At 35.2% G+C, this 72,089-nt stretch overlaps 4 protein-coding genes and 4 pseudogenes across 5 annotated transcripts; 5 read left to right on the forward strand and 3 right to left on the reverse strand.

Moving 5' to 3' along the window:
* The first annotated feature begins 3,017 nt into the window (after positions 1 to 3,017).
* LOC120164700 lies at positions 3,018 to 8,046 on the forward strand (annotated as a pseudogene).
* A 669-nt stretch (positions 8,047 to 8,715) lies between these two features.
* Positions 8,716 to 15,819, forward strand: LOC120164791 (annotated as a pseudogene).
* Positions 15,820 to 24,468: 8,649 nt separating this feature from the next.
* Positions 24,469 to 28,246, forward strand: LOC120164737 (hexokinase-3-like). Of its 2 annotated transcripts, none has more exons than XM_039174401.1 (9): positions 24,469 to 25,016; positions 26,007 to 26,154; positions 26,255 to 26,431; positions 26,553 to 26,627; positions 26,874 to 27,032; positions 27,135 to 27,233; positions 27,315 to 27,442; positions 27,545 to 27,626; positions 27,704 to 28,246. In XM_039174401.1, the coding sequence occupies exons 1-9, from the start codon at positions 24,745 to 24,747 to the stop codon at positions 28,091 to 28,093; spliced, it is 1,530 nt and encodes a 509-aa protein (XP_039030332.1). In that variant the 5' UTR covers positions 24,469 to 24,744; the 3' UTR covers positions 28,094 to 28,246. The 2 variants fall into 2 exon arrangements, with proteins under 2 accessions (XP_039030332.1, XP_039030333.1); XM_039174402.1 differs by having other exon boundaries at positions 24,473 to 25,016; positions 26,877 to 27,032.
* A 477-nt stretch (positions 28,247 to 28,723) lies between these two features.
* LOC120164736 (nuclear cap-binding protein subunit 1-like) lies at positions 28,724 to 37,296 on the reverse strand. Its single transcript, XM_039174400.1, has 19 exons — positions 37,213 to 37,296; positions 37,022 to 37,081; positions 36,340 to 36,396; positions 35,860 to 35,931; positions 35,668 to 35,730; positions 34,857 to 35,033; positions 34,213 to 34,341; positions 33,857 to 33,923; positions 33,447 to 33,646; positions 33,192 to 33,262; positions 32,681 to 32,765; positions 32,341 to 32,409; positions 32,124 to 32,242; positions 31,764 to 31,902; positions 31,046 to 31,549; positions 30,205 to 30,504; positions 29,626 to 29,804; positions 29,401 to 29,506; positions 28,724 to 28,959 (listed from the first exon to the last, which is right to left on the reverse strand). The coding sequence occupies exons 1-19, from the start codon at positions 37,294 to 37,296 to the stop codon at positions 28,849 to 28,851; spliced, it is 2,592 nt and encodes an 863-aa protein (XP_039030331.1). The 3' UTR covers positions 28,724 to 28,848.
* A 10,255-nt stretch (positions 37,297 to 47,551) lies between these two features.
* LOC120164792 lies at positions 47,552 to 48,948 on the reverse strand (annotated as a pseudogene).
* Positions 48,949 to 53,358: 4,410 nt separating this feature from the next.
* LOC120164762 (anaphase-promoting complex subunit 11) lies at positions 53,359 to 55,187 on the forward strand. Its single transcript, XM_039174427.1, has 3 exons — positions 53,359 to 53,574; positions 54,087 to 54,205; positions 54,986 to 55,187. Exons 1-3 carry the CDS (start codon positions 53,534 to 53,536, stop codon positions 55,099 to 55,101), a joined length of 276 nt encoding a protein of 91 aa, XP_039030358.1. The 5' UTR covers positions 53,359 to 53,533; the 3' UTR covers positions 55,102 to 55,187.
* A 702-nt stretch (positions 55,188 to 55,889) lies between these two features.
* LOC120164760 lies at positions 55,890 to 57,280 on the forward strand (annotated as a pseudogene).
* An 8,408-nt stretch (positions 57,281 to 65,688) lies between these two features.
* Positions 65,689 to 68,034, reverse strand: LOC120164761 (BURP domain protein RD22-like). The gene is made up of 4 exons (XM_039174426.1): positions 67,994 to 68,034; positions 67,203 to 67,437; positions 65,752 to 66,444; positions 65,689 to 65,706 (listed from the first exon to the last, which is right to left on the reverse strand). Coding segments are annotated over exons 1-3 (909 nt in total). The 5' UTR covers positions 67,996 to 68,034; the 3' UTR covers positions 65,689 to 65,706; positions 65,752 to 65,772.
* Between the last annotated feature and the right edge of the window lie 4,055 nt (positions 68,035 to 72,089).

Below are 72,089 nucleotides of genomic sequence, written 5' to 3' on the forward strand. Positions count from 1 at the left end.
AATTTTAAAAACATAAAGTAGCAATTTTTATTTAAAAAATTGAAACAAAAAACAAAGAAAATTAGACTGAATTTACTCTCCCGAGGCTACATGCTCTGTGCTGCCATCAAAAGCGTTTTTACCGAAATATAACTATTAGAGGGTGTTTTGATAGGAGAGTGTAAGATTTGTATGAGAATGAAATTTATATTTTTTTGTTTGGTTAGTCTAGGAATTCTATTTCCGGTAATGTAATATTACATAGTGGATTTTTTGGGATATATTATCGGGAATGTCATTACCTCCCTTTTCTTAGGTATTGTTGGATTACCGGCGTTTTGGACTAAAATGCCCTTAAATTTTTATTTTTTTAAAAAAAAATATTTCTTCTGTCATTGAATAATAAAAATCTTACGAAGGTTAAATTACAAATTTATCTTTAAATTATTTTAGATTTAAAAAAATCTATAATTAAAATTTTATATGAAGTTCAAGGGTTAAAATAAAATTTTACCATTTCATTAAACTTTTTTTTTATTTTTAATTTTGTAAAAAATATATAAATATTATGAATTTAAATTTTTTTAAAGAAAATATATAAATATTTTCCAATTTGTAATATTATACAAATATATAATAAGGACATTTTGGTCAAATATACATTCTAATAATCTTTTATTCTTTTAACCAAACACGGTAATCTTACATTCCTACTAAGCCAACCAAACACAAAATACAACATTCCCAGTAATCATATTCTCTGGTAATCTTACATTTCCACTGGTAATCTTACATTCCGTGAACCAAACACACCCTTAGATCTAATAATTAATTTTCAGTTATATTCTCTTTAAATATTATCGATTTAGTACTATTTAGGATAAAGTGATAATAAAGCGTGGATTGTCATCCGTACTTTCGTGGGGTTGTGACACGTAAGAAAGGAAAAGATTATAATTCGCGTCTTTTCTTTAATTCCACAACTGTCCGTCTTTCACATTGATTATCACTCGACTTGCTCTTCTCCCCTTTTCCTATAGATACTACACTTAACACAACCCTCAACCCACAATCAAATCTCAAATTCTCTCATTATCTCTATGATCAATCTTTATATTAAGAAGGTAAAATATTTTTATAGTATATTCTAATTGTTTATTATTTTATTGTTTTATTAAATTTTATTATTTTTATATTATATTATAATTGTTTATTATTTTATTATTTTATTAAATTTTATTGTATTATTATTTATTATTATTTATTATTTTTTACAGTTATAAAATGAAAGATGGTTTGCTACGTTTAGATGAAAAACATATCTCGATGCATTTTATCGATACGATAACAACTTTAAATTGTGTTATTATTTTAATTATTGTGAATGTTTTATTTATTTAATTTTTTAGTATTAGTTTATATTTTAATTTGTATACTATTTATTGAATTAGGAGAAATATCGTATATTAGATTAATTCATTCGTAATTTTAAGTTCGAGATATCTACTCGTGTTTGGATGTATTTACCTAAGGTAGGATTCGGTTACGTAACGAAATATGAAGGACAATGTAACCTTAAATCCAATCTTATTTCTGCACTGGTTGAGAGGTAGAGATCATAGACACACATATTTCATCTTCCATGTGGATAGTGTACTATTATGCTAGATAATGTTTCCATACAATTTGGGCTTCCAGTAGATGGGGATGTGATTTCTGGAGTAGCTGATGGTGACTATTCCTTGTGTGAAGAGTATCTTAAATGTGTCCCGTCTAATTTAAACGGTAGTCAAATACCATTAAATTAGTTGAATATAACTTTTAAACATTTGAGTCGCGACGCCTCCGAGGAACAAGTTAAAACGTATGCACGGACTTATATGTTGTATCTCATGGGAGGGATCCTGATGCCCGACAAATCACGCAACCAAGTTCATTGCATATGATTGCATCACCTCACAGATTTTCACGTTATCAGCGTACTCAGTTGGGGCTCTGCAGTTTTGGCCTTTATGTATAGGGAAATGTGTCGAGCAACTGATTGTCGAAAAAATGCTATCAAAGAATGTTTCATTCTTCTCCAGTCTTGGGCATGGTATCGCATGTCTTTTTATGTCCAGTCGTGAAAAACTCATTGATATTCCCACTATTGTTGAGGTAATTTCAATACTGAATTCGTATATAAATAATTTTGTTAAGTATGTAATGAATTTTTTTTTCATTAAATGGATGGTCAAGTGTAAGAAAATATTATCGGGATTTACCGGAATAATTAGAAGAAATTGGGCTACTCAACTTGATCAACATATTGAGCCAGATCATAATGAGAGCATAATGATATATCACGAACCGCGTACTCTTCAACAAATGTTGCATACATCTGTGTATCAACGTCTGAATATTGATTCTAAGAATCAACCATCATAGCAATATCGCCATCGTTGGAGAGTTCAAACGCTGTACTTCTACATGAACTTTACTTGAAATTTTAGTGATCAACTCCTCAAAAGTGATGTTTCTCTTGAATAATATTTTGACAAAATGATTTGATGCGAAGACGAAGTCGGTTTCATTTCCTGAACTTATCCATCATAGTAAATAATAGGTGAAATACACGTTATTTTGAGAGTTTGAAAGATTAAGAGTCTTATATATAAAAAACAATAACCAAGTTTTTAAAAGCCAACAATTTGAGGGGAGTGTTTAAAATTCAAGTTTTTAGGCTTGGGTAATAATGAAGTACCAATAATTTAATGTGTATAATGAAAGGCACATATCATAATTCATGCTTTTTGTGTGTGTCATAATCTTGCGAAGGAACGAATGACGATGCACACCTTTCTTTTATGTGACGTAAACTCGAATAGAACTCCGTAAAAATACGAATGACGATTTAAATTTTATTATCACTAAGTCAAAAAGATGATAGAATAATAATATTTAGAGAAAGAATATCTGATAAATAATTATTAAATTTAAGATTGATATTTTGATAAAAACGCCTCAAAACTTTTGGTTCTAATTTCCAAATCTTTTATTTTCCAATCAAAAGTAAGAAAGTAAGCGAGAGAAAATCTGCAGAATTATCAAAAACATCACTTGCAGACTGCGAACACAAAAAAAACACCCACCTTTTTTATTTGTTTTTCACTTAAGTTTTCTGTGATGGGTCTTCAGAGAGAAACTGAAAGCTCGAGCTCAGTACATCTTTTGTATTAATTATACCAAAAAATATGATATTTTAATTTTGAACCCCCCATCATTGCCTTTTTGAAAGCAAAGTCCACTCCTTTCTCTCTCTTATCCTCTTTGTTTTCTCTTCCCCTTTCTCTCTCTAGAGTGGGTTTAGTTTTAGCATTTCCAGCTCAGGTTTTTTTAAGAAAAGAAAATCTGGTATTTGAGATTCTCCCATGGAGTCCTACGATGCAACGAGGATGGTGTTTTATCGGATACAAAGCTTGGACCCTGAAAACGCTTCGAAAATCATGGGTTATCTTCTCATTCAAGGCCATGGGGAGAAAGAGATGGTACGTTTAGCCTTTGGACCTGAAGCTCTCATCCACTCGTTAATCCTCAAAGCCAAAACCCACCTGGGACTCTCCATTTCGAGCCCACCCACGCCTTCAACGCCGTCGTCTCCTTTGCCGTTCTCTTCGAGGCCGAGCCCTTTGTCCATCCCTTCCAATGTCTCTAATGGCTTCGAAAGCCCTTCTCTTTCGTACGCCAGCTTGGTTAATGGGAGTAGTACCGGTAACATCAGCAGCAGCTGCAATGAATTCGTCGATGAGTACCACCAGTTCCAGGACCGTCTCTCGTTCCTCAACGATTCCAAGCCTGAAGATTTGTTGTTCGACCCGAGGCTCGACTTGGCTTCAATGGCTAGTCCGACTGGCGGTTACGCTGATTCTCTGTTGCACAGGCGGAGTTTTTCGGTTCCGGGACTGTGTTTAGGAGCTGAAGATCTGAATTCCGGGCTGGGGTTGAAGCCGTGTTTGTACTTTGCGAGAGGGTTCTGTAAGAACGGTAGCAGCTGTAGGTTCATCCATGGAGATCACTGTGCTGAGTCTGCTACCAACATGACCGAGTTGGAACGGTGCCAAGAGCTGCTTAGATCGAAATCTCTTCAACAACAACAACAAAAGCTAACCGCTACATCTTCACCGTTCCTCCCCGGCGGCGCTTCTTTTCCGTACAACAAGTGTGTTAATTTCCTTCTCCAGCAACAACAAAACGAAACCCATAGGTGAAACGAGATGCATGAAGCCATTATCTTTCTTTGATAATAACATTTCTTTTATCTTTTTCTTGAACTCATTACCGTGGCATTGCCATTGGTTTTGTCTTCTTTTTTCACAGATCGGCAGCGGCAGGATTGATGATGGGAGATGAGCTTCCTAAATTCGGGCGGTGCTGGCCCGAAATGGGAGCCAGTCCAAGCTCTAGACAGATTTACCTGTGTTAGCATGTTAAACCAGCTAATGCAGTATGTACAATTGCAGTGTAGTTCGAAGCTTCCTGAAGCTGAAGCGGTTATGGTAGCTGAGGTTGTTAGCAAGTTAGTTTTGATTAGTTGTTCAGTTAAGGTGGTTGTTGTAGCTGTTAAGAGCAGCAGTATATAAAGAGCATTGATCTTGTACTTGAAAAAAACATTCATAGTATCAATAAACCAGTTTACATTCTGTTGCTTACCATACTTCCATTATGGTATCATTCGCCAAACGGTCCTGATTTTTTTTTCCTGCTGCATGGAAGAGGAGGAGAATATGCCATCGGCAACGGCTGCCTCCGCCATCGTCTCAGCCGAGTCCATAGTCCAGCCTACCACAGTTCAGAAGAAACGATGGGGAAGCTGTTGGAGCTTTTACTGGTGTTTCGGATCTCATAAGAACAGTAAGCGAACTGGTCACGCTGTCCTTGTCCCTGAACCAGTGGCACCTGGAGCTGCAGTTTCAACTGCTGAAAATTTATGGCGAACAAAAATGCAGAAGAGAAGATCTCGAAGATCGCCATCGCCAATGGTATCTCCTGCGCCAGAGGAAACCCAGTCTCCTCCTCATGGCCAGGACAAGTTTGTCCAGGTTGAAGGCGGTTTCGCCTGTGCCCTTGATCTGGTTAAACATATTAGAGCTAAATATGGTGACTACTTTGGCATAACGGTTGCCGGTTATCCAGAGGCTAATCCCGATGCTATGGGAGATAACGGTCATCAGAACGATCTTGTTTACTTGAAGAGAAAGGTTGATGCAGGAGCTGATCTGATTGTTACTCAATTGTTTTATGATGAGATTACTGCTGCCTTAGAGCCTATCAAGGACAACGATGAAGCTGTCCAAGCCTATGGGATTCACCTTGGAACAGAAATGTGCGGCAAAATTTTAGCTAATGGGGTTAAGACGTTACACCTTTACACGTTAAACATGGAGCAGGATCACATCTTGAAAGCTAATGGTATGGTCAATTGTTAAGAGTTTTTTGAGTAGTTTGTTTACATTTAGAGTTTGCCGGGAGTTCAATTTCTTGCTGTCATTGGAAACAACTTTGTAATAAGTATGATAATATAGTCCTTTAAAAAAAATGTCAAAGAATCTTGTATAAGAGGATGAAGAAGAAAGAAATGAAGGTGAATAAGAAGAAAAAAAGGAAGCATCAGCACTTTCGATTCAAAGTGAACGGAAGGAAGCATCGGCACTTTCGATTCAAGAAGAACGAAAGGAAGCACCGGCACTTTCGATTCAAGTGAACGGAAGGAAGCGTCAGCACTTTCGATTCGGTTGTTCATCTTTTCAATTGTTTAGGGCTAAGATGTGTGTGTTACCTTGTTGAAGGAGGAGAAGAAGGTAGAGGGAATGTTAGCATGTTAAACCAGCTAATGCAGTATGTACAATTGCAGTGTAGTTCGAAGCTTCCTGAAGCTGAAGCGGTTATGGTAGCTGAGGTTGTTAGCAAGTTAGTTTTGATTAGTTGTTCAGTTAAGGTGGTTGTTGTAGCTGTTAAGAGCAGCAGTATATAAAGAGCATTGATCTTGTACTTGAAAAAAACATTCATAGTATCAATAAACCAGTTTACATTCTGTTGCTTACCATACTTCCATTAACCTGACATTTCCAGCCGACAGTACTTTCAAAGAAGAAGATGTTTCAAATTACTTCAGGTAATGTTACAAACTTTGTACTGTTGTCGGCAATTGTTGTTCCTGATTTGAGCTTCCATTTTTGAATATTAAGGTTGTTTGTGCTTTTTTTCATAGCATTTATGGCCCTGTACAAGATGTTAGGATACCTTACCAGCAGAAGAGGATGTTTGGGTTTGTTACATTTGTGTATCCTGAGACGGTGAAGCTCATTTTAGCTAAAGGGAACCCACATTTTGTTTGCAATTCTTGTGTCCTCGTTAAGCCTTACAAGGAGAAGGGCAAAGTCCAAGAGAAGTAAAGGCTCTCGGTTTTTTCGGTTCCATTGTTAAATCTTTCCATGTTTGCTTACTGTTTGAATTGATATGATTCTATCTTCATGGATTAGGAAGCAACAACAGTTGGAGAGAGGAGAGTATTCGGCGTGCTCAAGTCCGACCCCGGTGGATTCAAGGGAGCCATTCGATCCCCATCTCGGTGAGTGTAAAAAAGAAAGACTAGGCTTGGATTTATGTTGAATTGCAGTACTTATTTGTGATCATTTTTTCCTTCCGATTCGAACTTGTTTAGGAACAAGAATGTTTTACAACACTCAAGAGATGCTGTTGCAAAGGAAAATGGAGGAGCAGGCCGATTTACAGCAAGCCATCGAACTTCAAGGAAGAAGGCTAATGAATTTGCAGATGTTGGACTTCAAAAACCAACACCAGTCTCCTTTCCATCATGGTTTGTCCACCGGCTCTCCCATTCCTTCACCAACTGTTTCCCGAACTCCCACCAATCAAGCACGCATTTTTCCATCTGACGTCTTCGATCAAGAAACTCCTGAAGGTTACTATATTAACAACATCGAGATTCGAGAACAGTTTGAAAATAACTTTAGTGCTTCTTTATTCAATTTGATTTGCTTTTGCTTTTCCTGCAGGTAATGCTGGTAGCCTGATTGGTCCTGTTTCCAAATTGACAGCTGTTACCGATGCGGATAAGCTTCACGAGGAAGTTAATCTTTCATGTAATCATAAAAACGGAAACGAAAATGGTATTAATAAGGAGAGGGTGAACTTGGAAGAAAATGACTTTCCCGAAAGGTATAAAGCAAGGCATTTTAATATAGATACCCACATCAAGTAATGGAATGTCCACATACCGGAATCTGGTTCTATACAATGCATCTGCTTTGGTCGGTCTTTTGACGATTGACTGGCATATTCCTTCTTTATTGGCATTATTAATAAATGCCTTTATGTCGTGAACAGCTTGGAGCATATTCTCCCCGATAACCTTTTTGCATCACCTAAGAAACCGGCGATGACCTCACCTTCTTCACTACATCTTCTATAGAGGCTGACGACAAAACCGGGAGGCCGACTGCATCTTCCAACGGTATCCCTTCGCTGGCCAACGCCTCCGGCCTCAATATGGCTTCACTTAAATCATGTTTTCTACAACTCCCTAGGTAAAACCTAACCTTGTTCCTTTTATTACAATTCCGATGTCGAAAAAGGGAAGTTAATCAGTGATATCATTCATTTGGCTACAAAGGTTTTCTTCTGGACAAGGCGCCATCGAAATGTAAGCTCTCGACATGTCCGGCAATGGAGGAAAATTCGACTTTACCATGGTAAGACATACTAAGATTGCTGGAAAATTGTCCAAATTTAATATATTGTCATGATGTTGAAACTGCTGTTCTTTTTCTAACATCTTGCAGAAAGCATTTGGAAGAAGAATTTTACTTGAGAAATAGAAAAATCTTCTAGCTGTATAGTCAAAGCCATTCCCAAAACGAAGTAGACAAGATTGCAGCAAGAACATCATCATCAATACATACTAAGACTGAATTAAAAATACATAAATGTATAGGTAAAAGGACAGGAGGAACTGATTTGAGAGTGGGGTCTTTCCTCTTTGCTTGGGACCACACAGCAAAAACATAAACAAAAAGGATTGACCCTTTTTTAATCATCTTTTTGATGTTTTTACCGCTGATGTTATTATTACACTAGCTCTAGTTGTAATTTCTTTTATGTGTTACTGTAATATTTTTTTGTTTCCCTTCGTGTTCTTTTTACCAACCTTTTTTACCCTCCTTTTTGTCATAATCTGTATGCTGAAGTATAACTACTATACTGATATGATGAGTAAGAAAAGGGATCGACCCTTTTTTAATCATCTTTTTGATGTTTTTACTGCTGATGTTAAGTATCTTTAAGGTGGGGGTAAAAAAGGTGGTGCTTGATTCATGTGATTAAAGGTAAACCTAGGGTGGTGTGATAATTGTTTTATGGGGGTAAGGGGCCACATTGTCACATGGGGGGATCTGACAACGTATATAAATGGTATCTGGTTGCCCGTTCACTTTGTTCCCCCCCCCCTTATTTTATGCCCAAAACTTTCCCATTCCTTTCACTTTCAAAATTTAATAAATATTTTTAAATTTTAAAAAATTTCATAAAAGGGTAAAGTACATAAGTAGTCCCTAAATTTTTAGGGTGTTTGTATTTTGGTTATTCAACATTTAAAACATGTAATATAGTCATTGAATTTTTAGTTCGTTTTCAATATGATCATTAACGTTAACTCCTATTAGTTTTATCTGATATAACATGTTACCTACTCCTCCTTGTTTAAAACCAAATATCGATGGGATCGTCAAGAAGAAGACGAAGAAGGGTTAATGGTAGAACATGTCATATGCAGATAAAACTAACGAGGATAACGTCATAGATCATACTGAAAACGAACTAAAAGTTCGGTGATTATATTACAAGTTTTAAAAAATGGATGATCAAAATGTAAGCGTCCTAAAATTTTGGAGATTATTTATGTACTTTACCCTTAAAATAATTATTTAAACACAATTCAACAACTTTTAGTATGGTTTATCGATGTTGGTTTAAGTGGTAAGCAACTTGATATAGTTTAAGTAATGTCTCAGGTTTGAGTCTTTGTATATGCAGAAAATTCTTGTTGGGAGACTCACCTACCAAAATTAGATGTGTAATTTAAGTTGGTCCAAATTAATCAAGGCCAAAACTTGGAACTAGACTGCAACAAAAAAAAATAACTTTTAATATACTTTACCTTACATATAATCAAAAATTAATTTTACAATTAAAAACTAATTTCGCATCCATGTTGTAAATAGTATACTTAGGGGCTGTTTGTTTGGCTCTGAATAGAATAATTCAGCACTGAATGTTGAACCATTCAGTATTCAGACTGTTTGTTTTTCACCTCTGAATGATTCAGTGCTGACTGATTCAACAAAACAGTGTTGAATGATTCAACACAGAAGTACATTCTGAATGATTCAGAGTCATTATCAAACAACATGTCACATTCAGAGCTAATTCATATAGAGCTTCTGAATCATTCAGCGCTTAATCGTTCTAAAGTAAACAAACAATTCCTTAGTCTATAACATAATTTTACAAATAATATTTTAATAACATAATTTTTAACCTTTAATTAATTATAAAATGTTATGAATTATAATATTATTTTTTTTAAAAAGCTTAAAGGTCATATATGCCCTTGTAGTAGACCATTAGTTCTGGGTTTTCGAATTCGACCCCTAATAATATCGATTTTAGCTTCAACACGCCTTCCTTACAACGGCCATCGGCCGGCCATGTTAGACCAAGGCTTGTCAAAATTAGAAAGCAATTGAATTCCGGTAATTTGAAATCTTCAGGCAATTTAGAAACTCGGGTACGCCCTGGCTTCAATCCGTTTCACCCTGTTTCCAGAGCTCCCTGCCATATCCCATCCGATGGGAGTAATTTGAGTGGTAACTTAGAGGGAGGAGTTGTGGAGGAAATGAGGAATTTGAGAATTGTGAAGAGTTTTGGTTTAGATGATCAAAGTTTAGTTTCGAAGCTTCCGGATGATATAGGGAAGTTGAACATCCATGATGGTTCTAAGAGTGATCAGAGTAATGAGAATGATAAAAATGTAGGTAGTTCTGTTGGAAGAGGTGTGGAAAGCGAAAAACTTCTGAATGAGTTGCAGAGCAAGTTGAATATCAACAGCAGCGAGGATGTCAGTGATGGAAGTAAGAAGATATTTACTGGTAGAAAAGGTAGTGATTCTTCTGTCGGAAGCTCGACAGATGCAGTTCAAGATAGGAATAAGAATTTGAATTTAAAGGGGTCTGATGGTAGCAAATAGCAATGCCAATGAGAGAGATGAATTTGCCTTCAGGAGTGGTGAAAGCTCAAGTAATCTTGGTGGGGAAAGTGAAAAATTGTCAACTGATATGGAGAGGAAGTTGAATATTGGGAGTGTAACAGGAGATTCTACTGGTCAAACAGATGGGGTATTTTCTTAATCTTTGGAAAGGATGTACGAACTGAAAAGTTGGAGGGTAAGAAGCTTGAAGGATTTGTTAATTCAGTTGAAAAAGAATATGTTTTCCAGGCAGCAACCCCGGGTTTATATTCAAGTAGTAAAGTTCATATTGATCAACTAAAAAGTAATATTGGACCGGGTGGAGCTACAGCGTTACCAACTTCACTTTCATCAAGTGCAATGCATTTCCAGCCTGGTATAAGTTCCTCTGGCTTGAGTTCTTTGGCCTAAATAAAAAATTAGAATTCAAAACTCCACATTCACAGGCAAATATGTTCTTTGGCCTAAATAAAAAATTAGAATTCAGTGCAAAAAAAGAAACCGGTAAAAGCACAACAGCCAAGACAAGGAAAGGAAAGTTGAAACACCCTACACCAGTCCAACTATGGCATGGACCAAACTTTGTTTACAGTAAAACTGGTGCACAGGATAATGCAGAGGCTTCTGAGTCATATTCACCAATGGATGCCTCACCATATCAGGAAATCCTAGCTGATACTCGATGTTCCAGAGAATCTTCTGTAGCGTCAGATGAGTCTTTCAGTCTGGGTGTTAAATCTGCATCCAGTGGTTCACAACAAGCAGTTTCAAATGATCCAATAGACGAGGATCTGGTTGCTGCAACGCAGCATATGATTATAAATGAAGGTGAGGAGAAAGATGAAGATATACAAATGGAGGGTCATGGAGATGCTTTTGATAAAGATGTTGCTACTGAAGCTCCTCAGGAAGAGTCTATGTATGAGGCTGAAACTGAAAACTTTATATCCGCAGCCGAGGAGATACATGATAACAGTGATATTAATCTTAGCTCAGCTGAAATGGAAGTTACTTCTAGAACAACTATTGAGAGGCAAGATAGTGACACCCAGATGTACTTTTCTGCCACTTCTAATCCAGACCATATAAGTGGGTTTGACTTCACCTTTGCTACATCTTCTTCAGCTCAGAGTCAAATATCAACACTAGCACACCACCACAGAAAGAAGAATTTGGCTAAAATTTATTTTGATATTCCTTATTTCAGGTCAAATGTGAGAATTCCATGTGCATTATCCTCTGTACAGTTTTCTCCTTACCCTGGGGCTTCAGTACATTTATCTCCCGGGCAAGGCCAGAAAACAGATTTATCTACTTTGCAAAGCAAGGTTGGAGGGAATTCTGTGGCAGACAAAGGACCGGAGATCAAGCATGAACCTAATTTGACCGGTGCAAGCGCTGCAGCTCAGGAATCATGTGAAAAGTGCCTATTAAGGTTATTATTAGTTTTTGATAATTTACCTTCATTCTTTTAAAGCATATTGTTTCTAAGTAGATTAATAGTCCATATGCTCTTATCGGTTGTATTTGATCCATCTTGTAATTTGATAACGTGACGTCTATTTGTGCTTGATTCCCTTCCAGTGATAAATCCATCTTATATGTACCAGGGGAAACCAAGCATATGCAAATGGAGATTCATCCAAAGCTGAGGAATATTATACACGGGGGATAAGTTGTATTCCTGCGAGTGAGACATCTAAAAGCTGTCTTCGGGAATTGATGCTGTGCTTAGCAACCGTGCAGCTACATGTATGTCCCTTGGAAGAATGAAAGATGCACTTGGAGATTGCATGATGGCCATTGCAATAGATCCCAACTTTTCAAGGGTTTCAACTTAGAGCAGCTAAGTAAGACTCTGCATTCGTTTCGTTTTCTTTAATTTGAGTCTCCACAGTTCTGGTTTTATATGTGATTCTGTTTCAACTGTATAAATTCTTTTATACATTTTAGTTATTCAAGATTGAGAAATTCCTTTTTTGCTTTTAAGCCTTCTTTGTACCAGGATATTTTAAGTATTTTTTTCAAACTGTTTACAGTTTCTTCTCTGATGCTTATTTGAATCTTAACCTTTCATTTTAGTTGCCTTTTTTGTAGTGATAAATATGCTTTTCCAAGCAGTTAAATTATCAACCATGTTTTCCTTTCGTGGATATCTGTGTCTCTTTGTAGTCAATGTTGTCCTGTGTTGTTATCTAGTTCCGTGATTAGTTTGATTCATGCTCGTCTCTCTCCTAACATGGGCCTCTTTTTTTATCTTTTCCTTCAAGTTGCTACCTTTCCCTTGGTGAAGTTGAGAACTCAAAGCTATATTTCAGGAAGTGCTTTCAATCTGAAACGGGCATTTGTGTGGACCGAAAAATTGCATTAGAAGCCTCTGATGGCCTGCAAAAGTTACAGGTGCTTGTTGTTGTTATTTTCAGAGGAACTAATAAACTATTGGTGGTTTATCCGTGCACCGCTCTGCTGAACTTTTGCAAAGAAGAACATCTGATGATGCCGAGAGTGCACTGGAACTGATTTCTGAGGCCTTGAAAATAAGCTCGTACTCGGAAAAATTACTTGAAATGAAAGCAGAAGCCCTTTTCATTGTACGTTTATCCATATATACCTGTCTAAAATAGCATATGAAAATAGATAGTTTACTGTTTATTTAAGCATATGTTGAATCTCAGGAAAATTCTTGGAATCCTAATAACATTTTTTTTTTGCAATCTTGCAGCTGCGCAAATATGAAGAGGTAATTCAACTGTCTGAGCAGACATTTGATTTGGCTGAAAGGAATTCCTTATCATTTGATAGCAATGGGCAAATGGTCAATTTGGATAGTTCTGGCTTCTCAAAGGACTCGACCTTTAGAATTTGGCGGTGTCACAGGATCTTCTAATCTTACTTTCATCTGGGAAAGCTTGAAGAGGCTATTGCTTTGCTGGAGAAGCAAGAGCAATTGCAATCCTCTACCGATAGGTAAAAATCAGTCCTTCACTCATTGTATATATTAATTATGCACTGTAATACAACTTTGCTGTACAGTTTGGGCCTGTCCAGAGATGGAAGAAATAGTTTGGAATCATCGGCTGCTACTGTCCAGGAGCTCTTGAGTCATAAGGTATTTCCTTGATATGCTTTTTTGCACAGTTCTGCACAACATTGTGCTTTTGTTCGTGTGGTTGCCAGGTTTTGTTCTTTAGGCTGTGGGATTGACTTTTGATCATGCAAACGGGTAAAAGCATTCTTTCTTTGCGTGCTTGTAGAGGGTTCCAAAACTTTATTGCTACCTAAATTGGTGGAAATTACTTCGAGTCGGCTTTTATTGGGAAATTGCTTTCACTATTTTACTTTCTTTCATAATCAAAAGGCAAACATAATTGTATTTTGATAACAAAATGCCCCACTGCCATCCTGAAGTGGAACTAGTACTCGGAATTTGTAACTAGTTCCAACTGTGCCTAGAACACTAGTATCATCTTACAACTATGATTTTTTTGTCAGAAGTTCCGTCTTCTTTATGGTGTATGAATAAAAAGTTTGGTATCATAATGCAGTTATTTCTTTTATCTGCAGGCTGCAGGGAATAATGCATTTCAGTCAGGAAGACACTCAGAAGCTGTTGGACATTATACCGCTGCTTTATCTGGCAATATGGAGTGCCGGCCTTTTGCGGCTATTTGTTTCTGCAATCGTGCTGCGGCATATAAAGCTCTGGGTCAAATTACTGATGCAATTGCTGATTGCAGCCTTGCCATAGCACTTGATGGAAATTATTTGAAGGTTCTGCAAACTGATGTTATCTTTACGCTCATACATTTGAATATGAGTTGAGACGAAATGAAAAGAGGAATTTGAGTTGAGAGATTAAACTAAGACCATTTTATTTCCCTTATGATTGGGGAAAAAAAGCATCTCAAATCAAATGGTCGTGGCACGTAAATATAAAATCGTAGTATCTAAACCTGGCTACTAAGCACATGCTGAAGCTTAATTTGTAGGACAGCCTGGATGGTATCGTTGAACTGACTTAAGTTCTACCTTAAGAGAGTGATTTATGGAATTAAGAAATGTAAATTTTAATGTCTGCTAAGACCATTGGTACTTTTTCCTTTTGGTAATATCTTTGTGGGTTCACATTTTTGCTGGTGATTTCTAGACGGGGCACTTTATATCAGATGATTAGACACTACGGGCAAGCAGCCAGTGATATTGAAAGATTTATTTCTCTTCTCATGAATCAAATGGAAACAAAGACCAGTCAATTCGGAAAGTCCGACAGACCAAAGAACTTTGCAAATGACTTGAGACAAGCTCATTTGTGGCTTTTTGAAATTGAAAAAGAAGGCAAAAGGGAAGTCCCTCTGGATTTCTATCTGATTTTGTAAGTTTCTTATTCATTTATTTTTTACATTGGCGTCGAGAACGCATCGAGGTTCATATGAATGTGGATCCTTGAGGCCACTTATTTGACTTAATAGCATATTCATTTGTTTGCTCTTTCTTTAAACGTTTTCAAATATCATTATCTGGGTTCAAGAAGGGAGTTCAAAGTTTTCTAGTCATCTTTGTTGGACAATATAATAGAGGAAAAGTAGCAAGTTCTGCTATATTTTGTTGTCTACTTAGCTTTTTCAGAGCCATTTATGGATTATGGATCAATAACCTTATTGTGATTTCCCAATTTTTTATTTTAATTGTAATGGCAGGGGGGTCGAACCAACTGCGTCAGCAGCGGAAATTAAGAAGGCGTATCGAAGAGCTGCTCTTAGACATCATCTGGACAAGGTTTCTTATATCTTCTTCTAGATGCATATTTTTAGAAGTTTGGTGCTAATCTGACAATTTTTTGTCATTACTTATTTATGTAGGCTGTTCAATCCCTTATAAGACATGAAAATGGAGATGACAGGCTTTGGAAGCAGATAAGAGAAGAGGCCTACAAGGATGCTGACAGACTATTTAAGATAATCGGAGAGGCATATGCGATACTTTCGGACCCTGTCAAGGTAAAACTTGTAAAAATGTTGAATATGCCTATGTCGGATACATATTCGTGTATGATGCACCCGAATCCAAGTAACATAGTTTAATAGGAATTCCTTTATGAATAAAATAGTGAAACCGTTGTCCTCTTGTTTTGATCACCATTTCATGCTTTCTCCTAATAAATTTGATGTGTCCTATCCTTAAATGAATTAGCTTGTTTCTTGTTCTTTTTCCATTTGTTTTCAATGATGTCTTCTTGCAGCGCTCAAGGTACGATTTTGAAGAAGAGATGAGGAATGTGCAGAAGAAACGTACCGGAGTATCATCCAGAACAACTACAGATGGTCAAAGTTATTCAGTAGATAGAAGTGGAAGTAGGCAACGATGGAGCGAAATCAGAAGAGCGTACGGCTATTCAACCTCCAGAGGAGCAGAAGCCACTCCATCGAACAGATTCTATTGACAATTTTGAGCCACGCGTTGGAAGAGAATATTGAGATATCTGACCAAGTTATATAAACGATGTCTAACAGACTGGCACATGGGTTAAGAACTCCTCAGAACAGAAATCACTCTGACCACTGTCAAGAACTAGGGAGGGGAACCGATCATCGAAAGCTTTGCTGCAAATTATAGGTAAATGCCAGCAACACCAACTCATAACTTGTGAGTGCCAACAAAACTTGAACTAACAAAGCTTAAAGTATAGAAGCCATTGATATGGAATAAGTACAACCATGGAAACTTTGAGGGTTTTGCAGTTTTCTTCATCGGGCCGACGTGAAACTCGAGTACAGGGCAGTTTTTCGTTCTTTTTAATTGATCACAAGCTCAGAGCGTTCATATTCATTACTTATTCTTAAATACATTATTCCATCTTTTCTTGATTGATTTGTTTGATTTTTTGCTTGTTCATGGAGTGAGGCTTTGAAGGGAAAGATGTTTCGGCGTACAGCTTGTTCCAGCTTCTGAAATCAATGTTTGAACGAGGAGACGTACCTTGCAGTTCAAGTAGTAACTAGAAATAACACAATTACGAATAACTAGCACACTAACAATTTTTTTACCTATAAATCTGAGGTAAATACAATATTTGTTTAAAGATAATTCTCAACTATTTGATATTGAACGCTCACACTCTTGGCACTCCTGACGCTCGAATCCGGGACCTCAAGGAATAACAACGATTCTTTTACTACTGAGATTGCTTGTTTCATGTTACTAATCATTAGTATACCGAGGTTGCTTGATTCGTGCTACTAATCATTATTGTTGAATGGGGACTAAATCACATATAATGAAATTTAAATTAGAATACAATTAAAATAAGGGTAAAGTATAAAAATGGTCTCCCAAGTATAGGGTCATATTTTATTTAGTCCCTCAACTATTAAAAGTTATAAAATAGTCATCTGATTATATAATGTTGTTTTGTCAAGTCCATCGACTATTTACTATGTTCCAAACTTATCATTTTTCATTATAAAATCGACGATTGTTTAAGCTGGACGTTAACATGATGACTGAATATGATAGTCGTTTAATACTCTAAAATCAAATTTTATCATATCACAATTAATAGGTTAACATTCAGCTCTTAATAATATCTATTTTTTAACAAAAAAATGACGAGTTTGGTACATAATGAACAGTCGAGTGACCATTTTGTAACTTTAATAGACGAGAGACTAAAAAAAACAACACTCTATAATTAGAGGATCAATTTATAACTTTTAATAGTTGATTGACTTAATAAAATAATATCCTATAATTAAGAGATCATTTTTGTATTTTACCCTTAAAATAAACCGTTGCGCATGATCTTTGCCCCTATAGTATACATAATTTATCATTTTGTACTCTTGTCGTATTTTCACATTAATTTAGCCTTTAAAATTGTTAATTGCAACAATATATATTATTCCTCTAACTTTAAACCTTAAACTATAAATCATAAGTTAGTATTTAGGGTTTAAGGTTTATGATTTAAAGGTAAATGGGTTGTGGTTTAAGGTTTATAGTTTATAATTTAATGTTTTAAGTTTTGGGTAAGGTATAGAATGATGTAATTAAGCAATTTGAACGCTAAATTGATGCGGTAATATGATATGGGCAGAAGTGATAAATTGTTCCTACTATAGGGTAAAGTTTATTTTTCACCTTAAATTTTTAAAAATTATAAAATGATCATTAAATTTATTGAATTATCATAAAATTGTAATCGATATTTTTAAAAATTTAGTAGAGTTGAGTGGCTTCTTATCTATTTTACCCTATAAATTGAACCAAAGCAAACATAATTTTTTTTAATTAAACTAAGATAATTATAAAGTAGTATAATTTCTAAATACTCTCAATATTTTAACAATGAATACTCAATCACTATATTAAAATCGATAATGTTTAAATTCATGACCTCTAAAAACACAACAACTAATATTTTTAACTATTTATTCGTGCAATAAACATAAAATTGAAAGGGAAAGGGGTATGATGTGCGGGAGTCACGTGACATAGGAGAAGGAAAATCCGACGTGGCACGCGGAAAACCGTGAACGAGTCTGCAGGAAGACTTAAAGAGCGGAGACAGGAAACATCAAGGGAGGTCCTCTCTGTCCCGCATGATGAGCTGTCGATGTGGGAAAACTACACGTGTCGTGTCTTCAACCAATCGTGGTCCCACCAAGAACAACAACTCCAACTTTTATATAAATATTTTCCGATGCAAAATTGTCAAATTTAATTAGTGAGTTTTAAATTATAAATTAAAATTAGTAGATGCATTTCCTTTATTGGAGCTTAATTCTGTTTTCGTGAGATGAGATGCTACCGTACGCACCGGTGCATACGATTGCTGGCGTTAAAAGCGCGAGAATTTGTAAGTTGTGAGAGATTTGATATAATATTGTTTTTTTAATATATTTTTAATGATTTTCCAGGTTGGTTTTGCTGGCTCACACTTTCAAGGTTAATGATTCACAGTTGGACTTTCATAATTTAAACCAATTCAAGTCTATTGATTTTTCCAGTTTAGTTGTATCAATAATATTAATTTAAGACATACCATTCATAATTAATTATATAGTAAATAACGAAACCTATTTAGTTGAGTCGAATTTAGGGTTGTAAATGAGCCGAGTAGATTCAATAACTCTAAAATGGAGCTCTACTAAATTTGAAAGTTCGCGAGTCTAAAATTTTTAAGTTCGTCTCGAACTCGAAACCATGAATTGAAGCTCGTAAAAGCTTGAAATAAAAAAAATCTTAAACATAACTGAAGCCTTAAAATCAAACTCGAAATTGAACCTTAAATACCTGGAAAACCTTGTAGTACATTTAAAATTGTTAATAATATTAATAATTTAATTTTTTTAAAATAATAAAATCTTAATAAATTATATTTTAGAGTTGCTCGTGAGTTTTTTTGAGTCAAATATCAAGTAGATTGTCTCGGCCCGTTAAAAATTCGAGTCGAACTTGAGCTTGAGTTGAGTATTTATCGAGCTTTGATTGAATTAATCTCGAGTAGCTCACGATCTATCTCATATCGTTTAAAGCCCTAGTCCAATTAATTAAAAATTTCAGGTTTAGTTGTTAACAAAATTAACATGATATAAGGTTGATGATTTTATAATTTAAAAAAAATTAAGGTTTTATTTCCTGTGTGTAAGCATCATATATTGATTAAAAAATGGTGGCCAGTTTGATTGTACATTAAAATTATGATTTTGATTATAATTATTTGAATAATGTATCGTAATTACGATTTTGATATTACCTTTTTATATTTTTCTTTCAAAATAAAAATAAAAATGAATATTGGTCCTAACCAGAAATGTGAAAGGGGCAGCGAGGGTTGTGTTTTGAAAAGAGAGAGGGGTTGAAATGCATGCCATGCATTTGTGCATTTCTAATTTGTGTTTTGTAATGAATGTGAGAGGGACAAGACACTGAATCCACAATAAGATATCAAATAATCATTCAATTCTGTAATTTTATTCTTATAAATTATTTTTATATTGCATGAATTAAATATCTGTAAGATAAAAATTATTTACAGCAAAGTACATATATGATCTACGACTCTAAGATATTATCTTTTAAATACTTCGCCTATTAAAAGTTATAAAATAGTCACTTAACTATTGATTGTGTTCCAAACTCGTCATTTTTCGTTAAAAATTGATGATAATTGAGTTGGTATTAACATACTGTCTGAGATATAATATAATATGATCTCATAATCTCGAACAACTAGCATGTCTAAGTCAGTAGGTTAACTATTTATTATGTTTCAAGCTCGTCCTTTTACGTTAAAAAGATGGATTTCAAAACAAAGTCATATAGTTAATGAACCATTTTATAATTTTAAATAGTCAGATGACTCAATAAAATAATACTCTACTATCGATGGATCATTTATATACTTTATCCAAATATATATAATGTATTATATTTATAAATAACAGTACTCTAAAGAAGGGTTTCACAACTCTGTCAAAAGAAAACCAATAAATAATCATTTAAATCCTATAAGTAGCCATGATTGTGAGTTGTGATTGGTTTAGGGTTAGCCAGATTTAATATAAACAAATTAGCAAGTTGCAACTGCCGGGTCAAACCTTTTTCGGCCTGATTGATTGGACCATATGCTTCATTTTGTTAGGGTTTTAGCCTTTAATTATGACATGGGCGGCTTTACTTTAATACTACATGTTAAATAAACTAATATTATGTCGGTCCACATCGATGTCTATCATTGCAAGGAAGAATAAAATAAATGAAACATGATTTGTGATTTCACAGTATTCAATTGATTATTACTGTTAATAACAGTTTAGATAATATAAAAATGACTTTAAGTGAAATTAGTTTGTACTAAATTCGAATCGTCCAATAAATATTGAAATGAGACGGATTCTATGACAATATGTACCAACTATAAAACAATGATAAATTTAAGAAAAAATCAGTGGTCCTTGTACTTAAAAAAATAGTACGATGCTAGTGTTATTTGTTCTCAATTTGAATCTTATACTCGAGGCTTCTTGATCAATATTTTTTATTGTCGATTATTATAATATTAATGTGACAATTCACGGTGTTAATGTGATGATCTATGCCCTACGATAGTTGATAATGTAGCATATGATATAACTGATAAGTTAAATTGATAACTCAAACATAGTAGATAGACTATCACGTCAGTATCGTAATCTTCAATGTTAGTATCGTGAGCTGCCACATCAATACTGTAATCGTCTAAAGATAAAAAATGTTGGTCAAAAAACCACATTAGACTTATTTTATGAATTGAATGATAACGTTAAAAAAAAATACGATAACATCTTATTTTTTTTCAAAAATACATGAGCCTCTAATGTATTTTTACTCTAATTTAAAAATATCGAAAATAAATAAAGTTACGACTTGGGTTAAAAATATTAACCACATTTGCCAGCTATATAAAACGTGTCTTATAGTAGCGATGGCGTGAGATAAATATAGCACCAAGATATCCAAAAAGAAAAAAAACGTTAAACGCACGTGTGTATAAAATAGAATATTAAAAAGACGGCCTTTTCACTGTCTAGTCGAGTCAACTTTCTTTAAAACATACAAACAGTTTGTACGGCCGATATCACTCAGTTGAATCTGGCAGTAAAATTTACGGTCCAGATGAATTTCCAGTTCTTACGAGAGTATCTACTAGTATCGTGAGTAAGAAGATATTGGGGTTTGGTAAGCCGTATGTGTCGGCTCAGGACGAGAACATGAGGGCCTTCAACGAATGGAATATATATATTTGATTGTACTCAATAAGATTTTATCATAACTAATTCAGATGGATTTATATAATATATTTTATTATATATTATATAAAATATATAAAATCAATAAATAACGATTTTAACATAATCATTCGCATTGTAAACTAATTTTATTATGTATTATATAAAATATTTTAGTTTTTTAAATAATTTCTTTCGTCAATATTTCCTTGTTTTTTATTTACAGTTTCCCTAATCCTGCACTAAATTTATTTACAAAATAACTGCAATAAAAAATAAATTAAATAGTTTTTTATTAATTTCAGAAAACGGTAATGTGTAGTAAAACAAATAAATTATTCCTTTTTGAAAACAAAAGCACAATATACAATGTTTGACAAATGCAACAAATTATTTAAATATTGAGGAAACATCTCTCATTGGTTGACAGCCTTTAATTAACTGTACTGTGAAAAAAGTAAAAATAAATGACAGCATTGTAAATTAAATAACAAAAGGTTAAAAACGCAAATTGGATGGTACAGTTTTACAGCTTTTTTTTGTGAAGCACAGCTGGAATTAGCGGGACACAGCTGGCATTTTTTTGTTTTGGGGTAGGGTACGGAACAAATACGCAGCTACCGTCGCCGTTTTATTGAATTTTTATTCTTCTTTGGCGTCTTTGTCCGAGGGCACCCTGCCTTTTTGAGGATCTCTCTTTTTTCCTTTATTTATTCGGAATCAAAATCCAAGGCAAAATTTTCATCACCCTTCTTGATGTTTACTGTTCTACCCTTTTCTTTGTACTTAATGACAATTGGGTCCTCTTAGATTTTATGTGGGATTATGTCAGGTTTTTGAATGATTTGGGTGTTTTTTGTATGGCATGTGGGAATTTCCATTTCTTATTTTACTTAAATGGCTTTTCCCGTTTTACTTATTATAACTACAATTAAAATTAAGGGTAAAGTGCACAAATGATATATGATTATATGATATTATTTTATTAAGATTTTTTATTATTAAAGGTTACAATTTGGTCCTTCAATTATATAATGCTACTTTTTTAGGTCATTCAATAATTAAAAGTTATAAAATGGTCACCCGATTGTTGATTATGATCCAAACTCTTTTTTTTTTGTTAAAAAAATGGTGATTCTCTAAGTTGGTCGTTAACATGATGGCTGAGATGTGATATTCATTTGAGATCATAGGAACATATTTTATCATACCACAGTCAGTAAGTTAACGTTCAATTCATAATACCATCAAATTTTTAATGGAAAATGATGAGTTTGGAACATAATGAATAGAAGAGTGACCATTCTGTAACTTTTAATATCGATGGACTAAACAAAACAACAATCTATAGTTGAGAGACTATTTTGTAACTTTTAATAGTCGAGAGACTTAATAAAGTAGTACTCTATACTCTTAGACCACTTATTTACTTTATCCTAAAATTTGGGTAAGATACACAAATGGTCCATTGATAGTAGGGTAATGCATTATTAAGTCTTTTGATTATTAAAAGTTGTAAAATAGGCATCCGACTATATAGTGTTGCTTTGTTGAGTCCCTTGACTATCAAAAGTTACAAAATGATCACCCGACTATATTCATTATGTTTCAAACTCATCATTTTCCATTAAAAAATTGTCGGTACTATGAGTTTAACGTTCTGATTGTGATATGATAAAATATGTTCTCATAATCTTAAACGAATATCGCATCACAGTCATCATGTTAACGTTTAACTTAGACAACTGCCATTTTTTAATGGAAAAGGAATTTTTTAACTTTTGACAGTCGATGGATTCAACAAAACAACACTCTATAATCGGATGAACGTTTTGTAACTTTTAATAATTGAGGGAATTAATGAAACAATACCTGAGAGACCATTTGAGTACTTTGCCCTTATTTTTAAGTATACATATGTAAATACAAATTAAATAACATTGCTTGTTTCACTTAATATCTAAATTTAGTAGAGGTCAAATTATATATAAGTACATATACCAGGAGTAAGTTAAAAACCTAATCCTTATACTTTAGTTTTATTAATTTTAGTTTACGTTCTTTTTAAAATTTAAAATTATTATCTTGATCGAATAATAAGAGATGAAAGAAATTAAAATAATCAAATTGAAAGAATAAAAAAATAAACATACAACATGCACATAACACATGAATTAATAATAAAATTGATCTTGATATATTTAGTACCCACCATTTAGACCAAAACTTAAGTTTAAAGAACAATATCTAAAAATGTAGATAATCTTAAAAAGTACACAAGTTACAAGTTAAATTATTGTATTGGGCTTAATACAAAATAAGTGCATAAAGAATGTCTCGAAAAACATTATAATATTTAAAGAATTTTTCGCTAAAATACATATCTAAAGTTTTATTTGTTGCACTTTTAAGTGTATATCATTAAAAAACTCGTTAAGTGACACATTTAACATTCATATTTTTTTAAAATAAAATATTTTTTAATTTTTTTTTAAAATTAGACGTGACACATGTCACTTAATGATTTTTTAAACACGGTATATACCTAAAAGTATAACAGAGAAAACTTTAGGTACATATTTAATAAAAAAAAAATTAGGCGTCAAAAGTTAATTTTAAGCACAATTTAAGTACTTATTTTTATATTAAGCCATTGTATTATTACTATTAAATAAAAGATAGTATTAGTTAAATTAATACATTCATTCTGATTAATTTTCCAATTAACGATTGACATCTCCGCAAAGACTAACGTTTAGTTTAAATGATAAACAATTTAATATTATTTACGTAAATCTTGAGTTTGAGGTAAAAATCTTTATTGAGAAATTTATCTATAATAATCAAATGTGTGATCCAAATTAATTAAGATAAACATTACTAGAAAAGAAAGAAAAAGGAGATGGCAAACTAAAAACATGTCCAAAATGTCTTAATCAAATCAATCTAGCGAATCAAGCTTAAGCTAACCCAGCCTCTCTTTTTTTTCCCTTTAAAAAAAGGGAACAACGCCCACGTCATCATTTGCAAATCAAAACCGTAATTATCACCAACTTTAATGGCAAATTATATTAGCCAAAAAAGGGACAAAAAGTCAAAATTCTCATTAACCATATTAAAAATACCCAAAAAACCGAAATCAAAATCAAAATCAAAATCTTTCATCAAAATCCGTCATTTTAGAAATCTCTCAAGCCCAAATCCGTCATTTTCTTTCCTATATAATTACCCTTCGCTTTCCCAGTGCTACTCTCATTGAATCTTTGAAAAATAAAAATAAAAATTTAATTACGGATTCTGTTTAGAAAGCTCTCTCCTTAAAAATTTATTCTTGGTCCCAAGCAATCCATGTTCTCGAAAACAAAATAATTCTTTTTTGTATTTCTTGGAAAAAAATTAGTTACCGATTCTTTCTGGAGAAAAAGGAAAACACTTGGAAATTTGTGAGTTTAAGCAATCAAAAGAACATCTTCAAAGATTTTGATTTCACGGCTTTGTTGTGGAAGGAATCTCGATCAGCAAAGAGGTGGAAGAAGGGCCCAGATGTTAAAGTGGCGGCGTTTCGATGGTTTGCTCGATCAAAGCTGAAAAAAATGGTTTTCCGATGGAGCAAGGATGATGGGATGGATGGTTTAATGGATATATAGAAAGGGAGGAAGTTGTATTATTGTTTTTAGTAGCGTTGTTGTTTCGATGGGGAAAGTGGTATTAGGGGTGGCAGTAGGAGTGGCGGTGGCGGCGTGTGCGGTGGCGGCGTTGGTGGTCGGAAGGAGAGTAAGGAGTAGGAAGAGATGGAAGAGAGTGGTTGGGGTTTTAAAAGAGTTGGAAGAAAGTTGTGAGACCACAGTTGGGAGATTAAGGCAAGTAGTGGATGCTATGGCTGTTGAGATGCATGCTGGTTTAGCTTCTGAAGGAGGATCCAAGCTCAAAATGCTGCTCACTTTTGTTGATAATCTACCTTCTGGGTAATCAAGACTCAACCTTTTCTTTCTTTTGTATTTTTTGTTGCTTTCTTTTTTGGTTATTCGGTAGATTTTTTTTTAAGATTTTTGTGGATGCAAAAGATGGGTTATTTTCTGTTTGGCTATTGGTACGTTGTTGAGATTGTATATGCTAGTTGGCCTGAGATTTAAAATGGGGTTTATCGATTGGATAGTTCACTCTTTAATTTCATCTGTTCCATTTTTTGGACTTTATCTGTTTGTTGAGATTGTCAAAATTTCCGCTCGAAATCTAAGTTGAATTTATGGTATTGCCTCTTGCATTATCCTATGCCAAACTTTTTTTTTCTTCCCCAAAATAGCTGGTCATGTTTCCTTCATTTGTTATTTATGGTAATGAAATTGTCAAGTTACATCTTCTTTCCTTTCTATTTGGTGTTTGCTTGTTCATTTTGCTTTTCTTTGCCCTTTCTTGGATTCGTGTGTGTATTAGTGATATGTGATTACTTCTTGAAGTTTAATAGCATTGAGATTCTGTTATATGTTGTTTTCGCCTTTTCTCATTCAACATTTCATTGCGTTCAGGTTCTGTACCGAAACTTAATTTGTGTAGTTTCATAGGATTAAGTGGCTTCTGCTTTGATTCCCTATGGCATATAGATGTGTAAGGACTATTTTAGGTACTATCGTGTTTAAACTATGTTAGCGGATGTAATCTTTCGATTCATATGTCAAATGTGGTCTGAGATTAATGAATGGTCAAGATGAAGGAACAGAAACTAGCCTTTAATATGAAAGTTCTTATTCGACGTGGAATTTTAGGTGTTGATTTATGATTTGCGTTTAAAGACCTTTATATGAATGATGTTTGCACCGTGGTTACTTTCATATAGATTTATCGGTTGGTCTTGAGAATGGTTTAATTATCCGGTCGCTTATCGTTTTTATATATATTTATCTTATCTTTCTTGCATATGTCATGTTAGTAAAATAAGTACCTATTTTTTTCGTCAGGAGTGAAAAAGGAATTTTTTATGCTCTAGATCTTGGAGGTACTAATTTTAGGGTCTTACGGGTTGAACTAGGAGGCCAAAGATCTGATTTGGATCCAGATGTGGAGCAACAGCTCATTCCCGAGCAGTTGATGTCTGGAAGAAGTGAGGTAACTGAAGGTTTCTGTCTGCCAATCCTTGGCAGACATATGGAATCTTATAATCTGCTGATATAAGACGAACTTAGTAACATGCTTCGCTTTCATGCAGGATCTTTTTGATTTTATAGCTTCATCATTGTATCAGTTTGTCGAAAAGGGAAATGATTCGGTGCAATCTCCGGTTACAAAAGAACTCGGATTTACCTTTTCTTTTCCAGTCAAACAGACATCTGTTTCATCAGGGCTTTTAATCAAATGGACAAAGTCATTTGTAATCAAAGACATGGTTAGTGCTGTTTTTTCTATTATGAAACTTGTACGTAGTCCGAGCAACTAGATTGGAAGTTATGTTTGAATTTAAGGCCGGGGTTTTGTTTCATTTAAATTTGTGGCATAATTGGTTGTAGGTGGGAAAAGAGGTTGCAGGAGCTTTACAACAAGCACTGGACAGGAAAGGTTTAAATATGCGAGTTGCTGTGCTGGTGAGCTCTAATTCTTCATTGTTGGTTTAATTTGTATGTTTCTCGGTTGATGAGAAAAAAGAATGAGATGGCTTACTATACCATGTAAGGAATTGATGAAAGAAAGAAACATCATTTGACCATTAATTTTAGTTCCGAGTCGTATAATTTGTTCAATATCTATAGCATGTGATGACTCATGAGACGTGTATGGATATATCTTCATACTTAGTAACATGCTTGTATAAATTTCATGGATTTCTTAAGCAGGTGAATGATACTGTTGGAACATTAGCTCTTGGACATTACCATGATGCGGACACTGTTGCTGCAGTGATAATTGGAACAGGTACAAATGCCTGCTATTGGGAGCGCACCGATGCCATCATTAAGTGCCAAGGGCTGCTTACGACTTCCGGAGGCATGGTATCCTTTCTTTGTCGTCTTTGGCTTTATTTTACTTCATCTACTCAAGTAGTCAGTTGCATATTATCATCGTTCACTTTATTTTGTTTTTCTCATCTCTAGGTTGTCAATATGGAATGGGGGAATTTTTGGTCATCTCATTTGCCAAGAACTTCATATGATATCGAATTAGATGCTGAGAGTCCAAATCCGAATGATCAGGTAGGAACAGGTCAAATTATATTTTTTTTCTTGACCGATAACAATGAAGCGTTGGATTTAATTTCATAAAATCTTCTCCAGGGTTTTGAGAAAATGATATCAGGCATGTATCTCGGTGACATTGTTCGGAGAGTTATTCTAAGGATGTCAGAAGAGTCGGATATTTTCGGACCAGTTTCTTCCAGATTATATGCCCCCTTTGCCTTAAGGTATGCTTTATTGTTTCCCTTTCTGGATTTCCATGATTTGTGTTGCTTGTCACGGTATCTGATTCATTTACTAAATTTAACAATTTCCATATCAAATATCAGGACGCCTCTGATAGCTGCAATGCACGAGGATGACTCCCCTGAATTGACGGAAGTGGCAAGAATATTAAAAGATGTTCTTGATGTAACCCGCTCACTTTGTGTTCGTTTTATCGGTCACAACCTTTGTTCATTGTTAAGCTGACATTTCTATCTTTGCAGATTCCAGATGTTCCCTTGAAGGCTAGGAAGCTCGTCGTGAAGATATGCGATGTGGTAACCCGTAGGGCTGCTCGATTGGCAGCTGCAGGCATTGTTGGGATCTTGAAAAAGATTGGTCGGGATGGAAGTGGTGGCATCACGAGTGGAAGAAGTAGAAGTGATATCAAGATGAGAAGAACGGCAGTGGCGGTGGAGGGCAGTTTATACACACAATACACGATGTTTAGGGAATACATGAGCGAAGCCTTGCACGAAATATTGGGGGAGGATATCGCACGGCATGTTGTGATTAACGTCACGGAAGACGGGTCCGGGACTGGAACTGGAACGGCTCTCCTTGCTGCCTCGCATTCATCATTGGGAAGTGTGGATAACATACAGCCGGTATAAATATATGTTTACCTCATATACATATATGATATAGCCCCTGTAAATGTAGAATTCAATTCCATATCTTTCATTATAAATTTTTCAAAAAGAAAGGCTTCACTTTCTTCTTTGTCAAGGTTTCTCTTTAAGTGTATTCCCAAGGCCCTTTTTTTTCAAATTTTTTTTTTGAAGGTTATTGTATATTGATGCTTGGCAGTTTCAAAGGGTAATTGAAAAGTGCCAAATTGTATATATTTTTCATTTAGGTGCTAAGTTTTTAAAATAGACGTTTACAGTATAATTTTGTATTTATTTTAAAGTTCTTTTTAGGCCTGTTAAAAAAATGTAATTTTGAGATTTTAGGGTTTCTTTAAATCAAAATAAATAAAGACATTTTTTCCCTCCAGATTTTGCTTTCAAGTTTCAAAATCAAGCGTTTGAAACTCGGGTTTAAGGGGGGGAAAATACAACTCAAACAGAATTGTTGCTCACACTAGGCATATCAGGTAACTCGACTACTTAGCCTGCCATATTAGTACATATCACGGTCACATCTTTACATTGAATCGGCAGCTTTCATCCGTAAATTATTGAAAATGTTGCATCTACTTCCGACGAAATAAATTAAACTACGGTGATCGATCATGAACATGTAGCTAAACAGAATTTTCTTTCACTTCTCTTTACTTCATGTACAGGAAAAATTTAAGGGTGAAAGAAGGGTTGTCCCAATTGATGTTGAAAATGGATTAAGTTACAGTAAATCATCATGCAGGTTACAACTCGTTGCTCAGCCGGCGGAGGCCGGAATGAACAGCTTTCCAGAAAAGAGGATGGGCATCTTCAGTTAACACCTCCACATCCAACTTTTCAATGTGAGGCCATATCTGTCAAAAATGCAGATTGGTAGAAAATATTAGAAACGATAAAATCCAGTTTGCAGCACAATTCTATGACCACACTATGAGCAAAACTCAGTTAAAACTGAGTTAACTGAATTAACCGACATTATTCGAGTTTCATAGAGTACTGATATATATATATATTCTTGGAATTAATACAGGCGAGATCCAGTTAAAACTGAGTTAACTGAATTAACCGACATTATTTGGAATTTCACAACATTCTCGATGCGAGATTTATTCACTATTATGCCATGCAGGCAATTGAAAAGACAGACATTTTTTCGATTAAACGAGACTTTAAATCAGCTAATATTCAGAAAGTACTGCAGCAGCAACAGAAGAACAAAATATGGTGATGACGAAGTCAGAAAAATACCAGTCATTATGACGTCATTACTGAAGAGCTCGATAAACAGTACTAACCTCAGATGCATATTGCCTTGAGAAAGTCTTGACATAGCCTAGAGTTGATAAACACCATTGTTCTTTTTCCCCTACATTATTTGTTGCCTTACCCCCATTTGACTGACTGCAACATAGAAATAAAAAGTAATTTATTCATAGTTGGTTTTGATATATCATCAAATGACAATTAGCAGAAAAAAATAAATAAAGAAAATGAGCAGGGAAAGGTTGGGGAATTGGGACCTTTTCTGAGCTATTCCATTCTCATCATCCACCTCCATAGTCGGCAATTCTTCAAGGTCAACAGCCATTGAATCTCCATGGATAGACTTTAAAGATTGCAATGTTGCATCTCCAGATGCATCAGGCAAACGTTTATTCAATACAGTGGAGAAGTTTTTGTATAAAGAGAGGAACAAAACCTACACATTTGAGTTGCACAGCAAAATTGAATAAGGTAATTGGAAGATAAATTGTGTTAATAGAAGGTTTATTGGATAATTCCAGCTTAGTTAGAGACCAAGAAAGATGGGTGTAGTAAACTTAAGAAAAGTTTGGAGAAAATAAAGAGAAAAGACATTCGAACAAAGGCATTGAGTGCTGAATGATTAATATAAAAGTATTTACAAGCAGTGACAGTCAATGCAGACCACAACATACTAGTTAAAAGGGATATATGGTACTACTGGTCTAAACATCAACCATATATGATTCTTCAATTAGACACTCTGGAAAAAGTGAAGATTTCAACCACAAGAACAAAGTTTCCCCACAAATTTGCAAAGCTACTGGACAATAACTCAGGTTAGTTGAATCTAGTACCTCATTTTCATCTAGTGCTTGAGCAAGAAGAGCCTCTTTGGCCTGTAAAGAGTCATGCATGGACTCTTCCTCTTCTTTAGCTTTATCAGCCACAGATTTTAAATGCTTTAACTTCGCGGGGTTTTCACCAAGAACAGGTTCACCTTCTACTAAAGCAAGCTTTGACTCAGCAGCCTCTAAATCTGCTTTTGCCTTAGATGCAGCTTCTTCTGCAGATATAATACTCTTCTTCAGAGATGAGACCTCTTTCCTTAGATCAGTGATTCGATTGTATGTTTTACTAACCGCATTCCTGAGAACCTGTGGAATTAAAGTCTTTGAAAAGGAAATAACTTTTGAAGATACAATTAACATGAATTGCTTAGCACAGGCATGATTAATTCTCCAAAGAGAATACATGATAGATGAATGCACACACAGTTATAGTGTTCAAAATACAAAAGATAAATAGGGGGAAGGCAGAATTTCTGGTTCTTTTCAAATGAAGCAAAGGAGCAATTGTTTCAATTTTAGATCAACTCTTCCCATCAGTTGCTTTTTGTTTCTTATTTTCTTAAGTTAATTTTTTTATTTAAAATCCTGCCCCAAAAATTCAGTATCTAGTGACTTTCCATTTCCAAAATAGTAACAGCCGAGTTTTAATATAGCCTAAACTTCCCCGTTTCTATCTATTCTAGTATATTTGGGTGCCTTCGTATTCAATTCAACCATATGTTAAACAAGTACGTAGCAAGGAAACTACTGAACAAACATTTGAACCCATACTTCGTTTGTGTGTGTGTGTGGTTTTTTTTTTGGGGGTGGGGTGGCATGCAAAATTAAGCTGGATTTGTTGATATACCTCCCATGGACGATCAGATATATGAAATTGCTCAACATTTTCTGGAGAGAAGACCCATCTCACAATGGCCAAGTTTGATATAAGACGATAACCCATCATCCTATCAATTGCTATGGCTGTCATTTGTGCATTGTACTTCCAATATGAACTAACCTCAGCTATGAGCATGACCTGCTTATCCTGATTAGAGCAAAGTTTTGCTATGACTTGCCCATACCTCTCCAAGACAGTGATCAAATGAGTGAAACTTTTAGATCCAATGTCGAGAAGAGTTTGTACAACCACACTTAGGGTAATTTCCAGGCCATGAGTAGGATAAACATTTTCCTCGATCCATAAAATTATCTCGCGTGCTGACTGCCTTCCTTTCACCTTATTGTTAAGGTCTGAAGAGATTGCCTGCTCCTGTTCGGTTTTTTCTTGACCATTAACTCCACTATACTTGAAATTTGGACCACCCTTGGGTGGCAGTAACTCTTCTAGAGCAGGTGCATTCTCAATGCTCTGGATTAACAAGTGTTACAAAAGAGAAATGTTACCAAAATGTAGCAACATACCAAGGTTAGTATAATATAATATTTGATACAAATCAAAACAACACAGTCTGTCTATGGGAGGTTAAGAATAATTTTAACCATTGTTCATTGCCCCAACCAAAACCTGCATTCTATCTTATACTCCTTTCAGAACAAAAAAACATTATAGCAGGTCTCCATACCTGCTTTATTTTGTCCCAATATGACAAACGGACTTCTCTTTCCAAAACCTCTTGAACAAATACACGCTGTGGAGCCCACTTTGAGAGGTCTAGAACATAAGCCCATTCATCCCAAGGCCAAATAAATTGAAAATTTGATCTGTGGAGCCAAGAATTATTACTAAATGCAAAGAAATAAGATGCAAAACCTTAAAACAACATCTTGAAACGAGCAAGGGGCCCAGTTGGTGTATTGGACATCCAGCTGAATCATCAGTAATTAAACTGGATGCAATATCCAAGGAGCCATGAATCATATTGTCAAGCCTTAAAAAGAGAATATTTATTGTTCAAAAATAGCAAAACTTAATGCATACTTACAGATGGTGTGAAAACCAAAGGATAAGGCGTGTTCGACATTCCATGTCTAAATCAGCAATTTTATCAAAAAGAGCACGAACAGCACCAGCTACAACTGCAGGAAAGGCCCCAGGGAGAGCCTAACCATTAAAATACAAAATCAGACACTTTATCCAAGCGCAAAACAATTTCTTATAAGAAAACAATTAAAATTAAGTGACAATTGCTTCTATACTACCTTACAGAGATCCATAATAACCAGTGTGTAATATATTGGCTTGAATGGGGGATGTGGTAACAAAAGCAGCTGCAACAAGCAGAGATATTACTTCCATATGAGACTCTAATAGGCAAAACATAAAAGAAAAAATAATAATGTTTTGTCTATTTTTTTTTCTTTTAAGTAATAAAAAAGAGAATCTACAATAAGTCTTCTTAAGGAAACATCCAGAGCTGCTGCAATTTAATCACTTATCAAACAAGTCAAGCAGTTGCAAATTAGTTTTTATTTGGTTCTTAGTTAATGGTAATAGAAGAAAATAGAACCATTAAGCGCTGATTCTACTTTGACGTTTTACCTGGGAGAATATTGTCTCTGCCATTAAGTACTCGTATCGAAAGGGCACAGGCAGGCCTACCATGAAAGAAGCACATTCCTTTCGGCTAGAGCAAGAAAGAGAAATAATTAAAATTAAGACCAATAGCCTTAACATCAAGTAAAGATCAGGGTATGGGTGAATTTTCAATCTCTGCACAGCTGATTGATTTTTCACCATTGATTATGTAAACAGTGCAACATTAAATTCTAGCATTGCTTCAGTTCACAAGAGAAACCATAAAAGGTAGGTAAAATAAATAATATTAATAAAAAAGAAAATAGAATATTAACTTCTAAACTGCAGTCTGACCATTGAGATACAAACAAACATTATTTGAGAAATCCATTCCCACCGGACTTGCATCTAGTCCAATAATTTTCAGAGCATGTAACATGTATGTTCATAATGACAAAAAATGTATAATCACTGTGAAATACAGCCATTAAAGCACATAAAAGCAGATAATGGAAGGTCAGCATTTTATACAAACCATCCATTGAAGAACAAAAGCACATCCAGCAAATACTCTTCAACAACAAAGCGGTCAATTGGCTGCAGATCCTGTCAAACAAAAGAAGAAATGAGAGATAGGGAGAAAGGAAAATCCAGATTGGGGTGATTAATAAACACAAAGCTGTTATAGGCAACTAAACTTTAAGCCATATACTCCATGACCATCTTAGTTTAACAAGGAAAACGATGTCTGCCCATGAAAAATTCAACAATGAGATCTTAAATAATTTACCTCTGTTTTACTAGAAGGAAATATATTAAGCCTGCGTGTCCTTTGAGGATACTTCAACTCTGCATCATGCTTTTGCTTTCCATAAGCTACGGCAGAAATTGTTGAAGGCAGCTCAGGCTGCTCAGGACAGCTAATGGGCCCAAACTCGTGAGACTTTCCAGCAACCAGCTGTGCTTCAAATGATAGGTGAGGCCTTGGAACTAGCAAATAGAAACATAAAAATTAAATTGCAATTATGAAATGAAAGACAGATGGAAGAAAGAGACCACAGAAAATAAATTTGTATATAAACTGGCATTATAAAATATACTAAAACAACTTGCTTATATTGTTAAATCAAGACATATTTACATTTATAGCAAAAGTGAAGGGTTCAGAGTTACAAACTAAACAAAGACTAGATAAATTACCACTTTCAACTTTCCACCCATTGTTAGATAGAACTTGTATTCGTTCCCATAAATCTTCAAGGAAATCCTGAAAGAACATCAAGGGAATTACTAATGAGGAAAGCTGTATCAGGCTCCATGAATAATTAAGAATAGAACTTGTATTTGTTCCCATAAATCTTCGAGGAAATAATGATAAACTAACAACAATGGAATTACATGATCTAGTTCTGTTGACCATCCTCACAGTTATAGGACCTAACTGCTAGAGCAACTCCTTTAGAAGTAAATTAATTGCCATTGTACAAATATCCTCAAAGCCAAAGGACGTCAATTAAGGAAAGGTAAGGATAAATGAATTGCATCAGGCAACTAACCTTTTCAACAACATCACCCCCAGACTCATCATCCTCAAAAAAGGATAATCCAGAGTCGGAAGTATGGCTTCTAATGCTCAAATAGGCTTGTATACCAACCAATACTCTTTCTATCTCCTCAGGAACTTGCTGAATACATAAAAAAAACTTTCAGAATACACAATAAGTATCACAGTTGATTGAGTGAGCTCAATCTGAAACCTTTATAGGCATAAATAAAATAAGCCTGTAGGAATTATGAAATATATTAACCAAGAATCGAAGTTCAAAAGTAATAGAATTGCAGTCATCCAAAGTATTACGAAACATAGGTGGCAGAAACCAGGAGCCAAGTGAATTACACACTAATTTTCCCAAAAGTTTTCTTGTCATTTGAAATTTACATTGCTTCCTTTTGATGAAGAAAGTGTCCTTACCCTATATTTCTAAACAACAAATTAGTTTCCATATTTTGTAAACTAAACTTTTTGGATGAGCAAATTTGAAGTATAACTTTTACTAGTCTAAATGGCACACACAATGTAAGTGGCTAAATAAATTAAAAAAGGGAACAACAAAGTACCAGATACTAACAACCAACTTAGCTGACAGTGATCTATACCCAACAAAGCATATTACTTATTAAGAGCTAAGAAAGGCCTCACCTCTGCGAGTTCTGCTCCTCCCCATGGAAGACAAGACAAAATGCAAATCACATAAAAGTCTGCACGTGCTTGCCAGGAAGGATTTCCTTTCTCCTCATCAACTGTTATGGCAGCTGATGATAACAGAGTTTCAAAGACAACTACAAGTGAAGCAGGTTGGAGAACTTTGCTGCACATCTGTAGAATGCAAGGAAATTGAGAAAGAAAATTTCATATATCATCTTCAAAACAACTATAAATATACCTTTGATTAGAGGGATCTAATTTAGCAAACTAGTTACAAAATACAAACCAGCAATGGGTTAAAAATTAGAAACTAATCCTGTTTGCATAACACCATAACATAAATTCAATGTCCATATCAAACTTGGGAAAGGAAGCTTTGAAATATGTATCTATTTTGAAAACTACACAACTAAAGCTGTAGATGCCCCTAAGGTCTTAGAGAATATGGACCTGAAGAATTCACAAAATATTAAGCATATTCAGTACGAGTTTGTCCTTGATCTCGGTTTCTTACAACCTGGGAAATGTGGTTGCACTTGCAATGCCAACAAGGTTTTGTAAGTAGAAATTCCATTCATAAAATGAAAATCATTAAATGGCAATGGCAATAGCTGCAGTCTTCCAAAATTCCAACTTTCTTTAATGATGAAATAAATATCATAGAAAGCTCATTCCTAGACAAGTTCTCCAGTGTTTTCACCTCGGTCATATGTGTGAAGAAGTTAAATTCTTCCAGACAGTCAAAACACTGGCCAAAATAATTATTACAGCAGTATTATAAATAAATATATAACACCATACATACCAAAGCAGTCAGAAACCGCATTGAAATACGAATTCTGTCACAATTTGCAGAATCTAGAGCATCCTGAAAAATCCGACATGGAGAGAATGTCAGAAAAAGTACAATAGAGAGAGAGAGAATCAATGAGCCTTGAAGGCTAAAACAACACAGGAATAGACTCCTGAGAATCATTCCAATTAAAAACTTGCTCACCTGAAAACTATTTTGTGTATCCTCAACTATCTTTTTAACAAAGTCCTCATCCTCCAAATTTAACAAACCAATCTGGGAGAAAGAAAGATAGAGAGGCATTAGAACCTGTAGGCATTGTCACTAAATATGTAAAAGGGGCAAAGGAGCATCCATGAATTAAGTCAATTGATAATGAGTTACACAATAAAACAAGATGGGAAGTTCTTCCCAACAGGAAATCTTGTATAGACTTTATAAATACAACTTTTTGCTTTGAAAAACTAGCATCTTTTCCACAGGGTTAGTGGAAACATTTATACAGTATCTATGCTAGAAAAAAAGTCCATTGATGTAAAACTTTACTGTAACAATCATACCATGAGAGGTGTCTAAATATAATCGACTGGCTAGTTTATTTACAAGTTGACACTGTCAATTAACAAAAAAAAACATCAGAGGACAACAGAAAAGGATCTTTCAAAAGGCTTAGAAGTGCCATACCAATGTTCCATACAAAGGAATCTTGTGAGGCAATTGTTCCGCACATTGGAGAAGGAACTGTCAGGATGAAGAAACAAAAAAAGCATTCAACAATCAACGTATACCTCAAGCAGGGAAATACCTAATTAATGGAAGAAAAAATTGTCCAACTCATCGATCACAAACATACTCTATCATTGGAGTGAAGTTCTTTTATTAAAAGCAATCTTAGATGCTCAAGGCTTGGTTTTTCCTCTACTTTTTTAAATTACATTATATCCAATTTTTCTTGATATATTATACATATTGTGCGCAATTATGCATTGCTGTCTTACCGTCTTTTTCTTGCAACTTCTTCAACTTATCCATACAAATGTTTCAAGCTTTAACATTAAACTTTAACACTAACGTTTCAGAATGACATAATAATAACTTATATCTATAGATCAACTAAAATAATGAAAGGTAAACAGAAAAAAACTGCTCTGACTATGAACAATTTTCCAGTTCACAATTTTCCTTTTTGCCTAGAGCCCTTTTAAGTAGCTGGAAAAAAATTATCTATGCAACTCCAAAGGCAAATGCAATTCATTCCTAATTTTCCACTTAAGTACTTAAAAAATCTCATGATTTTCAAACATACCAGAAATAAAACGGGAAATTTAAAGGAAAACTTTTTTTATTTAAAAAAGATAGAGATTACAGATAAAATTTCAGAAGAAGAATGCGCCAACTCTCTCCGTAAAGCTCCAAAGCAAGTTTCCTGTTATTTCAACAAAGTAAAACACTTAAAAGTAATTAATAAAATAAAATAAAAAGTGAAAAAACAATCCTTTTGGATAAAAAAACTAGGGTTTATTTGAGGGGAAACAAATTAGAGCGGTAGGTACGAACAATGTGATCTTTGAAATCGTCAGAGGAGTTGTACTCCGAGCTTTTGTCACCAATTCGAAGAAGAATACTTTTCCAGCTGCTCATATTTTCTTTCTTAGTTTTCCTCTGATTTTTCTAGGGAAACAAACAAGTTCAGTGATTGGAGAGACTACTAAGTGTAGGGAACGAGAGAATGTGTCGCTGCGAGGGGGCTTCTGCAGGGTTTTCTTAATTTTGGAGTAATATATCTTATAAGTCCCTAAACTGTTTTAAAATATCAAATATAGCTCCTCTAAACTGAAATCTAAACATATAGTCAACGCTAGAATCCGTAACATTAAGAATATGTTATCTATATTTTGTTTTGATTAGGTCGAAAGTTTATAAAACTTATTACATTATAAAATCTATTATATATACGAATTTTTTTGTAAATCTAATCCGTACAATATTATACTTCTTTTGTTATTATTAAATAATACTTATAATATTAAATTATTGTATTTCCAATTCGTACAAAATTATACTTTTTCTATGATTAAAGTGGGAATTCATATTAAGATTTTCTATTTTATCAAGCAATTAACCGTATAAATAGATAATGGATAATAATATTATTTTAAGACAAAATATGTGAGATTTTGTAACCACAAATTCTTACCGTTTTGTTATTACAGTAAAATTCTCTTTTAACTTTCGTGATTTTGTTCGTTTATAATCTTTCACCTATTTTATTATATGATAGTATGTAAAAATGCTTAAACAGTTAAGGAAACAATTAGATATGGCAAACGAGTGAGGCGGATGTGAATATCTCTTCTCCATCCTTAGACTTATTTAATATTTTTATATATACTATCTACCCATTATCAACGACGGATAAAAATTTTCAATCACCCTCCCACGTAGATACATTTTCAAATTCATCTTACACCCACTACCCAACTAGATAATCACCATCCATCTCATACCCGTCCACACACCAATTTGAGATAGGATAAGCAAGTAACATTTGATTATATTATAAGTCATATCCTATAAAAACTTAAGATTTACATAATAGTATCTAGAATTATAATAAATTCATAATTGTTCAAAATTTATACAATAAGTACTTAGTGGGCGGGTAAGATCTCAAATCCATCACCTATCCACTACTCACGGCGGGTATGACTTTTTACAATCACATCCGCTGTAACATCCTCCATGCCGGGTTAGTGATTAAATTACAAAGTTTCAACATTTGGTGATTAAAGTAGAATAATTATATAGTTTAAATAGTATGGTTAGTAAATATGAGATGGAGGTAGGGACCAAATGGTCATTTGTAAGGAAATTTTAATTAAAATAAAATGTTATGGGGTATATGAGAACCACGTGTGATTTTAGGTTCCAGAACCTCCCATTTCTTCTTCATTCTTCCTTATTTTCTTCTCTTCCTTCTCTCAGCGTGTGGCTTGCAATTAAAGGTAAGAAACTGAACTTGGTAGTTTCTTTGATTGTTAAGATTGGAAATGAAAGCTTGGATGTTATATAAGCTAAAGGAAAGCTTATATGACATTAAAACAACAAGATTAGTGTTTTAGAGATAGATTTGGAAAATGAGTTTTTAGATGAAATTTTGATATGGATGAGTTTTTGATGTTTGAATCAGATTTTTGACTTGTCAATAAGTTAATTAAGAAGTATGAGGGGTTAGAATTCAAATTAGAACATATTGGAATTTGGGTTGGATTCTTAAATGCTACATGGAGAATTGGATTTCTAGGTTTTAGAGGTATTTAATGGATAATAATTAGTTTAAGTAAGTGTATGAGAGCTAAGAGTAGTAAAGGGATTGAAATATGTATGTTTGAGTTGAAATTAGATGATTTTCGGGCTAAAAATAGGATTTCTGGGTTAGGGGAATCGGTACCCATTCAAGGGGAACCGATACCCCCTCAATGAAATGAATTTCCAGAATGCTAGAGGGGAATCGGTACCCCCAGGGGGGGAACCGATACCCCCTCATCGTATATGAAATTCCAGATTGCTTGAGGGGAATCGATACCCCCAGGGGGGGGAACCGATTCCCCCATGAGAAAAAGAAGAAGAAAGAAAATAAAGCAAGACTAAGCTATAGATTCTTTAAATTAGTAAGCTATTAAAGCTTAATTTCAAGACATAGACGTCTGATGATCATCTTAAAAATTTGTTTATGTAGATACCGAGCCTACTCGAGTTCGGGAACAATCTACAAGTAGGATCGATCGAGGAAAAGGCAAAGAAGTATAGGTGAGTGCATATGCATAGCACGAATATAGTATTATATTCAGTTCTAGACTTGTGATAAGTCTAGATTCCATATTTTGATATATGATCACATTCCATATTATGTGTATTGCATGACATGAATATGCAGAAAAAGTTATATGAGCTATGTGATAAAGGTATGAAAATGATATGTCTATGTGATAAAGGTATGGAAATAATATGACTACGCGATATGAACTACGGGAAATGTATAAGCCCATGTTATGTAGATGAGAACTATAGGTATAGTTGGCATGCCAAGGGTAGAGGGTATACTCGGTTCTTTAGGACATATGTATATCCTTTGGAACCTGTGTGAAGTCTTGAAAGACATACACTTGATCCATAGTATATGTATATGATTCTTAAGGAATTCTACGTGGTCCTTATGGACATAATTCTACGGGCACTTCGGTGCAATTCTACGGGCACTTCGGTGCAATTCTACGGGGCACTTCGGTGCATTTATACGAGCTGTGGTGACAGCATAGTGCACAACCTCACATTACTCAAATACCTTAGGTTCTCAATATGTTATCATGGGCCAATAAACTTATTAATACAGATTTATAAATGTTACAGTCATACGCTTACAGGTATGGGTATTGATGATGTATACTACATTGATTAAGTACATGTTGCATTTCATCTCATAGGATCATGACATTTTCATTACAATTGCCTTGTTATTATTATTACTGCCTCACTAAGTCGATGACTTAGCGTGTGAGTGTTTCACACGTAGGATCCGAGGAATTAGAAGAGACAGGTGAACAGCTTGACAGTATTACTCCTGCAACCATCAGATCAGAAGCAACTTAATCAGTAGGTCATTTTGTTATGTAATAGCAGTTGGCATGTAATTAAAGGGTTAAGTTGTGTATGCTCTGAATATTTTTGTAAACTCATATTACAGTATGTATATTATTGTATTTTCTTAATATAAGTTCAAATATTTTACTATTATTTATTAAGAGTTGTGTTTTAAAGTCAATGTAGTATCTCTGACTCATATTCGGGTCGGGTATGGGTTGGGGGTGTTACATTTAATGGTATCAGAGCTATGGTTTAGCCGATTCTAGGCATAAACCAGAGTCTATGGAGTCTTTAAATGGAATACATGCCAACAAATAGTGAGAACTTTTGATCTGGTATAGTATGAGTATGCTATTTTGCTAATAGGATAATGTGTTTATTCTTATTAGATGTCCGGACATAATAGCTCCCGAAGTGAAGTGGGAGAAGATAGACATGTTGAAAGCAGTAATTCACCTGCCCTGGCCAGGCAAGGTGAAGAACAGGCATCTCAAGGAGTGCCTGTGCAAGATCAAGATACGTTCTTCAGAACGTTAGACGCTATTTTGACGCGTCTTCAACCTTCTGCTCCACCAACTCCAAGAATTAATGTAGCAAAAGAGTTGAGAAGTTTAGGAGCTCCCGAATTTAAGGGAGAAGCTGAGGAAGGTCCAGTGTCAGCGGATCTTTGGATGAATGATTTGAAAATCATGTTAGATGGTCTCCACTGTTCCGAAGTGGAGAAACTAGATGGAGCTGTGTCTTTATTAAGGGGTCAGGCGAGGATTTGGTGGACGAATGTCACTATGAGGATGTCAACCGACCGGTTGACTTGGTCTTTGTTTTTAGAAGAATTTAAAAACAAGTATATTGGAGATCAGTTTATCCGACAAATGAAGCAGGAATTTATGAATTTGAAGCAGATGAGCCGCTCTGTGTATGAGTACGAATGTGAATTTAATAAGCTGAGCAGGTTTGCAGCTGAGCTTGTGCCTACTGAGAAAGATGCTTGTGAATGGTTCGTGGAGGGCTTATGCCCTAGACTTAAAGAAATGTTGATAATATTAAACCTGTCCTCGTTCCAGGAGGTGATCAATCGTGCAAAAGCTCTTGAAAGGGCTCAGAATGAAAGATTTGGGGACTCGAGAGTTCAGACATCAAAGAGGACGACTACTTATTCTGGTTCAACACCAACAAAAAGAGGAAGAGACTCGGGATTTCGATCACAAACTAGATCAGAATCAGTTGCATCGTCTGCTAGGGGAGCAAGTCAGGCAAGAACTAGACAGACGTAGTCATTGGAATCCGGTGCTGGGAGATCTACTCCGGGTCAAAGGAAACAGTGTGAGCACTGCGGGAAAAACCATTATGGGGATTGTCGTATGGCAGCTGGGACTTGTTTTCGATGCGGAGAGGCCGGACATTTTGTCCGGGATTGTCCCTTGATTGTTGGTGAGCCGGCACCATCTGGAAGAGCTGGTTTCTTCTCACAAAGAGGACGAGGAAGAGGCAGAGGAAGGAACCCGTCTGAATTCTCTGCTCAACCTGAAGTTCGATCCACTGCTCGAGTATACAACCTAAAGACAAGTGAAGACCGTGATGACCCTGATATTATAGCAGGTACTTTTCAGATGTATGATAAATTAGTATTGGTACTGATTGATCCGGGTTCTAATTATTCTTATATTACAAGTAAGTTAGTAAAGGAGTTGGGGATTCCCTTAGAAGCTACGAGTAATGAGATTATAGTAACAACTCCGTTAGGCCAGAGTGCCCGGGTGAATAAAGTTTGTAAGGGGTGTCCCATAAAGATTCAGGGAATTGAATTCCCTGCTAATCTGATGGAATTACCCTTTGAGGAGTTTGAAGTAATTTTGGGAATGGATTGGTTATTCCTGTATTATGGAGATGTTAGTTGCAGATTGAAAAGGGTAACTCTGAAAAGTCCAGACGGAATAGAGATAAGTGTGAGCAGTGAAAAGTTTAATCCTTTAGCAAATGTAATATCAGTGATGTCTGCCAAGAAATTATTGCTACAAGGATGTCAGGGTTTCCTTGCAAATGTGATTGATTCAAGAGCTCAAGAGAAAAGGTTAGAGGAAATTCCAATAGTTCGAGAGTTCCCTGATGTTTTTCCTGCGGAATTGCCAGGATTACCTCCGGATAGAGAGGTAGAATTCCAAATAGAAATAATGTCGGGAATAGCTCCGATTGCAATGGCACCTTATCGAATGGCTCCGAAAGAATTGCAAGAGTTAAAGAATCAATTACAAGAATTGCTAGAGAAGGGATTTATCCAACCAAGTGTATCGCCTTGGGGAGCTCCGGTGTTATTTGTTAAAAAGAATGATGGATCAATGCGTCTTTGCATTGACTATCGACAGCTCAATAAGGTGACCATCAAGAACAAATATCCCCTTCCGCGCATTGATGACTTGTTTGATCAACTAAAAGGAGCTTCGGTATTTTCGAAGATCGATCTACGTTCGGGTTATCATCAATTGAAGATCCAGGAGAAAGATATTCCGAAGACAGCTTTCAGAACGAGATATGGTCATTATGAATTCATAGTAATGCCATTCGGAGTAACGAATGCACCTGCTGCTTTCATGGATCTCATGAACAGGATTTTTCAGCCCTATCTGGACCAGTTTGTTGTTGTCTTTATTGATGACATACTGGTGTACTCGAAATCCCATGAAGAGCATAGCACACATCTGAGGATCGTCTTGCAAATCTTAAGAGATAAAAAGTTGTATGCCAAATTGTCTAAATGTGAGTTTTGGTTAAAGGAAGTAATTTTCCTGGGGCATGTGATCTCGGCAGTTGGGATTAGAGTAGACCCTCAAAAGGTTAAAGCTATAATGGATTGGGAAGTTCCTAAGAATGTGTCTGAAGTTCGGAGTTTTCTGGGACTTGCCGGGTACTATCGAAGATTCGTTAAGAATTTTTCGATGATGGTGCTGCCTCTAACAAAGCTAATGAGAAAGAACGTATCCTTTGTTTGGACTTCTGAATGTAAAGAAAGCTTCAAAGCTTTAAAGAGAATTCTGACGGAAACTCCGATATTGGTTCAACCGGAATCTGGCAAGAATTTTGTAGTATACAGTGACGCATCCCATAACGGGTTGGGGTGTGTACTAATGCAAGAAGGAAAAGTGGTAGCATACGCATCGAGACAGTTGAAACCACATGAAAGGAATTACCCCACACATGATCTAGAAATGGCTGCTGTAGTATTCGCTCTCAGGATTTGGCGTCATTATCTTTATGGGGAGCGTTGCTACTTATATACGGATCATAAGAGCCTGAAGTACCTGATGACTCAAAAAGAATTGAATTTGAGGCAACGTAGATGGGTAGAGTTCTTAAAGGATTACGATGTGATAATTGACTATCATCCCGGAAAGGCTAATGTGGTAGCAGATGCTCTGAGTAGAAAGACGTTTGCAGCTTTACGAGCGATGGATGCAAGATTATTTTTAACGGGAGACGGTGGTCTTTGTGCAGAATTAACCCTTAGACCAGCATGGTTGGAACGAATAGGAGAATTGCAAAGTAAAGATGAAAGGTGTTTGAAAAGAATTGAGCAAGTAAAGAACAAAGAGATTAAAGACTTTGAGGTTAAGTCAGATGGAAATTTGTATTTCAAAGGAAGAATTGTGATACCCAACAATGACGACTTGAAGAAGGAGATATTAACAGAGGCTCATTGCAGTCCGTTAACGATGCACCCGGGTGGAACCAAGATGTATATGGATTTGAAGGATTGATTTTGGTGGTCAGGGATGAAACGAAGCATCACAGAATTTGTGTCTAAGTGTTTGATATGTCAACAAGTCAAAGCCGAGCATCAAGTTCCATCAGGATTATTGCAACCGCTATTCATTCCTCAATGGAAATGGGAAAATGTTACGATGGATTTTGTTTCGGGGTTACCCTTGACCCCGAACAAAAGAGAATCAATCTGGGTTATTGTTGATCGATTAACTAAGTCAGCGCATTTCCTCCCTGTTAGAACGGATTTCTCTATGGAAAAGTATGCAGAGCTGTATATTAGAGAAGTTATTAGATTGCATGGAGTACCTGTTTCCATAGTCTCTGATCGAGACCCTCGATTCACTTCTAGATTCTGGAAATCTTTGCATGGAGCGTTGGGGACTCGTTTAAACTTCAGTACGGCTTTTCATCCTCAGACTGATGGGCAATCAGAGAGAACTATTCAGATATTGGAAGACATGTTGAGAGCATGCGTAATGGAATTTAAAGGATCATGGGAAAAGTATTTACCGCTGGCAGAGTTCGCTTACAACAATAGTTATCATTCGAGTATCAAGATGGCTCCTTATGAAGCTCTTTATGGAAGGAAATGTCGTACGCCTTTGAACTGGTACGAGCTTAAAGATAAAGAAGTGCTTGGTCCTGAGTTGATTCAGGAAGTAGAAGAAAAGGTCCAGATAATTCAGAGTAATCTCAAAGCTGCAGCAGACAGGCAGAAATCATATGCAGATCTAAAAAGGAAAGAAATCGAATTTCAAGTTGGAGATAAAGTGTTTTTAAAAGTGTCTCCATGGAAGAAGGTGTTGAGATTTGGTCGGAAAGGAAAATTGAGTCCTCGGTTTATTGGACCATACGAGATTATAAAGAGAGTAGGACCGGTAGCATATCAGCTAGTTTTACCACCTGAGATGGAAAAGATACATGATGTCTTTCACGTTTCAATGCTTCGAAGATATAGATCTGACCCTTCTCATATCGTGGCACCAGAGGAGATTGAGGTTCGTCCTGACTTGACTTATGAAGAAGAACCAATTCAAATTTTAGCACATGAAGTTAAGCAATTGAGGAACAAGATTATTCCTTTGGTCAAAGTGTTGTGGAGAAATCACAGAGTAGAAGAAGCAACGTGGGAGCGTGAAGAGGATATGCGACATCAATACCCTCATTTGTTCGTGCAATGAAAAAAAAAATTCGAGGACGAATTTTCTTAAGGGGGAGAGATTTGTAACATCCTCCATGCCGGGTTAGTGATTAAATTACAAAGTTTCAACATTTGGTGATTAAAGTAGAATAATTATATAGTTTAAATAGTATGGTTAGTAAATATGAGATGGAGGTAGGGACCAAATGGTCATTTGTAAGGAAATTTTAATTAAAATAAAATGTTATGGGGTATATGAGAACCACGTGTGATTTTAGGTTCCAGAACCTCCCATTTCTTCTTCATTCTTCCTTATTTTCTTCTCTTCCTTCTCTCAGCGTGTGGCTTGCAATTAAAGGTAAGAAACTGAACTTGGTAGTTTCTTTGATTGTTAAGATTGGAAATGAAAGCTTGGATGTTATATAAGCTAAAGGAAAGCTTATATGACATTAAAACAACAAGATTAGTGTTTTAGAGATAGATTTGGAAAATGAGTTTTTAGATGAAATTTTGATATGGATGAGTTTTTTATGTTTGAATCAGATTTTTGACTTGTCAATAAGTTAATTAAGAAGTATGAGGGGTTAGAATTCAAATTAGAACATATTGGAATTTGGGTTGGATTCTTAAATGCTACATGGAGAATTGGATTTCTAGGTTTTAGAGGTATTTAATGGATAATAATTAGTTTAAGTAAGTGTATGAGAGCTAAGAGTAGTAAAGGGATTGAAATATGTATGTTTGAGTTGAAATTATATGATTTTCGGGCTAAAAAATAGGATTTCTGGGTTAGGGGAATCGGTACCCATTCAAGGGGAACCGATACCCCCTCAATGAAATGAATTTCCAGAATGCTAGAGGGGAATCGGTACCCCCAGGGGGGGGAACCGATACCCCCTCATCGTATATGAAATTCCAGATTGCTTGAGGGGAATCGATACCCCCAGGGGGGGAACCGATTCCCCCATGAGAAAAAGAAGAAGAAAGAAAATAAAGTAAGACTAAGCTATAGATTCTTTAAATTAGTAAGCTATTAAAGCTTAATTTCAAGACATAGACGTCTGATGATCATCTTAAAAATTTGTTTATGTAGATACCGAGCCTACTCGAGTTCGGGAACAATCTACAAGTAGGATCGATCGAGGAAAAGGCAAAGAAGTATAGGTGAGTGCATATGCATAGCACGAATATAGTATTATATTCAGTTCTAGACTTGTGATAAGTCTAGATTCCATATTTTGATATATGATCACATTCCATATTATGTGTATTGCATGACATGAATATGCAGAAAAAGTTATATGAGCTATGTGATAAAGGTATGAAAATGATATGTCTATGTGATAAAGGTATGGAAATAATATGACTACGCGATATGAACTACGGGAAATGTATAAGCCCATGTTATGTAGATGAGAACTATAGGTATAGTTGGCATGCCAAGGGTAGAGGGTATACTCGGTTCTTTAGGACATATGTATATCCTTTGGAACCTGTGTGAAGTCTTGAAAGACACACACTTGATCCATAGTATATGTATATGATTCTTAAGGAATTCTACGTGGTCCTTATGGACATAATTCTACGGGCACTTCGGTGCAATTCTACGGGCACTTCGGTGCAATTCTACGGGGCACTTCGGTGCATTTATACGAGCTGTGGTGACAGCACAGTGCACAACCTCACATTACTCAAATACCTTAGGTTCTCAATATGTTATCATGGGCCAATAAACTTATTAATACAGATTTATAAATGTTACAGTCATACGCTTACAGGTATGGGTATTGATGATGTATACTACATTGATTAAGTACATGTTGCATTTCATCTCATAGGATCATGACATTTTCATTACAATTGCCTTGTTATTATTATTACTGCCTCACTAAGTCGATGACTTAGCGTGTGAGTGTTTCACACGTAGGATCCGAGGAATTAGAAGAGACAGGTGAACAGCTTGACAGTATTACTCCTGCAACCATCAGATCAGAAGCAACTTAATCAGTAGGTCATTTTGTTATGTAATAGCAGTTGGCATGTAATTAAAGGGTTAAGTTGTGTATGCTCTGAATATTTTTGTAAACTCATATTACAGTATGTATATTATTGTATTTTCTTAATATAAGTTCAAATATTTTACTATTATTTATTAAGAGTTGTGTTTTAAAGTCAATGTAGTATCTCTGACTCATATCCGGGTCGGGTATGGGTTGGGGGTGTTACATCCGCTCACTACCCACTAAACTTTTACCCATCCTTGCTCTAATTGGAGCGTATACGATGCGAAACCCACGAAATTGTATCCATCTTCCATCCTAGAAACAATATTTTTCTTTCTATAGATTTATCCTAAGGCAGATGATCATACATGAAATACGTGCAGGGTTCATCATCAATCGTAACAATTACACGAAAGAAATCATCGTAAGTTATCGAAAATGTCCGATACACGAGTGTTAAAGTGTCGGAAATTACGTCGTTTAAGTTGCCGTGATGTCCGATTAAGAAAACTTTTCTGGCCACTTCGTTGAGGCCAAGACCTAAGCTCAAATTGTATCTCTTCAATGCCCTTCTAACGATTTCAGAACTATCTATGTCCGATGGATCGAGGACAGCCGTGACCGTGTCGCTGAACCGTTCTTCCTTCTGTGTGCAGTTCTTCAAGCCTCATGCTTCAACTGCAAGCCTGTTTCCGACATAACAACTAGCATTAACATGTTTTGAAGAGATGTATACTAGGTTTAATGTGATAATGTCCCATTGTTTGATGATAAAACATAATAAAAAGACATGTTTTTTTACATGTTTTCACCTTGTTGCTTTGCTCATACAATAGTTGGATTGATGGTATGACCAAAACGTTCCTAGTTTGTAGAATTTAAGGTAGTCGTTCCAGTCGAAGAAAACCCGAACCGATTTAGCTGTTTTGGATGCCTCGAGAGCTTTCGGGCTATCACAAACAATACTGATCCCTGTCGGGAGAGAAAGCGCCCGGTTAAGGCCACATTGACTCCCCATTCATCCATACAGAAATCGAGGAAACCCCGCCGACAATAAGTAGTGCCGCGTGCCCGTAGTGATTTGTGAACATGTATGAGAACCTTGTCCAGAGCTAAAATGTATGGCAACTATGTTGTTAAATGCATATAGTATACACTTACCGAGTAGTTTTCTCACTGTGGCCAAGTTGTTGGTGACCCCGGTCGCTGTCTTGTTGTGAACGATGCAATAGCCTTGTTCGTGTGTGCCCGATCGGCCGCAAGTTTTTCAGCCAGAACATCGAGGTTAGCACCTTGACCCCACTTGCTTTCGGCGATGTTGATGTCGAACTTGAGACGTTGCTGCTGATCGATCCGCAGAAGACTGAACTGTGTCCGATAAGGAACGACACGATCAGGTCTCCGGGGTGACAATGTATTCGTTAGTGCACTCTCCCAGGCACCGGCTCCTAAATACGGACATGGAAATTAATCCGAAATCTTAATAAGATCATACAATCTTCCGTAATCTAGCATGTTTCAAGTTCTATAAAACTCGTACACATAGTTGAAACCAATGAACACCTGTAGTTGGGATCAAGAAAGGAGTTCCGGTATTAGTCTCGAAGATCTTCTTGTCATTGCCGGAAAGGCGGGGGAACGGTAGTCCTCATTGTTCTGGTTCACGGCTCGAATAACAGGTTCCGGGATGTTAACGGGACCCGGAACAAATAGGTGGTTCTTCCCTGGTCCGTACACATAGTCCATCTTGTTCGTGCGGGGGAAATGACGCTGATAACTTGAGCTACTGATTCCTAATTGTTACAATGAAACATGTAAATAATGAATTTAAAAACTAAAAAAAATAATAAAGCATTTGACATTTTCTAATCCCTATATATATATATATATATATATATATATATATATGCATATCAAATAAATAATTATTCGATTTTGATTTATTCATAAATCAACTCATCGTGAATGTACATAATTAAAAAAATAAAACAGAACAATTGAATTATACAAATACATAAATAATACAAGTCACGGATACATGTTGAACTAACCTATTTTACGTTAAACTACAAATAACTTTATACACATTTGTATTTTTATTATCGAATTTTTTAAATTAAACTTTTATTTCTCAATATTTTATTTTGCTTTATGTATGGTAAACAAATTCTTAACTTGGTCTTTAAAATCGAGAAAAGAATAATGACGACGACTGTGATACCCACAGAACATACGACATGGTTGAGCTCGTATAGACACTATTAAGAAAATTTATGAAATGGCATACCTACTTTTAGAGAATATTTGAAACGAAATATACTTATTTTATTCATTTTGTAAGGAGAAAATAATAATACACTCAATGCTAAGCTTCAATATCATCTTGAATGGATCTCAGAAGCAAATTTAAGCTTTGTATTATTATTGCTAACAGAATTTGCATCCTTTTAAAACCAAAAATACATAGCTAATAATGTACACTTTCTGCCATGGCAAACGTATCTCATCCATGTATTTTCCGAATTGAATCGAGATTTGTGTTTCTTTTTCAGTTATTCCTGTGGCTGTGCCATATATACGTAAACAAAAACACCGGACTTGCTTCGACAAACATAAACGTCGGGGGGAAACGGTTGCAAAGTCGCTGCACTGCACCTATAGAAAGCACCACAAAAAAGGCATAAAATTACTCTTTCGAATCAAAACAAATTAAATTGAGCTCTTTTCACATTCACACAATTTACACTAATAAATGCATTTATGCATATGCATGTAACACGTTCATGGAAGTTAAGGGAATAACCATCTTCTTCTTAGCTCGCTCCAGGATGTCTTCCACAACACTTTTGCTTGTCACAAATCTGTAAATGTTGACAACTTCGTATTGCCCGATTCTGTGAGCTCTACTCATTGCCTGAAGCAAAATAAAACAATGTGCATAAATAAAATACTAAAATTTTCATAGGAAACTTAGAAATATGATGCAGGGAAAAACAATGCCAAGCTTGACACCTGTAAGTCATTCTGGGGATTCCAGTCAGAATCAAATATTAGTACTGTGTCTGCAGTTGCAAGGTTGATACCCAGGGTCCCAGGCCACCAGGAGCCAGCCCGAGTAGAAAGAAGGAAGCAAAAATCATCACTTCCAGGTGCATTAAAATGATCCATAGCCTGCTGTCGCAACTCTGCCTTTGTACTACCAGCTAGTCTCTGGAATTGGAATCCTCTGAGAAACATGTATTCGGATAATATATCCAGCATTCTAACCATCTGCAATTTATATCATTTTATCAGAACATGAACATGTAAAAAACACCAGATTCCATAACTTAATCAGCCATATCCTCCATTAAAAACAAAAACTTCACATAGATCCTAAAATCCAAAGACAACTGTCAAATTCACCCCAACACGTACATGATGAGAATAAAAATATTGAAGCAGACATGGGGCTCAGAATTATGTATAAGCATCCAATACAAACCTGGGAGAAGATTAAAACACGATGCTTTGTTTCACGCAACCTCACAAGCAACTTGTCAAGTATAACTAGCTTCCCACTGCTTAATATAATTCTCTCCGGTTTACTAATATCATTCAAGACAGAGTCCCCACCATAACCGTGATCAGCACTTTCAAACAGGAAAGGATGATTGCAGCATTTCTTCAGCTCTACTACTATATTTAAAAGTGATACCTGCGATTTGAAAGAAAATACCTCATCCTAATATAATTTGTCCATATACAACATACTTTTATCAGTAATAAATTGACCCTTTTAATATAATTTGTATCAGCCCTTGAATGTCCGATTTTATATGTCATCTATTGACCCTTTTAATAGATATCTCAATTCTGAAATAAGTTTGAAATCGGAATCTATCTAAAGTTCTGCATTTCTCTTTCTTATAAATATTAAGTATTATGAGAAATAAATTGAGCCCTCTAGTGTGTTCCTATTGGTGTTACAGTACCGTTTTAAACTATCTTTCTGAATTGTGTTTAAAATTTTGATGATGTTGAATATTTAGATTGCATGATATCTGTTTACTGCATGCTTTGACTTATGATATCTGATTTTTGTATATTTTCGAAATGATCTATAATTACCGTATTTATGTATTTGATTATGGAATCTGGCATGATCTAATGCTTTGTAAACTAAACTATTGTTTTCACTATCATTGGGGGTATGATTGGAGGAAGTATCTCAGACTACTAAGACCTTACCGTAGACACGTCTGCTTTGTGCTTAGGCTATGATTTTAATGTAGGTCATTATGCTATCAATATAAGGTTCTTATGGGCGAACATGTGGGTGTATGGTTCATGGGAACCTACACATTTCTAGCGTCTAGATTGAGGGCAGTCAGTTGATTTTGTTTAATTAAAATTTACCGTTTTTGTAAAAGAATGTTTTACTTAAATAAATTATGTGTACTTTTTCTGTACTAATGAGACACACTAAACTCATCAAATCAGTCTCTGAAATATTTTTTTGTTTGACATCTTTCTATATAGATACTTCTCGAAAGTCATTCTAAGGATGGATTAATAAATTTTAACTATTCTCTAAAACCTATAGATATCAGCATCATAAAGAACTTTCATGTATTACTTATATTTGCTTGTCCTTTGGCATCATTTGGTAGTTTGAATTACCAAGTTTTCCAAAACTCATTATGTCACTTACCATTTTAGGTTAAAAGAAATAAGTTTGTGCTTTTATCGACATCAGTCGAGTGTTTTTATGGCGTTGCTTGTGGAGTACGACACATGTAATTTGAGGCATGTAGGTTACAATTATTTTCATATCAGTATGAAACTTGTTTTTACACTATATATTACCATTATTTTTTAATGTCTAAACTTATTTATATACATTAAGATTAATTTACGATTTCAAAAATTTGATTTGTTAAAGTTTTATTTTTCTTGGATTTTCAAAGTCGGTTGTTTCTGTGATTCTAATATGAGATCGCAGATCGGATTGGGTCCTTCATACCGATATGAAGAAGTTACATTTTTTTTTATAAAAATAAATTAAATATTTTTATTAAATAATTATCGCATTTAAATTATTAATTTACGAAAAGAGATAGATATTTATGAAAATGTTAATATATTAGAATATTAATTATATTTAATGTCTGCATGATTATTAATGATTGAAATATAGTTATAATATTTTATTTATTAATGTTTGTGGTGTTGGCAATTGTTCTAGAAGTTCACATTTACAAAGAAGTATTTTCAAAATTCAAATTACCAAATGGTTTAAAATTTCCCGACCCGCTCTCGACTCTCGTACCACATCCCCGCCGCCAAACAAGCCCTACCCTCTCTTCCCTTCAAGTTTCACCGGAGCAGCAAATTAGATAAGGTAAAATTTTGAAACCCCAAGCTAAACTTAGAGATTAATTTCTACTTGAATCACGGGATTTTTTATTATCTGCTATCTGTTTTATTTCATGTTATGTTTCGGATCTTACCTCCTATTACCGTTTCATCTCATACTCTCTGTGTAGATTTCGTTGAGAAGGATGACTTTGATTTTAAACCTTCCGGTTTAGCGGAATTAGGGGATCGTAACCACCGTGATCCGCTGCCATCTATGTAAAATCTGTTAATCTTTAGCGCGACAGCGCTACACATTCGCTATTTTGAAACTCAATTTAAAATTATAATAGTGAAGGCTGATGGGGATTTTCTTCATTTATCGCCCCAATGTGGTCTTTCTTTTTTATGGCAATGAACAGAAAACATGGATTTCATCTAGCGAAGCTTTGACTGTCTGGTCTTATGTCTCTTTGGTTGTTGATAAAATTTAACAAATAGAAATGAGTGGCAAATGAAAATGGAATCTTGCTGATTTTGTTGTAGTTTCAATGATGGTTAAAATTTGAGTAGTTCTGATGTGAATTTATAATTTCTATAGAGGGAAGTTCTCTCACATGGGTCTTGGTTTTGCAGGAGAAGATGAAAGTCAAGCTGCTACGTATCCTTGTTGTTTTACCGCTTGAAAAAACTTCCTTCTGTCAAATATTTTCTTACTTGAACCTGTTGCAACTTGGATGTTATGTTTACATTGGTTTGGATTATTCGTGAAATCCTGTGACAAACTCTAAGGTCGTCAATGCCATTGCCAAATCCTGTGACAAACTCTTTCTTGTTAAGTGTTAACCTTGATTAAATGATTTATTTCAAGTGTTGGATACAGCTATGTGTCCAACATGTCTATGTTCAATTTTTTGCAAGTTTGTTTGTTCTTTTTTTTAATATGTAGTTGGAGGATCCTTGGAGTGTCGTATCTTTATACTCATGTTGAGAAATGTGTCAAATATGGTACTTCAAGAAAACTGAAGAGTCAGAGTGGGCCATGGGGTTTATTTTTTTCTGGAATATATTTGATTTATGGCAAAAAAACATTTGTTATGTTCGTCTTAAACCTTTAAGAATCTTGTCTATCATGCATGGGGAAGTAAGTAATGCTTTTGCCTTGATTGATATCATGTGGGTTAAATGGTACAAAGCTATGTCACTCAGACTCCGGTGCAAGTGTTGGTCTTGTATATGTCCTACATGGTTATGCTCATTTTTTCATGTATTTAGAGGGTCATATTCCCACATCCATGTTGGACACGAGTATTTCAAGCAAAATAAAGAGTCGGACTTGCTTGTGTTCAAATCTGACATTTGTTTTCTATTAGAAGAAACAGTTTTCTCTTGACCTATTTCTCTTTGTATATCTCTTGTCTATAAACAGAGTAAGCTCTTTTTACTACTTACATCCCAATTTAATTACTAAAAAAATGTGTTTTTTGTTGGATTTTCCATGTTTTTCAATGATGGAAAACTCTTAACTATTGTCTTTTTGATGACAGATGGCATGCTGTTGCTTCTTGGACTTGGGATGCTCAAGATGAGACATGTGGAATTTGTAGGATGGCCTTTGATGGTTGCTGTTCTGATTGTAAACTCCCTGGGGATGATTGCCCATTGAGTAAGTCTTTACTTTGTCATATTTGGCTGTACTGTTACGATAGTTTCTCATATTGTTGAGTCATTATTTAGTTCTTTAATGGGTTTTCTATGAGATGCTATGTTTTTTAATAGTTCTTACCTTTTGGTTCTTGAGCACTATGTTACTCTATGTTAGTGTCTCCTATTCCTTTAAGAAAAAAAAAATCTGAGTACAGTTCTACTAAATTTGCTAAATAGCATTCATGTTAAATATATAAAAGTCTAGTTGCTTTTCTTTGAATACTTCATTGATATATAACCTTTTAGGAATTACTAAAATTTTTACGAGATTATAGCACCTTGGTCATCAAGGGCTGTGTTATTTCGATTCTTCATTATGGTTGAAGTATGTGTGTCCAATACTCATATTTGACACGTATGAGTATGAAGATGACCCTTTTTGTTTCTAATGTTGATAGATCAAATATGACACATATTTGTCTCCAATTTTACTTCAACTCTTTATTTATTTATTTTTTGGAAGTATTTGTATTTGACATATACCCAAGGATACAAGTATGGTATGTAACCCACTAAACATTCTCCAAAATACATGAAATTTGAAAAACTTAGGAAAAATAGTCATGTTTTGCTACTTGATATTATCTCTACCTCCTCCATTGTTTAATTTCTATCCCACTGGTTTACTTATTTTATTTTATCTGTATGTGTTTGGAGTTCATCACTTCATTACCTTGAACAAGTGTTTTCTTTATATTTACCGTTTCCTGAACGATGATTATTGGTTGTTCAACTGCAGTTTGGGGTGCATGCAACCATGCTTTCCATCTTCATTGCATCCTGAAGTGGGTGAACTCACAGACTTCTCAAGCACATTGTCCGATGTGCCGTCGGGAGTGGCAGTTCAAAGGATGACCACCCAATGCATTCATCGATGCTTATGTTGCTGGTGTACTTAACTCTTCTCTCTTTGATTTACATGTACTCATGGATTTACCAAACCTTTTCGAACATTATTTTAAATAAGGATGACCATTATTTTTTGATTGGATTTTTTCTACCTCGTTTGCCTATATAAGTAATTAGAACCGGTAAAAATAATGTTTTCGGTCATAATAAGATGAAGATTGGGAGGAATGTTACGATATTCGATTTAGGATTAAATTTTGGGTAAATTACAGGTTTAGAATATAAACTATTAGTTTTGATTCGTTTTAGTATCTAAATTTTTAATTTCTTAAAAAACTTCCCTAAAGTAAAATTTTTATTTTATTTTAGTATTCCAATATTAAAAACATTAATTTTTGTTTCGTTTCCATATTCCACTCGGAGACCAAAACCAAACCTTTTCCCAAGGTTAAAAACAAAGTTTTGATAATGTTACGAATTTTATTAAATTAATGAATGTACAAGACAAAAAGCCAAGTAGAAAAAGAAAAGACTCAGTTTTAGATGAAATTCCATATTCCACTCGGAGACCAAAACCAAACCTTTTCCTTTACTTTTTCAGAACTCTGAGCTTAGAGCTTTTAATCTGGATTCTGAAACCCCAATTTTGATTCTCACATAAAGAACTCAGAAAGTTGATCAACTGCAGAACCCAATAAGGGTTTGGCCCAGCTCTCTTCTTTATTTACTTTGCTGTTGTACTTTTCCGATGAATTCTGGCTACTTTTGAGTTCGTGGAAATCTGAAATTTGCATAAAAAAGCTTGGAGCTTTTTGTTTTAACGATGTCGCTCTCGCCTAACTTAGGGTCACCTTATCCATGGCTTAGAGAGCTGAAATCTGAAGAGAGGGGTTTGTATTTGATCCATTTGTTGCTCACTTGTGCTAATCATGTGGCCAATGGTAGCCTCGAGAATGCGACATCGCTCTCGAGCAAATATCCCAACATGCTTCTTCGGTGGGCGATACGATGCAGCGAATCGCGGCGCACTTCACTGAGGAGCTTGCCGGTCGAATCCTTAAAACCTGGCCCGGTCTCCACCAGGCCTTTAATTCCACTAGTGTGACTTTGGTTTTGGAACAAGTACTCATTCGAAGGCTGTTTCTTGAGATGTTCCCCTTTGTGAAGGTGTCCTTTGTTCTTACTAACCAATCTATAATCGAATCGATGGAAGGCGAGAAGACGGTTCATGTGATTGATCCCAATGCAGCTGAGCCTGTGCAGTGGATCGCGCTTATTCAAGCTTTGAGTGCTAGGCCTGAAGGGCCGCAGCATTTGAGGATCACGGGGATCCATCAACAGAAAGATGTTTTGGATCAAATGGCTCATAGATTGACCGAAGAAGCTGAGAAATTGGATATCCCGTTTCAGTTTAATCCCATCGTTAGCAAACTAGAGGATCTCGACATCGATACATTGCGTGTTAAAACCGGGGAGGCTCTGGCAATCAGCTCTGTTATCCAACTGCATTCCCTTTTGGCTTCAGACGATGAACTCGTCCGGAAGAAGTGGACGTTAGCATCGAAGAACATGAACAGAACTCACATGCAAAGAGCACTCCAAATGCACCAGAGCACCCTAGGAGAATTGCTCGAGAAAGATACGGTTAATGCGTATAGTCCTAGTCCTGATTCCGCCTCATCGTCACCGCTACCTTCAATGGCTTTGGCAAAGGTAGACGGCTTTCTTAATGCATTGTGGGGTTTGTGTCCTAAACTCATGGTCATAACGGAACAAGATTCTAATCACAACGGATCGACTCTGATGGAAAGGCTATTGGAATTTGGAATCTCTTTATTCGTACGCAGCCTTGTTCGATTGTCTGGAGTCGACAGTCTCCAGAGCGTCCTCGGAGAGACTTAAACTCGAAAAGATGCTTTTTGGGGATGAAATAAAGAGCATAATATCATGCGAGGGAGCCGAGAGGAAGGAGAGACACAAAAAGCTGGAGAAGTTGATTCCAAGGCTCGATTTGGCTGGCTTCCGAAACGTTCCTTTAAGCTACTACGGGATGTTGAAGGCGAGGAGATTGCTGCAAGGCTATAACTGTGGTGGGTATAAAATGAAGTAAGTGAACGGATGCGTCGTGAATTGCTGGCAAGATCTACCGCTGTTCTCGGTATCAGCTTGGACATGTTGGAAGTAGTAAAATGAAAACGTGTAGAATTTCCTTACATATGAGATTTCATTCCCAGCTTATCAATTGATTTTAGATTGCATGCTTAACGACAGCTCGACCCAGCTCTTCTAGATCAGTTAAACCACTTGTGCAGTATTCACCCGTAAGACCCGTAAATTTTATGATTTTAGAGATCTATTTATATTACTCATAAGTAATATAGTGTTATTGTAAAATAGGTTCGAAAACTGTAGCAGAGCGTGGTGAAACCAGCAATCAGTAGATTTGCTATTTGAACCTATTGTCGAGGTGTGTTCCCTACTTATTACTGAACTGTTTTATTGGTTTTAATATGTGGTACACCGAATTCATTGGTTATTGTTTTATAGATGCACCAATTTAATGTGACAATTTATGAAATATGGTTGCTATCTAATTTTTGTTTTGAAATGGTATATGATTACCATGTTTTTGGATTTATGGAATTTATGTCACGGTGCAATTGAATTTTGGAATTGAATTACGATGGAATAGCTCTGATCAAGCTAAATAGGCCTAATGTAACTCTTGAGGGCCCCAAGATGTTTCATTAGGTCGGCTTTCCTTTGCTGTGTGCTTAGGGTAAGCTATATAGACTTATTGACTTGGGCTTAAGGATACAAGCTTCATAGCCTATCCTTAAGTCGGCTTTCTTTTTGCTATGTGCATAAAGTAAGCTATATGGAAAATAATTTTGGGAACTACTGATGGTGTACCAGAAAAGGGTTTAAACTATGATTTTCAAAAGTTAAACTCTTTTACGAATTTGTGAGATTTACTGGACTATGATTTGTACATATTGTGATTTTATGGAAATGTTGGGACACACTGAGCCTAGCTCACCTTTCGAAAATGTTTTCCACCTTTCAGATACTGTTGGTTAGATACCTCGGTTCGAGCACTTGGAGGATCAACATATCTCTTGAAGTAAATCAGATTGTAATGTTTTTATTTTGCAAGTTGACTTTATTTTGGTGACATAGACCTTATTTTAAAATATCGAATTTTATATTGATGGAATAACGGTTTCAGAAAATATCTTTAATAATCATAATGTGATCCACTAGACTTAGTCGAAACGCATAGGCCGGGTCTAGGGGGTTACATTTATTGGTATCAGAGCTTTTGTTTTTTTTACCCTCGGACTGTGTATGAGTCCACATTGAAAATATGGTTTTGAAATATTTTACAAAACGAGTTACTAAGGCCATGTCACAAAGTTATTAAGATTTTAACTATGTTCGAGACTCCAAGTGCTTATCTAACCTTAAGTTTATCTTTTGTAGTAATCTTGAGATCCACCAAAATGAGTGCTAGACGTGGTCGTCGAACTAGTCATGGACGAGGTCGAGTGGCTAGATTTACAGATCCGATTGATGAGATACGAGTAGATCCCCCACCTCCGATAGGTGATCCTGCTCCTACGACCCCAACGAGTATGCCACCTACCGATGGTATTGGCATGACTACACCGATCATAGGAGCGACCGATATGGAGTCAGAGTCTATTGGAGTTGCATTGGATGATAATTTTAGTAGACAGTTTCTGCAGTTAATACAGGGAGCAGTCAGAGCTACTGGTGTTGTATCTGAGGTTCTTATTTCACAGACGTTGATTGCCAATGGAGTTAGAACTTTTGGGGGACAGATTGGTGGAGCTCCTACTGAAGCTGAGGATTGGCTCTAGGATACAGAGAGACGCATGGATCAGTTGGGTTTGGACTCAACTAAGAGATATCTGGGTGCTGTAGCAATGTTAGATGGTAATGCCTACACTTGGTGGGAGTCAGTGACCAGTAGTGTTCCTACCAATCGTTTGACCTGGAATTTCTTTAAGGATCGCTTTCGGAGTCGTTTTCTGGGAGAGCGCTACTTAGCTCAGAGACGACAATAGTTTCAAGACTTGGTTCAGGGAGACATGACTGTTTCTGAGTATGAGATCGAGTTCTTGAAGTTGCTGAAGTATGGATTCAGTATGGTACCTACTGAGAGAGATCGATGTCGTAAATTTGCCCTTGGACTCAGATACGAGCTGCGTAGGCAAGTTGTAACCCATCAGGATGAAATATTTGATGTGCTGGTGGGCAGAGCCAAAGATGCTGAAGAGGTGGAGGTTTTAGCTTCTGGTAGAGAGCGTGTTGATCAGGAACGATCTAAGAAATTTTCAGGCCCGATGGAGTCATCAACACAGTCCGGGAAGAGGACTCGTACTTCAGCCCCTCAGAGAAGCAATACATGTTTCAGGCCTGCAGCATCCTCACCGTTAGTTGGCAGTCGAGGCGGTTCCTCGTCGTATTATAATGGGCCCCTTTGTGAGTATTGTGGTAAACAACACTCAGGAGAGTGTCGTAAGAAGATGGGTCTTTGCTATCAGTGTGGATCTAGTGGTCATTATCGGAGGGATTGTCCTCAGCTAGCTTTGTTTGAGCAGACCACTACCCAAACTCCTGTGCGTTCGCAGACTACAGTACATACCCCAATTAGAGATCGTAATCAAGAAAAGACTCGAGGATCAGCGTCCAGGACAGACAGTAGAGCCCGACCTCAGCAAAATAGAGGGCCAACAGTTTCTGAGGCTAGACAGCCAGCTTTGGTTTATGCAACTAGACGTCGTGATGACAGAGATGAGCCTGAGGTTATTGCAGGTACATTTACTATTTATTCTACCCCATACTTTGCATTATTGGACAATGGCTCCACTTACTCCTATGTATTGAGCTCGGTATCTCGAAACCTTCAGATTCTGATTGAGAACACTGGAAATACTGTTACAGTTACGAGTCCTGTAGGACAAGCGGTATTAGTGAATAAAGTATTTCGGCGTTGTCCTCTTGAGGTTCAGGGAGAAATTTTTCTCGCTAATCTTATGGAGCTTCCTTTAGAAGAGTTCGATCTAATTCTTGGGATGGATTGGTTGAATAAACACAAGGTAAATCTAGATTGCGAATACAAGCGGGCTACTCTGAAGACTTCAGATGGTCGGACTGTTGTGTTAATTGGTGAACAACGTGGTTATCTCTCCAATATAGTTTCAGCGATGGAAATTGATCGTATGATCCGGAAGGGATATGAGACCTTCATTGCTTGTATTTTGAACACCAAAGGTGCATTGTCCACGATCGAGGAGATTCGTACAGTTAGTGAGTTTCCTGATGTTTTTCCGGAGGAGTTGCATAGGTTACCTCCTGATAGAGAGGTAAAGTTCGAGATTGAGACTTATCCGGGATCTTCACCTATTTCTATGGCACCTTATCGTATGGCTCCAAAGGAACTTAAGGAGTTGAAAATCCAATTGCAAGAATTATTCGATCGAGGATTTATCCGACATAGTACTTCACCATGGGGAGCTCCAGTTCTGTTCGTGAAAAAGAAGGATGAGTCGCTAAGATTATGTATTGACTATCGGAAATTGAACAAGATGACGGTCAAGAATAAATACCCACTACCCAGGATTGATGACTTATTTGATCAATTGCGAGGAGCTATTGTATTCTCTAAGATTGATATTCGTTCGGGGTATTATCAATTGAAAGTTAAATGATATGATGTTGCAAAAACGGCCATTCGCACTAGATATGGTCATTATGAATTTTTAGTGATGCCTTTTGGTTTGACGAACGCTCCTGTAGCTTTCATGGATTTGATGAATCGGATGTTCTGACCATATTTGGATCAATTTGTGGTGGTTTTCATTGACGATATTCTGATCTATTCTCGTACTGAGGCAGATCATGACGAGCATTTGAAGATCGTTCTGCGGACTTTGAGAGAGCATCGTCTATATGCCAAACTAAGCAAGTGTGAGTTTTGGCTTCAAAAAGTGTCGTTTCTGGGGCATATTATTTCTGCGCGAGGTGTTCAGGTCGATCCCAGCAAGATAGAGGCTATTATGAATTGGAAACGACCTAAGAACGTATCTGAGATCCGCAGTTTCTTGGGCTTGGCTGGTTATTATCGACGTTTTGTTGAGGGCTTTTCGATCATTGCTTCTCATTTGACAAAGTTGTTAAGGAAGAATGTGCCGTTTGACTGGGGTGAGGCACAATAGGAGAGCTTTGAGAAATTAAAGACGGTTTTGACTCAAGCACCGATGTTGATTCAACCGGAGTCCGGGAAGGATTTTACAGTGTATAGTGATGCTTCACATTCAGGACTTGGTTGTGTTTTAATGCAGGAAAGTAAGGTGGTGGCTTATGCATCCCGTCAGCTGCGACCGCATGAGTGTAACTATCCTACTCACGATTTAGAGTTGACAGCAGTAATTTTTGCCTTGAAGATTTGGAGACACTATCTTTATGGAGAGAAGTGTTACATTTTCACGGATCATAAGAGCTTAAAGTATCTTCTGACCCAGAAGGAGCTTAATTTGAGACAGCGTCGCTGGTTAGAGCTTCTAAAGGATTATGATTGCGTGATTGATTATCACCCTGGTAAAGCTAACATTGTAGCGGATGCTTTGAGTCAAAAGACGGTATCGAAGTTGAGGTCTTTAATGGCCAAGATGAATTTATATGACGATGACACTTTGTTAGCATAATTGTAAGTTAAGCCGACCTTGGTTGATGAGATCAAGGCTAAGCAGCCCCTTGATAGCTCATTGCTTTCCATCTTTGAGCAAGTAGAGCAGGGGACAAACTCAGATTACGCAATTGATCAGGATGAAGTTTTATGCTTTAAAGGTAGATATTGTGTGCCTGATGATGCTGAGTTGAGGCAAACTATCCTTACTGAGGCTCATAGTAGTCCATATGCTATGCACCCCGGAGGAGATAAGATGTACCGGAATTTGAGAGAGAGGTATCATTTGATTGGGATGAAGAAAGACATATCTGATTTTGTGGCTATGTGTTTGACTTGTCAACAAGTTAAGGCAGAACATCAACATCCATCAGGTTTGTTACAGCCTATCAAGATTCCTGAATGGAAATGGAAGCGTATTACTATGGATTTTGTTACTGGCTTGCCTATGACTCATTCGAAAAAAGATTCAGTTTGGGTGATTGTTGACAGACTTACAAAGGCAGCTCACTTCATTCCTGTGCGAGTAAATTATACTTTGGACAAGCTGGCAAGATTGTATATTTCAGAGATTGTCAGATTGCATGGTGTTCCATTGTCTATTATTTCTGATCGAGATCCGAGATTTACTTCGAGATTTTGGAAGGCGTTACATACGACTTTGGGAACAAGATTGGATTATAGTACATCCTTTCATCCACAAACTGATGGTCAATATGAGAGAGTAATTCAGATTCTGGAGGATATGTTGCAGTGTTGCGTAATCAATTTTCATGGTAGTTGGGAGAACTTTTTACCGTTGGCTGAATTTGCTTACAATAACAGTTATCAGACCAGCATTCGTATGGCACCCTATGAAGCACTCTATGGGCGTAAATGTCGCACTCCGATCTGTTGGACTGAGTTGCGTGATAGGAAAACATTGGGACCTGAGTTAGTGCGTGAGACAGAGGACACAGTCAGATTAATCCGTGACCGTCTGAAAGAGGCATTTGATAGGCAGAAATCTTATGCAGATCAAAGGAGGAAGGATATACAGTTTGAGGTTGGAGATCAGGTCTTTATGAAAGTTTCACCCTGGAAGAAAGTATTGAGATTTAGGCGTAAGGGTAAATTGAGTCCAAGATTTATTGGACCATTTCGTATCTTAAAGAGGGTAGTACCTGTTGCATATCAGCTTGAGTTGCCTTTTGAGCTCAGTCGTATTCATGATGTCTTTCATGTATCAATGTTGAGGCGATATCATCCAGATCCAGATCACATCATTCAGGTTGAGGATGTAGACCTGAGACCTGATTTGTCATATGAGGAGGAGCCCATTCAGATCATAGAGAGAGATGAACGAGTTCTTCGGAATAGGCGTATTCCAATGGTCAAGGTTCAGTGGAGTAATCGAGGCCCCTCAGAAGCTACTTGGGAGACATTGAAGTCAATGGGGGCTCAATTTCCTCATCTATTTTCATAAGGTAAATTTCGAGGACGATATTTCTTGTAGAGGGGGAGAATTGTAACAACCCGATTTTCAAAATAATATTTAATTGAAATTGGAGGGTTTAATTGTGAAAATTGGCGAAAATTGGGACTAAATTGAAAGATTTTAAAACTTGGAGCTTGTTTTAAAGTTAAAGAAAATTCAAGCACCAAGCCCTGAATTTACCCTTGAAGTGTCGGCATGCATTTGTTATTTATGCGTGATTTCTGTTTTGAAAAACAGAAATCAATTTCACAAATCCTTCCTCACGCACACAACTTCCAAACTCGATTCCGACGCCGTCCGAATTCTGATCGTTGTTTTGAAACCACCGTTGTGTTCATCATCGAGCGAGGAACAAACCCTTCAAATTAATTGAAGCGAAACGCGGTCAAACGTCAGGAATTTACAGTCAAAGTATCGTCGTTTTTGTTAGCTCTATCGCCAGAAAAATCTTAAATTCACCGCCGATCGTTGCTCCGTTTACGACACCTCCTGCACCATCGTGTTCCTTGTGCCGTTTCGAGTCTGCCGGTGTCAACCTTGTTCGCCGTCGACGGCGGCACGTGAGGAGGTGGAGCAGTCAAAGATTAGGCCGAGTTGAAATCGAGCTCTCTGTCGTTCAAAAATTTTAACCGATCGTTGTAAGTATCTCGAAATCTCTCAAAATAATTTTTAGAAAATTTTCTGGGATTTTTAGGGCCCCGGAGGAGGCCTCACGCGCCACACGCGCCGTCGCAGGAAGAGTGGACGCTGCTGGAAACCGGTTTGACCGGTTTCGATCGGTTCGAACCGTTTTGACCGGTCTAAACCGGTTTGACCGGTCTGACCCGACCCGACCCGACCCTACCGTCCCGACTCGACCCGACTGTTGACCGTTGACTTCCTTTGACCAAAACTTAAAATGGCTTTGACCGAGCATTAAACGACCGTTAATCTTTTCCGAGTATACCTATCCTGATAGTTTTCGACGTGCCGAATCCGTTTCCGCTGTCCGTTTCGCCAAATTCGAACCCGAAGGCCTCCAAATCGATGGTCAAAGTGGTTGACTTTGACCAAGAATTTGAATTTTCGGAAAGTCATACTTTATGTATTTTGACATCCTGATTCCGATTCCGCAATCCGTTTGGCCAAATTGAGACTCGAAATACCCCAAATTGATAGTCAAACCCGAAAAATGCTTATATACTTAAGAAGTTTAGCTTTGAACAATTAAATAGGATTTGAGACTGATAAATTATTATTGTTTGAAGGTACAAGATACTCTCCGGATCGTACGACAGCTCGACCCAGTTCTTCTAGATCAGTTAAACCACGTATGCCAGTATTCACCCGTAAGACTCGTAAATTTTATGATTTTAGAGATCTATTTATATTACTCATAAGTAATATAGTGTTATTGTAAAATAGGTTCGAAAACTGTAGCAGAGCGTGGTGAAACCAGCAATCAGTAGATTTTCTATTTGAACCTATTGTTGAGGTGTGTTCCCTACTTATTACTGAACTGTTTTATTGGTTTTAATTTGTGGTACACCGAATTCATTAGTTATTGTTTTATAGATGCACCAATTTAATGTGACAATTTATGGAATATGGCTGCTATCTAATTTTTGTTTTGAAATGGTATATGATTACCATGTTTTTGGATTTATGGAATTTATGTCACGGTGCAATTGAATTTTGGAATTGAATTACGATGGAATAGTTCTGATCAAGCTAAATGGGCCTAATGTGACTCTTGAGGGCCCCAAGATATTTCATTAGGTCGGCTTTCCTTTGCTGTGTGCTTAGGGTAAGCTATATGGACTTATTGACTTGGGCTTAAGGATACAAGCTTCATAGCCTATCCTTAAGTCGGCTTTCTTTTTGCTATGTGCATAAAGTAAGCTATATGGAAAATAATTTTGGGAACTACTGATGGTGTACCGGAAAAGGGTTTAAACTATGATTTTCAAAAGTTAAACTCTTTTACGAATTTGTGAGATTTACTGGACTATGATTTGTACCTATTGTGATTTTATGGAAATGTTGGGACACACTGAGCCTAGCTCACCTTTCGAAAATGTTTTCCCCCTTTCAGATACTGTTGGTTAGATACATCTGTTCGAGCACTTGGAGGATCAACATATCTCTTGAAGTAAATCAGATTGTAATGTTTTTATTTTGCAAGTTGACTTTATTTTGGTGACATGGACCTTATTTTAAAATATCGAATTTTATATTGATGGAATAACGGTTTCGGAAAATGTCTTTAATAATCATAATGTGATTCACTAGACTTAGTCGAAACGCATAGGCCGGGTCTAGGGGGTTACTTAACGTTATCATTAAAACAGAGGAACAAAACAACATGGTAGAATTACACACTGTTGAAACTATGATAAGTTTCAACTTATTTTACAAGTTATACATACATACATACATACATACATACATACATATATATATATATATCATCATCTTTTTTCTTCAGATATTTGATGAAATTTGATCACTTAGGGACCCAAACCAGGGTCTCTTTGGTGAGAAAATGGCAAACGGGAACAGTTCCCGGCTTAACTTTAAGAATCTGAAAAGCCAAGTGATCAGGGCTCCAAGCAGATGTATCTTCATGACAGATAGCCAATAGTTTAGCCTTCGTCGACCCATCGGCGCTCACCAACGGAACCGTATAGGCCGTTGTTTTCTCGATCGAATGACATAAAAACACAGCATATGCATATTTCAGTTTGTGGCACACCATCTCCGTTTCACCAACCTTTTTGGCTACCCGGGCGATGGCAAACACTCGATTTTCGGTCTCCTCCTCCACGTAGTTCGACAAAACCTGGATGTTTTTTCCGAGTTTGGAAACGGTCCAGTCGATCAAGGATTCTAAAGACGTGGCGCAGTACCTCTGCTCACCTTTCATGGCTGGTATTTCGCAGTTTTGAATGGTTTGTTTGATTAGATCAGCCTCGTTGGAGTTTGGTTCCACTGAAAAATAGTTGAAGATTTCTGGGAATTTTCGGCTGGAAAAGGGTATTGATTGTGCAATTTGACGAGGCAAGAACGAAGCTTTGTTCATTGTCTTCAATATCTCGTTTACTTTCAACGTCCTACCCACGGGTAGTTGGTTTTCCAAGAAAAAAATGCCTTTGCCATCTGCTTCAGCCTCTTTATCTATAATATTCAGTTAGCAACTTACATTGTACTCGAACGTGTAAACTCTTTTAGTATTCGAACGTGTAGAACTTTTTTAGTTTTACATCGTTTAAGATCACTAGATTGACAGATATCAAAGGTTGAGATTAACTCTTTTTTTTAATGAATATTTTCTCATTATCTACAGTTAATCTCATCCAACTATACGTTTAGTATCTAAACTATCAACCATTTTAGTATCTAAACTTTTAATTTTTTCAAAATCATACCTAACATTTAATTTTTGTTTCGTGTCTCGCTGTTAAAAATTTAATGGGTGATTTGCACTTGAAACCTTTTTAATGGGTAAATTATATCATTCATCACTCACTATCTTTTCACTCATATTCTTATCACTAAAGTTTAAAATTTTTTATTTAGTTACTTAACTTTCAAATTACTCATAATTTAATCATTCCAACTTTTAAATTTATTTATTTTTAAATATAATAATAATAAAAAAATCATTTCACAAAGTATGAGCAATTTGAAAGTTGAGTAGTTAAATTGAAAATTTTTAAACTTCAATATCGGAATAGGAGTGAAAAGATAGTTAAGTGATGAATGATATAATTTACCCACAAAAATACAACGCTTTAACGGATGGCAAAAACTAAACGTCAAGTATAATTAAAAAAATAAAAATTTAGATACTAAAATTGATAGTTTAGATACTAACAACATAATATACCCTTTTACATAAAAACAAGATACACAGAAAGAATTACCAGATTTTTGAGGATTGGTAGTGGTACTTGGATTGATTTTATATACTGCATAGGAGCCGAGGAGGGAGTCAACGGTGTTGGTGTTGGAATGGAACATCTCGGCCAATGCTTTGGTGTTTCCCGCAGATGAAGGTGGGTTTATGAGAATCTGCAGGGACTTGGGCATTGGGGGTGTTCGGGAACACAGATTCCCAGTATTTTTGTGGCGGCAGAATGGCAGCATCAGCATTTCCTCCAATTGAAACCTGCATCCAAACATACCCACCTCCATCAACTACTAATTAAGTTCAAACCATGTCAATCCATTGTTAAAGGGATATTTTTATTTTTAGAGGTCTAAGGTTAGAACATTAGATTATTAATCAAATCGACCTGACCCAAGAAGCATTATCTTGACCGATAATCATATCTCATCCGCCCAAACTTGACCTAAATTTAGGAAAATTTCATTTGATTTAAAATCCAACCTAAATAGTTCCCACCAACACATAAGAAATCTTATTTTTTTCGATAAGTAGAGACCTAATTGAATTTTTTTTTTGAAAGAGAGTATTATAGCATATATCTCTAAATATATAAAAGAATATTACAATATTATTTCAGGTCGACTAAATTTTTTTAAAATAGACTCGATCTCACCCTTTACAAAATCTAACTTGATTCGAAATTAACTCTTTTTATAAAGAGTAACATTGTCGGATCAGATCAAATCAAAATCTATTAAGATGAAATTAACATCCCTATCCATGCATGATATTAATATATAATATATGAATAGCAGCGAAAACTATATTCAATTACATTGAGGAGTAGAACGATGAAGAAAAGGAAACGGAAGTGATCCATTGAAATTCTGTGGAATCTTGGGATGAAACTATCTCTCTATATATACAGGGTCCAATTTTTTTAGAAAGTCCTCGTATTAAACATAATTTGCGGATTTGGTCCTTTTATTATAATTGCTTATAAGGACGTGATTTGAGGCGTGGGAGAGATGGAGACGAAGCAGTAGTCAAAGAAAGAAGACTTCATTTACAGCCTTTTTAAAGAGTAAACTAAAATGACAACAGACAATTTGCCAATTGTCAATAAAAGGAGGGAAAAAATGTCCATTTCAGTCCCTATTCTTCCATCATACTAATAATTCAATTTGGATTTTTGAAGTGCGAAAAGTTGACTTGCAATGGAGGTTTAAGTAGTGGGACTGATCTTGAAAATGGATTCGGAGACTCTTATATATATATATAAAAGAGTGAATCACTAATGAAAGCCCAATAAAATAAGATATATGCATCAGCATGGGCAATGCGACGAATATATTGAATTAGTATGTTGGCGTGAATAGACAACGAACAACGTGTTAAAGAAACGATCACTGAACCGACAAAGAAACACAAAACGCGCATGAACATCTATCAAAGGACGTTGACTAGGGGTGTAAAATCGGGTAATCGTTCAGGTTTCAATCGGATCCTGGCAGGTCGGATAAAATCAGATACATGTCAAGTCAGGTAAATTTGACACCAGATCCAGATCGGGTTCAGTTCAGGTCAGGTCAAATCAATTCGGGTTATTTTCAGGTTGATTTGACACCAGATCCAGATCGGGTTCAGGTCAGGTCATTTTCAGTTCGGATCGTTGTCAGTTCAGGTCTAAAGCAGTTAAAAAGCATGTTAATTCAGGTTCGGATTGACTTCAGGCGGATCTCGTTCAGATCGGGTCACATCATTGGCAGATAAAATTCAGGTCTGATCTCTATCAGATACAAATTGAGTTCAAATCGGGTTAATTTTTATTTTTGGTTTAATTATTTTCGTCTTTCGCGAACGTTGAATTGCAATTTGTAATTGTATATGATTTAGAGTAAATTACTAAGAATATAACTAATCATGGTTCAATTTTATGAAAAATACAAATTTAAGAATTAAATTGAACAAATATGAAATTACAAATAAAAATTTAAATAAATTAAAAAACACACATTGATGAGGGATCAAATCGAAATAATTTTAAATTGTGAGGTTGAAATTAATACAAAAAAAAAACTAAATTATACCCATTTAAAAAGTTATGGGACAATTAAAAAATTGAATTAAGTAATAAGTATGGATCAATTTCATATGAAAATAAAATTTGGAGGATTAAATTAAACAAATATGAAATTACAAATAAAAATTTAAATAAATTAAACAACACACATTGATGGGATCAAATCTAAATAATTTTAAAATTGTGATGTTGAAATTAATACAAAAAAGTACTAAATTATACCCATTTAAAAAGTTATGGGCCAATTTAAAAATATAAATAAGTAATAAGTATGGGTCAATTTTAGATGCAAATAAAATTTGGAGGACTAAATTGAACAAATATTAAATTACAAATAAAAATTTAAATATATTAAACAACACAAAAGGGATCAAATCAAAATAATTTTAAATTTTGAGGTTAAAATTAATACAAAAAAGTACTAAATTATACCCATTTAAAAAGTTATGTGCCAATTTAAAAATAGAAATAAGTAATAAGTATGGGTCAATTTTAGATGCAAATAAAATTTGGAGGACTAAATTGAACAAATATGAAATTACAAATAAAATATTAAACAACACAAAAGGGATCAAATCAAAATAATTTTAAATTTTGAGGTTAAAATTAATACAAAAAAAGTACTAAATTATACCCATTTAAAAAGTTATGGGCCAATTTAAAAATAGAAATAAGTAATAAGTATGGGTTAATTTCAGGTGCAAATAAAATTTGGAGGACTAAATTGAACAAATATGAAATTACAAATTAAAATTTAAATATATTAAACAACACTAAAGGGATCAAATCAAAATAATTTTAAATTTTGAGGTTGAAATTAATACAAAAATGTACTAAAATATACTCATTTATAAAGCTATGAGCCAATTAATAAATATAAATAAGGAATAAGTTGAGAAAAAAATTAAAACAACTAATATATATATATATATATATAATATAAAGTATATGTATTATATATATAAACTATATAGTTTTTATATATATATATTATGTATAAAGTATAAATTATATATACCATGTATAAACTATAATACTATATAGTTTATATATGAATTATTGAACTATGTAGAAACTACATAGTTTATATATAAATTATATATAAACTATACAATTTATATTTATATATTATGTATAATTATAAATAATATATATTGTGTAAATTATATAGTTTATTGATATAAATTATATAGTTTATATATATATATATATATATATATATAGTATATATGGTTTAGGGTTTAGGGTTTATGGTTTAATATTTATGGTTTAGGGTTTATATTTATATTTATATTTATATAAACTACATACTATAATTTATATTTATATACTATATTTTATACTATTTATATAAACTATAGTTTATATTTATATACTATATATATATGAACTATAGTTTACATATGAACTATATATATAAATATATATATACACTAAGGTTGATATTTATATATGAACTATAGTTTACATATAAACTATATAGTTTATATACTAACTATAGTTTACATATAAACTATAGTTAATATTTATATATGAACTATAGTTTACATATGAACTATATATATAAACTATATAGTTTACACATGACCTATATATATATATATATATATATATACTATAGTTGATATTTATATACTATATAGTTTACATATGACCTATATATATATACTATAGTTTAGATTTATATATTATATAATATATATATAAACTATATATAATATATAGTATAATTTACATATGAACTATATATAAAAATCCTAAACCCTAGACTATACATTATATAGTTTATTAGTATATATAAACTATATAATATATATAGACTATATGGTATATATAAACTATACATTATATATAATTCATTAGTATATATAAACTATATATTATATAGTTCATTAGTATATATAACCTATATAGTATATGGTATATACAAACTATATATTATATAGTTCATTAGTATATATAAACTATATATTAATTTATTAATATAAACATATATATTAATTGAAAGAATTAAAAAAATATAAGGATCAAATTGAACAAATTTTAAATATGAAGCTTAAATTAATAAATCATAACATTAAATTTGGATTAAATTGAAAAAAAGTTGAAATATGAAGCTTAAATTAATATATTAAATTATTAAATTTGGACTAAATTGAATAAATTTAAAACTAAGAGACAATATTACAATATCAAATGAAGTTAAAAAACAAGCGGGTTTTCTCCCGCTTAAGCCTTGCAAACTGTGGCGCCAAAATCAACATCATTTACCGCCAAATAAACAAACCTAACAAAAATAAAAGGAAAACTGAAATGAATACTTGAAAGTAATTCCTAGAGGTAACCCAAGCAGGAGCTTTTACACAAGCAAGGGACAAACAAGAAGAGAAGAAAAGTGGAAAATTTCATCTGCAGCTGATGATTGTAGATGGTTATTTGCCACTGCCTTTGAAGAGGAGAAGATTCACGAATATTGATTCCATGGATGCTGCATCAGCTAAAGTTTGTCCCTTTCTTTTAATTTTCTTGATTTAATATTTGTATTTGGTGACCAGAATCTTATTTTAAGTGATGGATTGATCCGGGTTTTTACTCTGATTTTTTATTCATGTGATGGGTCTGGTTCTTATTGTTGTTTATTCAACTGGGTTTGTTTCCTTTTCTTGACGTTAGATGTCACTAGGTATTACGCATAATGATTTGGGAGAGAATTTAGGTTCTTTATATTTCTAGTTGAGCTCCAGTAAAGATAACTATTATTAGCTTAATTTTGATGGAATGAAGCTTCATCATGGTTTCTTTTGCAATCTTTATTGAAGAATACTTGCTCATCCATGAAAGTTGCTCA

Source organism: Hibiscus syriacus, unplaced genomic scaffold, assembly GCF_006381635.1.
Source record: "Hibiscus syriacus cultivar Baekdansim isolate YM2019G1 unplaced genomic scaffold, ASM638163v2 tig00111542_pilon, whole genome shotgun sequence".
In the NCBI taxonomy this organism is placed as follows: Eukaryota; Viridiplantae; Streptophyta; class Magnoliopsida; order Malvales; family Malvaceae; genus Hibiscus; species Hibiscus syriacus.

Excerpts from the sequence above, each read along its gene's own strand:
- LOC120164762 (XM_039174427.1), top strand. The coding sequence starts at position 53,534 with ATGTGTCAAATATGGTACTTCAAGAAAACTGAAGAGTCAGA. Across the intron at positions 53,575-54,086 it reads AAGAAAACTGAAGAGTCAGA|ATGGCATGCTGTTGCTTCTT; the intron begins GTGGGCCATGGG and ends TTTTGATGACAG. Across the intron at positions 54,206-54,985 it reads TGGGGATGATTGCCCATTGA|TTTGGGGTGCATGCAACCAT; the intron begins GTAAGTCTTTAC and ends GTTCAACTGCAG.
- LOC120164737 (XM_039174401.1), top strand. The coding sequence starts at position 24,745 with ATGGGGAAAGTGGTATTAGGGGTGGCAGTAGGAGTGGCGGTGGCGGCG. Across the intron at positions 26,432-26,552 it reads CATTTGTAATCAAAGACATG|GTGGGAAAAGAGGTTGCAGG; the intron begins GTTAGTGCTGTT and ends AATTGGTTGTAG. Across the intron at positions 27,443-27,544 it reads TATGCCCCCTTTGCCTTAAG|GACGCCTCTGATAGCTGCAA; the intron begins GTATGCTTTATT and ends ATCAAATATCAG.
- LOC120164736 (XM_039174400.1), bottom strand. The coding sequence starts at position 37,296 with ATGAGCAGCTGGAAAAGTATTCTTCTTCGAATTGGTGACAAAAGCTCG. Across the intron at positions 33,263-33,446 it reads TTCCTTCTAGTAAAACAGAG|GATCTGCAGCCAATTGACCG; the intron begins GTAAATTATTTA and ends TTTGTTTGACAG. Across the intron at positions 32,243-32,340 it reads TTATTATGGATCTCTGTAAG|GCTCTCCCTGGGGCCTTTCC; the intron begins GTAGTATAGAAG and ends TTTAATGGTTAG.
- LOC120164761 (XM_039174426.1), bottom strand. Across the intron at positions 66,445-67,202 it reads CAAGTACCACTACCAATCCT|GATAAAGAGGCTGAAGCAGA; the intron begins CAAAAATCTGGT and ends CTGAATATTATA.